The 71,199-nt window shown below is 51.3% G+C and overlaps 1 protein-coding gene across 1 annotated transcript; it reads left to right on the plus strand.

Moving 5' to 3' along the window:
- The first annotated feature begins 3,950 nt into the window (after nt 1–3,950).
- On the plus strand, nt 3,951–57,466 carry LOC128948218 (serine/threonine-protein kinase pim-1-like). Its single transcript, XM_054292831.1, is given in 7 exon segments — nt 3,951–4,183; nt 55,011–55,243; nt 55,246–55,571; nt 55,690–55,740; nt 55,938–56,304; nt 56,924–57,103; nt 57,360–57,466. Coding segments are annotated over 7 exon segments (1,497 nt in total).
- Nucleotides 57,467–71,199: the final 13,733 nt, after the last annotated feature.

The following is a 71,199-nucleotide window of genomic DNA, read 5'->3' on the forward strand; positions in this document are numbered from 1 at the left end:
AACGCACATACCCTGCAGAAGCAGTTTCAGCTGACACCAACTGAGGCTCGTGATATTGTTGAGTCATGTGATGACTGCCATGCACTTGCTTCGCCTTTGCCGGCAGGGGTAAACCCCAGAGGCCTTAGGGCCTTGGAGCTTTGGCAGACCAATGTCACCCAGATTGCCAAGTTTGGCTGGCTCAAGTATGTGCATGTCACTGTGGACACGTTCTCCTCTGCCATGTGGGCTTCGGCTCACACTGGGGAGAAGGCCCGTGATGTCCTTGCCCACTGGAGGCAGGCCTTTGCTGTTCTGGGCATAACTTCTGCTGTGAAAACCAACAATGGTCCTGCTTATGCATCGCAAAAGGTGTGGCAGTTCCTGCAGTTGTGGCGTGTCTCAAACAAGTTTGGTATCCCTCATTCTCCGACTGGTCAAGCTATTGTAGAACGCGCTCATGGTACTCTGAAGTGGGTTCTTCAAAAACAAAAACAGGGAATGCAGGGTGAAACCCCGCACAGTCGGTTGGCAAAAGCTTTGTGCACAATCAATCATCTCACTGTGCCGCATAACTCAAAAAATCCTGTCATTTTGAATCACCATCTCTCATTGCAAACTGCGGACGAGGCACATCAGCCTCGAGGTAAGGTTCGGGTGCGGACTTTAGTCACCAAACAGTGGGAATGTCCCTATGACCTTATCGTTTTGGGGCGCGGGTATGCTTGTGTATCCACAGATAGTGGGGTACGCTGGGTAACTTTGAAATGTGTTCGCCCTGACCGGCGAACGCAGAGACAGAATCCAGCTGATGAGCAAGATGGAAACCGTGACCAACCTGAAAGGCATCAAGTGGGAGAATCATTGAGTGATGATTCGGATGCAGATGATGAGAGTGATCACTCCGATGATTCCTCTGCAAGTGGACAGTGAACATTGTTCATATTTTCCTTTTCACATTGTTCATTTCTTTTTTCTTTTTCTTTTTAAATGGAAAAGGGTGAGATGTCACCCTGGTTTTTTAAGATTTTCTAAGCCTTCTGATGTTGACATTCTTGTAGTGAACTTTCTCACACACTTTCTGTAAATAACTCATTGTTTTGCATTCCTTTATGGAGGAGGAGAGAGTTGATGGACTGTTGGTTTGACCTGTGTCATTGCAGAGGTGTCACTGTCACCTTCCAATCCGCTGACACATTTGTAAAACTATAAGTATTGGAGTCAGAGAATTAAACTTCCCTTTTTTCCTTCACCTTGAGAATGGTGGTGTGCTTGTGTTCTTTTGTGTCCTTCAGCAACAGTGTTGGAATGATTATCACACAGCTCTCCATTTCTGGCTGCAAGCTCTGGAGATTCTTTCTGCATTCAGTCTGGCTTGCATTCCCTAACCATTCCTGGTACCTTGTCATATTTTCTTAGGCTAGAACAGTAACAATGCAAACCTCACCAATGGCACAACTGCCCAGCCCACAAAGAAAAGAACAGGTTGTAAAGTTCTTCAGACATTTGTCCTGCTTTGCTGCAAGAGTCGTGCTGCACGCACGGTGTGGAAAGCCAAGAGAAGCTGCAGTTGTTGGCACATCTTGTGACAGAAGCTGCACCTCATTCTCCAGGAAAGGTTCTTGGAAAGAGCAAACAGGACTGTGGACAAGATTCTGGAAGAACTGAAACAGTTTTTAGGAAATTAAATGAAAACAGAAAAAAACAATCTGAGATGTTTTACTCTATTTATTTTCATGCTCCCCTTTGCACTACTTCTCCATCCCATTAATTCCAAATGGATCTCACCTCTAAGATCCATGACTCAGCATGTTTTAGACACTGTAAAATACCATGAGCTATACAGTTTGCCTTCCCCAGGTTTTTTTGGGTTTTTTGGGTTTTTTTGGGGGGGTTTTTTTTGAAGGCAATGCTGGAGAGGTAAATGCAGTTGTAATATATGGTAGGGATAATTCATGCTATTAATGTAGTAATTGTAAAATCCCAAATCTATGTGTCTGACCACCCCGGCCAGGAGCAGCTGTCTATTTAGATTCAACAAGTTCCCTTACACAAGTTAAGATAACGATTGACGCCTTAACATAAGAATAGAAGCTTCCAGGGTGATGATAACCCGTATCCTCATTGGGAGCCACCCAAGAGCGATTATCACCTTGCCGATTGCATCTATCAAGATAGTCAGTGGCGCCAGACTGATACATCTGAATACATGGCTTGCCGGAGCCGATTGACGCCAGTGGCACACCTGGACCTGGCTTTTGTCCACCTCTGCACATGAAAGAAACAGCGATACGTGTGAAGAGATACAAAGGAAATTTGGTCATCTTTGCCTCGGGCAGAATAAACTGTATAAAACGTGGCTGCAAGAAGCAGCCTGCGTGAACGGGAGAAACTGACACTCGGGAGGTCAGATCCAGGTTCACCCAGCACTGAACACAGGCTCGACACTGTCTCTTTGGCTGTGGTGGTCTCGAAGACCAAAATTTGGTCACGCAGACAAATTAATAAATCTTTGCTAAATTTTTGACAAATTTTGGCTCACAATTTGATCATTTATAACAATGTGGTGAAACCCGAAGGGATTTGAATTTGAAGTTCAGGACCCCTTCCTGCTTGGAAGGTGCCCCGCTGATTTCAGCAGTCTCAGCAGGACTGGAGTCCGCGAGACCAATCAAAAATCACTGAACTGAAACTGGAGCCACAGCCAAAGAGGGATAAAACAGGCCCAGCTCTAGGAAACTCGGCAAGATCCAGGGGATCTCTGAGCCCCAGGTGCTTTTTTTTCCAAAATCAGCGTGGATGAAGAATCCATGCGGGAAAAGGAACTGTGAGTATATTGCGTGGTTGAGTGGGGTGTGACCGAGTTATTGTGAGACATGACTCTCATGAGACTGTCATGAAGCAAGTGTGGACCCCACAGTCGCAGTTCCACCATCCCATGAGGGACATGGTCGTCAAGGGGGAAGCGGATGCTTTTTCTTAACACATGTGGGACCCAGGACTCAAAGGGAGTTCAAGGGGGGAAATCGGTCACGGTTGGGTCAGAAAGGGGAAAAGACGGTCCTGGAAAATTTCAGGAGTCCATCTACCTTCTGATCCAGAGAAAACAGGTAAGAAAACCAGAGATCAGTTGAAAAGTCCGTGGAACAGTTCTCCGTTTGACTAAGACTGGTGACGTTTTGCAAACTCAGGAAATTGACATTGGACAAAGAGTCAGGACTCGTGACGAGCGTCCCAGCAGAAAGAGACAAGGTGAGAAAATTAGTGGGAGGGATTTTTGGAAAAATGAGGTTGGGAAAGAGCAGGTTCCAGACAAAACCCAGGAAAAATCTCCCCAGGGTCCTGCGAAAGTTCTGCCAGAAATCCCAAGAGATAGTCCGTTGGGGTGGATGCCAGAACATTGGGATGAAAGCCCCAGGAGAGCAGGCAGGTCCAAGGAGAAAATGGTCCATTTTTGTATGGAAAAATCGGGAGGGAAGGAGATCGGAAAATATGTGGTTTGGGTGGTGTTCAGCACGGCATGGACTTGCGAGTCCTTATATGATCACGTATTTGATCGCCGCTTGCAGGATTTTGAGGAAATTGAGTATGCTGAGATGTGGAGGTACGCTGGTATGAGTTTATACCCAGTATGAACCCTCTGAGGTGCGGCAACGAGGTGAAAGGAATGGGAACCCTTGGACAATCTTCCACCTCTCTACCTTGTTCCTCTGCCCCAGCCCGGACTGGCTTAGGCATCACCCGTGCCCACATTGCCTCTAGAGGCAGTGATCCCACTGGGTCAGGTCTCGGCTCCCACTGGAGCAGGCTGAGGCGCCTCCCCTCCACGTGAACAAGCAGCGGCACCTCCGCTCCCATGTGAGCAACCACTGCCGCCAACCCTTCCCAAAACTGAAGAAAAACAGATAACCATCCACAAAACCAGCTCTCCCCTGACCCATCAAACAAGGCGGTGAATGAGGAGGGCAACCATGAGAGACAGTGGGGATGAGGAAGAGAAGCCTGGCTTCTTCCCTTTACAGGAGGTGCCGACGGCTCCTGGAGTGATCGGCTTCGTACACGCACCAATTGATACCAGAGACGTGAGAGTGTTCAAGAAAGAGATTGGAAAATTAATGGATGATCCTTTGGGGGTGGTGGAAAGGCTAGATGAATTTCTAGGGACCAGCACCTATTACAGCGTCCTGAGTGGGTCGCTGGGGTGGTGAGAGAAAGACGAGAATTTTGTTTCTTGATCAGAAGGCTGGATTTATTGATATATGATATATAATACATTATAACTATACTAAATAGAATAAAGAGAGAAGTTTCAGAGCTGCTAAGCTAAGAATAGGAAGAAAGAAAGAATCTATAACAAAGTTGTGTCCAGGGACTCTGTCCCCAACTTGCTCCTGTGATTGGCCCTTAATCATAAACATGGGAACATGAACCAATCACAGGTGCATCCTATTGCCTTTCACAGCAGCTGATAACAATTGTTTACATTCTCTTCTGGGGCCCTTTTGCTTCCCAGAAGATACAGAAATCTGAAAGAAAGGATTTCTGTGAAAAATGTCTGCGACAAGCACCCACACCTATGAGGATCTCCAATCGATCCTGAGATTGCTGTTCAACATTTAGGAGAGGGACATCATCAGACAAGCCACGATCAAAGATTGGGAAAAGAGAAACCCCAATGGGGAAAGCGGGGATGAGAGATGGCCAAACCAGAAACCATCCTGGAATGCCCAGATGGAGGAGGAGAGGCAGAAAATGATAAATTTGAGAAATATGATAATTCAGGGTATCAGGGAAGCGGTACCCAAGGGACAGAACATGAGCAAGGTACTCAGGGAGTGCCAGGGGAAAGATGAAACTCCCATGGAATGGTTGGAGAGGCTCCGCAAGTGTTTGAGAATGTATTCGGGGACTGATCCCGATTCTCCAATCGGGCCCTTTTGCTAAAAACTCAGTTTGTGGCAAAATCCTGGGAAGACATTCTGAAAAAGCTAGAAAAGGTAGATGGTTGGCAGGACAAGGGGTTGCAGGAACTGCTTCGGGAAGCCCAAAAAGTCTAAATGAGATGAGACGAAGAGAAACAGAAGATTCAAGCTAAGATATTGGTAGCTGCAGTAAGGGAAGCACAAAAACAGGAGCAGGGCAGAGACACGGTGAAGAAGGCGCTGGCGAAGACACAGAGCTCTTCCCAAGGAAAAGGATTGAACGATCAGAAGAGAGATTACAAGTGCTATTACTGCAAGCAAAAGGCACACATCCGAAGGAATTGTCCCAACAAAGCCAAGGACCAGGCAATATTTCAAGAAGAGTAGGGGTGTCAAGGGCTTTTCAGTTTGGGGTCTGGAACACCGAGGGAGCCCTTGATAAAATTAAAAGTAGGACCCCACAGGCAGGAGATGTGGTTTATGTAGACTCAGGGATGGAACAGACAGCTGTGCAGCAGCTGTTGCAGGGGTGCTCCCTGAGCGACGATTCCATGATGATAATCAGGGCAAAAGGGGAACCCTTTGGGGTCCCGATCATAAAAAATGTAGAAATAGAAACGGAGAACAAAAAACATACAGGAAACATAATATTAATACGGGATACGGATTTTAATTTGCTGGAGCGAGACATGATGGTAGCCCTAGAAATCAGCTTGGCAGTGGAGAATTCCTGGCTCAGGCTGAGGATATATAAACTCACTGTCCAGGATGAGGAGAAAATCGATCCGAAGGTTTGGTATGTCCAAGGGGAAGCTGGGAGGTTGGACATAGAACCAATCCACATTGAAACTGAGAGACCAGAGCACCCTTTCAGTTGTTTGTGGACATGAGCAGTCACACAGCACATGGGGTTCTGACACAGGACTGGGCAGGGGTCAGGAAACCAGTAGGTTACTTGTCTAGACTTTTGGACCCGGTCAGCAGAGGCTGGCCCACCTGCTTGCAGGCGATTGTCACCGCAACATTGCTGGTAGAGGAAGCTAAGAAGGTAACCTTTGGTGCACCATTGGTATTTGCACCACATAATGTGCAGGGCATACTATAGCAGAAGGCAGATAAATGGCTCACTGATGCAAGGTTGTTGAAGTATGAGGCCGTTTTGATTCACTCACAGGATTTGGAATTGAGGACAATGACCGCGCAGAACCCTGCGGAGTTTTTGTTTGGGGAAGCTTCAGAGGAGCTTGTTCATGGTTGCGTGGAGGTGGTTGAATTACAAACAAAGATCAGATAGGATTTAGAAGAAGAAGAGCTAGATGAAGGAGAAAAATGGTTTGTGGATGGATCAAGCAGGGTGGTTGATGGGAAAAGGAGATCAGGATACGCAGTCATGGATGGACAAATGGGAAAAGTGATTGAAGCGGGTCCCCTGAGTGCCAGTTGGTCGGCAGGCTTGCGAACTGTATGCAGTTCTGAGAGCCTTGAAAGGACTGAAGGGGAAGAAGGGAACAGTTTTTACAGACTCAGGTATGCCTCTGGGGTGATTCACACCTTTGGGAAAATCTAGGAAGAAAGTGGGTTGATCAACACACGGGGCAAGGGACTGATGCATGGAGAACTGATCCGGCAAATTTTGGAAGCAATAAGGGGGCCGGAGGAAATTTCATTTGTCCAAGGGAAGGGACACCAGGCAGGGATGCAGTTTCGAACAGAGGAAGCAATCTGGCAGACCAGGAAGCCAAGACTGCAGCACTGATGACAGTAAGTACCCTGGAGATGGAAGGGATTGAGATCCCAGACAACCCTCCTCAACCCTCCCAAAAGAAGATTGAAAGTTATGAGAAGATTGGGGGAAAACTGGAGGAAGAAAAGTGGAATTTATGAGATGGGAGAGAACTAGTCTCTAAAGGTTTTACCAGAAGGATTTTGAGGAAACTGCACCAGCGAACACACTGGGGGGCAGAGACCCTGGCAGAACAATTTTTGATATTTTTCGGGTGCAGGGGAATATACGAATTGGCCAAACAAGAGGTACAAGGATGCCTGATTTACCAGAAATTAACAAGACTAAGGCCATCCTGGGGAGTCGCCCCATTGCATACCGACCATTTGAAAGGATTCAAGTCGATTTCACTGAATTGCCCAAAGTGAGGAGGTTCAAATTTGTACTTGTGATCATGGACAAATTGACCCATTGGGTGGAAGCATTCCCCAGTCCACAGGCAATGGCTCAGACAGGAAATTGCTGGAGGAAATTGTGCCCTGATATGAGGTGGTGAATTACATTGATTAGGACCAAGGCACACATTTTACATCAAAAATTATTAAGAAGATGGCAGAGGCGCTAGGCATTCGGCAGGAATACCACACTCCGTGGCATCCCCACAGCTCAGGACAAGTGGAAAGGATGAATCAGATTTTGGAAGCGCGGTTGTCTAAATTAATTTTAGAAACTCGGATGTCCTGGCCAAAATGCCTACCTTTACCCTTGCTTAATATCAGGAAAATGCCTCATTCAGAGACGGGGCTCTCACCCTGCGAGATGCTATATGGAATGCCATATAAGCATGGGATGCCAGTGGGACATCCCAGACTTGATGACAGCCAGATTCAACTGTATTTGGTTGTGACAAACAGAAACTTACAGGAACTGAGAAAACAAGGGATAGTATCTCAGAGTGCTCCTCTGGGATTTGCGATCCACAAAATTCAACCGGATGACAGAGTGCTTGTGAAAGTGTGGAAAGCTGTACCCCTCTCTCCTCACTGGGAAGGTCCTTTTCTTGTGCTTCTGACAACAGACATGGCCATTTGGATGGCGGAGAAAGGCTGGACACACCTGTCTAGGGTGAAGAAAGTCAAACACCAGGAAGAAGCGCCCGAGTGGAGGGTCACTTCTTCCCCAGGCGACTTGAAACTCAAACTCCAACATCATTGTAAATGACCGACGGCGAGTGGATAGGTTGTATACTGTCTGACTGTGTATGCTATCCGTTTGTACATTTCAAGTGTGAATATTGTCAGGAGGTGTTTGTAGTACACTGTAGAAGGGGACAGAGGCCAAAGGGGTTGTGCACTGAAGAAGGAGATTGAGCTGACTGACCGAATCCTAACCCTAGCCATAAGTCTAGGAATCATTGAATTAGATTTACAGGAGTGGTTTCAGATTTTTCAGAACAGGGTGCGTGGAAAGCTTAGATCAAAGGCAGAGGTTCTGGATGTGGAGTGCTGGAAATCAATCAAGGTACCATGTAGCTCAGATGCTGTCAAGGTTTCATGGTGAGGCGCCTTTAAAAGGAGGTATGCGGCTAGGTCAGAGAATGTGTTCCCTGAAAAATACTCCTGCTGCCGCAAAGATGGTCTTCCTCGCAGCTGGTAGCACCCCAGGGGGTGGAGGCAAAGGCAGAGGAGTACGCCTGGTGGGAATCCTGATTGGCCTGAGCCTAGTCGTGTGCGAGACGCAGAGTCTGCACACTGAGGTCCTGATATGAGGCGGAAATGAGAGCTCTGCAGATGAGTGTGGAAATTGCACTCAGGTGGTCCCAGCTGTAAAGGGAACAAGAAACCCTCAGCATGCCAAGCCCTGGTAGATTGTCTCAGGGAACCTGACAGGTACTGTTGGAAGAATGGCACAAGGGTCAAATTGTGTGAATTTGAAACAGGGATTTGGTGTATCAATCCCGAGGCAGGGCTAAGGAACGGGCAGTCAGATGAGCACAAACATCAGATATGGGAATGAAATATAGAAACTATGTCAATCCCCATTTGCAACCAATGTAACCGGACCATGTGCGTTGGGGGAAAGAAAGAATCGATCTTTGTCGCGTATCACCAGGTGAATCCATTGTGTTACGACAATGGCTGGGGATATGCACGATGATTGGGAAAATGTATTGGATAGCATGAAATGTCAAGTTTGATAGCAAATTTACCTTGAACAAACCCACTCATATTGGATTTGGCACAGGCAAATGATGATAGGGTGTGCTTGCAATATGACTGGGTTGTCTGCTTCACAAAAAACAAAGATGGTGAGGATCATGAGGGGAGAATGAATAACTCAGGAACTGAAGCGAAGGGAGTCAGAAATGAGGAGAAAAAGAGTTGAACAGGAAAGACTGAAAACACTGGGAGAACAATATGAAATGCTGGAGAAACAATATGCTGATGGGGAAATACCTTCCCCAGACAGGAACCTGTTCATTGACCTGCTGCAAGAGATTGCAACCAAACTAGGATTGTCAAATTGTTGGATTTGTGGGGGGCTGAAGTCAGCAGAAAAATGGCCTTGGAAAGGGGGAGGTTTGGCTCCAGAACAGCTTTTGAAATGGGACAATCCAAGGGTCTCAAAATTGGCACAGAGACCTGAGGGATGGATTTTGGACCAGAGGGTGATTGGAACCATCTGCATCAGTCGAGAAGGAAAGGAGTACACCGAAATGGTGGGATGCACCCCGTGTGTGTCTATCCTGACGGTGAACTCAAACACAAAAAGCAAGGTCTGGCAGCCAGAACCCCCTTCGGGGTACTGGAGTCGGAAGAATGAGACAAATTGTGAATGGAACAAAAGAATAGGACTGTGTTGGGTCAAAAATCCAAGACCCAACCCTTTCCAATCCTTGGAGGACATGAGGGAATACTGTGGAGACTCAGGGAGAATAAACATTACATGGAAAGCCCCGGATGGAATTTATTGGATCTGTGGAAAGAAGGCATACGATGAGTTACCCCCAAGGTGGAAGGGATCATGCACTTTAGGCATGATCTGGCCAGTGTTCTTCACTCTCCCTCGAACAAAGAGTAGTCTGTTGGGGGCTCCATTATACAAGACCTTGAGAAGGGAGAGAAAAAGCCTGAAAAAGATGATACCAGTGATAAGCGGTAGGCAAACCTGGGGGAAGGAAGAGTGGCCAGCGGCAAGAATAATTGATTATTATGGACTGGCCACGTGGGCCCAGGATGGAAGTTACGGGTATAGGACTCTGATTTATCTACTGAACCAGCTGATTCAGTTGCAGACAGTGGCGGAAATTGTTTTGAATCACACCTCTGAGGCCCTGGATTTACTTAGTCAGCAGCACACCCAGGTACGGGCATTTGTGTACCAGAATCTAATAGCTTTAGACTATTTGCTGGCCGAAGAAGGGGGAATGTGTGGAAAATTCAACAAATCAGAATGTTGTATTGAAATTGATGATTTATGGGGAAACCATAAGAGGTTTGGCAGCCGAGATAAAAAAGGTGGCCCATGTCCCAGTTCAAAAATGGAACTCAATTTTACAATCTTCATGGTGGGACAAATTGTTTGATGGGGCCTGGTGGAACAAAGTGATTTTTTTTGTGCTCTGTTCAGTAGCTGGAATCCTATTCCTGCCTTGTCTAATTCCATGCTTTTTTAGACTGATCCACTCCATGGTCCAGGGAATGCAGATAACAATAATTCCTGTGGATCCGGAGGGAGCTTCCAGAGGCAACACATCTAAAATCATGTGATTGGGAGAAAGGAAGTATGCCAGCAATGCTGCTGAAGCATTGGCAAAGTTCCAGAAACAAGCAAAAGCAAATGTGAATAATATGGGATATCAGGGTGTTCCCCAAGGGGAGTACAGAATAGTGTAAAGGAGCACTGTTTGTGAAAGATCATCAATAGTGGCAGGTAGAAGTAGAAAATGAAAAATTTAGCAATTTGAGAGCATGAATTAAATTGGTGATATAAATGGGGAGGGATTGTAATATATGATAGAGATAATTCTTGCTATTAATGTATAAAATATGGTAAAATCCACACTGTCTTTTGACCATCCTGGCCAGGAGCAGTGTCTTATTCATATCTAGTTCCTGGATGTTCATTGAGATAAACATTGGGGTTTTAACTTTAACGTAAGAATAGAAGTTTCTAGGCCAATAATCGCTGGCTTCCCTGGGTCTCCGGGTCCACCTAAGAGTGATTATCACCTTGATGATTACATCTACCAAGATAATTGACAGCGTCACCCTGATGCATGTGAATGCTGACTTCCCCCGGAGTCAACTGACAACATCGAGGCACCTGGACTGAGTCTTTATCTACCTCTGCACATGTAAAGTCACAGTTCTGCATGTGAAGAGACACAAAGAACATTCGGTCATCTCTGCCTTGGGAAGAATAAACTGTATAAGAGCTTGCTGCGCGAAGCATCATTCATGAACAGGGGGAGACTCTGACATTCAGAGGTCAGATGTGTGTTCACACAGTGCTGATCCCGGGCTCGATGCTGACCCTTGGCTGAGGTGGTTTCGAGGACCAAACTTCGGTCTCACAGACAAATTAAAAAATCTTTGCTAAATCTTCTTATAAGTTTGGCTATCGATTTGATAATTTATAATAGAATGGAACAGCACAGACTGCTGAAAAGATTCCATCTGGTCTCAGGGCCCAGAGAAAGCCAAAACTGTTTAACTTGGTATTTGGTGGTCCATGCCTGTATAAAAGAATGCTCTAAAATATCAGCTTTCAAGAAAATATCCTAGGTTGATGTTTCCTGTGCTGGTGAGAGTCTTTTAAACCCAGCCGTCTCCTGACCTCTCTGCTGTTGCAGTTCCTGGACAGAGGCTGTTGTCTCTCACCCCCTGCCATGGGCAGGCTGGTGTTCATCCATCTCCAGGACAGCAGGGCCCCATCCCACTGAGACCTGGGAAGGCAAAATCCATCACTCCAAAAGTTCCTCCTTGCTCCTTCTTGCCAGACTTTTGACCCTGGCACTGGGGTTTGCTGCTGGTTGCTGCAGAAAGAGGGAAAACCATGTGACATTTTGGGGTAGATGGAACCAAGGAAACCTCTGTGACACTGTGGGGCTTGATGGAACTAAGGGTCCTCTGTGACACAGAGGTATCCATGGAGCCCCATCCCACTGAGACCTGGGAAGGCAAAATCCATCACTCCAAAAGTTCCTCCTTGCTCCTTCTTGCCAGGCTTTTGACCCTGGCAGTGGGGTTTGCTGCTGATTGCTGCAGGAAGAGGGAAAACCCTGTGACATTTTGGGGCAGATGGAACCAAGGAAACCTCTGTGACACTGTGGGGCTTGATGGAACCAAGGGTCCTTTGTGACACAGAGGTGCCACATGGAGCCAAATATCCATTGTGACAGTTTGGGATCTCATGGAACACATTGTTCGTTGCGACAATGCGGATCCAAGGAGACCATGGTGTTGCTCTTTGTTTATGCAAAAATTTTGCATTAATCATGGAATCATGGACCCCATTGTGACACAGCGGGGCCCTGTGGAACCAAAGGGCCATGATGACACTTGGAACTAAGGATACCACTGTTGAGTACAGAACCTCATGGAACCAAAAGTCCATTGCCACAGAGCAAGGCCTCATGGAACCATGGAGTTCAAAGGTCTAAAGCATTTCCTGCACAGTTCTGCCTTGGGTAAGGGGAATGTTATTGCTGGCAGATTGGTTTTGGCACACACTTAAGGAGTGTGTCTGTTTGCAGTGGGGAAACTCAGGAGTTTCAGATTGCTTAAAAAAATACAAAAAGTGAAAACCCCTCTTAGGCTGAGTGCAGCCAGCTCTCCAAGCACAGCAGGTCCCAGGGGAGTGAGGACAGACAGGATGGGGCTGGGCAATGTGGAGCAAGGTTGTCCACACGGGGTCAGAGCTCAAGGCACAGCTTCTGTTGAGCAGGCCAGAGCTGCTGAGGAGAGACCCTGGGTCAATATCAATCACAGAATGCTGCAATCACCTCTGCTCTAAAGACAGCAGTAATAAAACACACCCTTTAAAATAGGAGTGTATATTTTTAAGAAGCTCTTTGAAACATTTCTCCATAACTGGAGTAGGAGACCTAGAAACCTAGGAGAGCCAAGGACACTGCGGCAGCTTCAGGCCCAAAAAGTGCAAACAGCGAATTAAGGACAGCAGACTGGGAGGATGGGATTTCATAACCTGAAGCTGTAATTAGGCAATTAACCCCAATATGGAAATGGACCAAAACTTATAAAAGTGTGAAAATGTGTAACCCATTGTCCATCTTGGGTGTTCCCTCAGCTGGGCTCTTGTACTGCCCCAGGTGTATCCTTTAAGGCCTTTTAATAAATCCCTACTTTATTCCTGTAACCTGTCCAGCCTCTGTTCTAGGCAGCCTCTCAAGGCATCAAGGCCTGGCTGGCTGGGACACCTGAGGGCCACCTGACAGGTCCAGCTGACCCTGGCATGTCGAGGGCTGCTGCTCATCAGCTCCTGGAGCACTGGGGCTCTGGCTCTCCTTCCTGTGGAAACAACTGTACTTCTCCTCCAGGTGTCCATGGCCAAAATCAGGATTCCTCCTCCAGATTTCCATATATGCGAAGATTGTTCCCAGATGAAATCTGCCAGGACAGATCTGGCTGGCTTGGCCACCCAGGGGCCACCTCTCATCTGCCTTTGAGACACTGGGACCATGTGCTTTTCTTTCTTATGGGAAAAAAATCACCTTTCATATCCAGGCACCCATGGTCAAAGTTGGGAAACCACCTCCAGAATTCCCTATATCCAGGGATTTCTCCCAGACAAAAGCTCCCAGGAGAGACAGGTCTGGCTGGCCTTGGTTTCTGAAGAGCTGGCTCTCATCTGCCTTTGAAACACTGGGGTTCTGTGCTTTCCATCCTAATGAAAAGAAGTCTTCTTCCTGTCCAGGTGCCCACAGCCAAAACTGAGATTCCACCTCCAAAATTCCCTACATACCAGGATTTCCCCGAGATGAAAGGTGCCAAGAGAGAAAGGTCTGGCTGGCTTGGCCTATGTTGACCACCTTTCATCTTCTTCCAAAACACTTGGAGTTCATGCTTTTTTTTCCTATAGAAAAACCATCCATTTCAACCAGGTGCCCATGGTCGAAACTGGGACTCCACCTCCAAAACTCCGTCCATCCAAGGATTGTTCCCATGTGAAAGCTGCCAGGACAGACAGGTCTGGCTACCCTTGGCCTCTTGGGGGCTGCCTCTCACCTGCTTTGGAAACACTGGAGCTTGCTGCTTTCCTTCCAATGGAAAGGAACTGTCATTCTTGTCATGGTGTCCATGCTCAAAACTGAGATTCAGCCCCACAAAATTCTGTATATACAAGGGTTCCTCTGGGACAAAAGCTGCCAGGACAAACAGGTGTGTCTGGCCTGTGGCTCAGATAGCCTCTGCTTCTGCCCCTAAAACAATAGTGTTCCATTATTTCTTTCCTCTGGAAAAGAATCATCCTTCTTGTCCAGTTGTCCATGTCCAAAGATGGGATCCTACCTCTAAAATTCTGTATATCTGGGGATTACACCCAGAAAAAATCTGCCAACACAGTCAAGACTGGCTGGCCTTTGGTGACTGCCTCTCATCTGCCCCTCCAACACTGGGACTCAGTTACTTCCTTCCTGTGGAGACCATTGTGCCACTGTGGGAATTCATGGAACCAAAGGGCCATTGTGATCCTGCAGGGCACTGTGGATCCATGGAGAGCACTGTGGAATTGCAAGGCCTCATGGAATCATGGAGATCATTGTGATACTGTGGGACCCCATGGAACCAAAGGGCCACTGTGACACTGCCAGACCTCATGGAAGCACGGGGCCATTGTGACACTGCAGAAGCAAGGAGAACATTGTGACACTGCAGGGCCTTGTGGAACCAAGGGGACATGGAACAGGTCTGGCTGGTTTGGCCGCCCAGGGGCCACCTAACAGGTCCAGCTGATCTTGGAATGTTGAGGGCTGCCTCTTATAATCTCCTGCATCACTGAGGCTCCATGCTTTCCTTCCTATGGAAAGAACTGTCTCTCTTTTCAGACACCCATGGACAACATTTGTACTCCCACCTAAAAATTTCCTGTAGGCAAGGGAAAGGTACCCAGAAAAAAACCTGCCAGCTCTGGCTGGCCTTTGCCTCTGGTGATCACATCTCATCTACCTCAAAAGCAACAGGGCTCTGTGCCTTCCTTCCTATGGAAAAAAAGTGGCCTTGTCCAGGGGCCATTGCAGAAACTGGAATTTGGCTGACAAAATTCCATCTATCCCAGAATTGCTCCCAGAAAAAACCTGCCATTGACAGACACGTCAGCCTGGCCTTGGGCACTTGTGATTTACTCTTAGACTATGAGCAGAATGTTTTCATCTGAAAACACCGTAGGGAGGGCTCAAAGATCTCCTAGGCTGGGTTTTACAGGCCTAGTGAACATAACCCATACATGGAGGCTGATGTGCCTGGTCTGAGTTGTGAAGAGGCTGAGAGCAGAACAGGAGTGGCCTGGCAGGGCCTAAAAGTGGGATTCAGAAATGGTGGAGCTTTTTCTCCATAGTGGGAAATGGCCAGATAGAGAGACTATACCACAAATGCAGCTGGGGAGGCCCAGACTGGACACAAAGAGAAAGGAATTTCCCTCCTAGGGCAGGGCTATGGTGCAGAACATCCCCCAGAAGGAGCCTGGGTCAGCCCCAGGCTTTGTGTGGACAGGCAGAGGCAGGCAGGAGGTAGAGCTGTCAGCAAAGGAAGGGCCCAGCCAGGTGGAGCAGCCAGGGGATGCCAACAGCCTGCAGGGACAGAGGTGCAAGGCAGGGACACCGTAGCACAGCCTGGGCTGCACAGGGCACAGGGATGGGCAGCGGCTGCAAGACAGCCCTGCCAGAGACAACATGGGCAGCACTTTGGCCATGGCTGCTGGGCCTGGGCCTGAGGCAGGAGCAGGAGACAAGTGACCCTTGCAGGCCTGGGGCCTCATTGCCTCCTTGTCCCTGCTCAGCAGCCTGGCAGGGGCTGCCCCATGCTCCTGCCCTTGCCATTGCACATCCCCACATGCCAGTGCCCATCCCGGGAAGAGCCCTGAGCAAGGAGGGAGGGACAGGATCTGCCTGGCCAGGGACTGGGGCTCAGGCCTTGGCCCTTTGCATTCCTCAAACACATCCAGCTTTGCTCAGCACCAGAGACACTTTTACCTTGTTTGTCCCCAGCTGTCATCACTGCCTCCCGGGTTCTGCTCTAACTGGAACCTGGGGACACTTTTGGAGTTGTGTCCCTCAGTGGAACCCATTAAAACTTCAAGAAAGTTCAGAGTTTGAATTTAACTTTGAGTTCCCGAGAAGTTTTTTAAGCAGTCTCTCAGGGACTGAGTCTGATGTAAACAACACCAAAGTCCCAAGAGGCTCATTAAAATCCTTGTGCTGTGTCTGTGCTGCTGAGCTTTAAAGGAGCAGCTCTTGCCAGGGCCAGCTCCTCTCCCAGCCCAGCAGGGCTGAGGGCTCTGCCTGCAGGCATTAAAGGGACAGGAGCCAGGCAGAGACAGGCTGAAGGCAATCAGGATTGGGAAGACATTGACCTGAGACTTCACTTGGGGAAAGATCTTCACAGCCCTCTGCATGGTGAGTGTGTGGGTGCAGGGCAATGTCCCCTGTGCTCCTGGAGGGATCTCCTGAAGCCAGCACACCCCACAGCCTGGGGGATGTGTCAGGAGGACTCTCCCAGTTTCTGTCTGGCATAGGAGCAGGAGGAGGAAGAGGAGGAGGAGGCTGCCCTGGGCACTGTCAGAGGGACAGGGCAGGACGGATCCTGCTGCCAGGGACGGCTGCAGGGGCTGAAGCTGGGGCTGCAGCCAGGGCTGCCCAGGGCTGTCCTGCAGAGCAGCTCCTGCAGCCCTCAGGGCTCTTGGCCAGCCCAGGGCAGGTGCCACCTGCCAGGGGCAGCTCTCAGCCTGCCTGGCAACTCCCCATGGACGCTGCAGGGGAGAAGTTGGAGGTGGAAGGAGCCACCCCCATCAGGGCAGATTCCTCCTGCTGTGGAGATGGTGCTGCATGGCCAGGGCTGCTCTCAGCTTTCTCCTCAAGGGAAGGGAAAGGGACTGTCAGCTTTGGCTGTGTCACTGAGACTCCTGCACTGTCACCCTGGGCATCAGCAGATGGGCCTCAGATCTCCCTCAGAAACTGCCTCCTCAGCCTCCTCTCCCTACAGACAGCAGCAGCAGCACCTTAGCTTGCAGCATCTCTGTTTGCCTGGCCTGCCTTTAAGGCCCTGCTGCCAGGGAGATGCCCCTGGGCAGCGCCCTGTGCTGGGAGGGGTCTGCAGGGCAGAGCTGAGCCCCCAGGGCTGGGCTGGGCTGGGCTGGGCAGCACTGGCAGGGACAAAGCTTGGATATAGAGAAACTGCTCCCAGTAGGCACAACTCCTGGCAGCAGAGAGCCAGGCCAACCCTTGGTATCCCTCCCTGTCAAGCTTCAAAGGGAGAGAAGAGTTGGGAGAAAATTATTTTTAAATTGGAGAATTCACAAAGTCCACTTTGTTTTCAAGACAGTTTTAGGTGTGATCACGCTTAAATCGAAAGAGGTGAAATGAACAAAGGTCATCTGTGGGGCAACTAGCGCTGACTGCACTGGGGCACAGGGAGCCCTGTTTTCCTTCTGGGCTCCAGAGTGTTCAGGCTGAGAGCAGTGCTGAAGATGAGGCAGAAACTCAGCACACAAACCCGAACTCAAAGTTTAGCAAAGTTCCCTCACAGGAAGAGAATTAATTTTGAAGGGAATTCCAACTAAAATACATTAGGATAGACTTAAAGACTTGGTCCAGCTATTCAAGTCTTCTTTCAAGTCCACGATCCCCAGAGTGAAGAAATGTCCAATCTGGCACTGTCATTTCCTTCCCAGGCAGGTGTTAATGCTGTATAAATACCTGTACCCAAAGGCACCAAATGTCCAACAGCAGCTCCATCAACCATTTCCTCCTGCTGGCATTGGCAGACACGCGGCAGCTGCAGCTCCTGCACTTCTGCCTCTTGCTGGGCATCTCCCTGGCTGCCCTCCTGGGCAACGGCCTCATCATCAGCACCGTAGCCTGCAGCCACCACCTGCACACGCCCATGTTCTTCTTCCTGCTCAGACTGGCCCTCAGCAACCTGGGCTCCATCTGCACCACTGTCCCCAAAGCCATGCACAATTCCCTCTGGCACACCAGGGACATCTCCTACAAAGGATGCGCTGCTCAGGTATTTCTGCTTGTCTTCTTTACTGAAGGGGAGTATTTCCTCCTGACCGTCATGTGCTACGACCACTACGTGTCCATCTGCAAACCCCTGCACTACGGGACCCTCCTGGGCAGCAGAGCTTGTGCCCACATGGCAGCAGCTGCCTGGGCCAGTGCCTTTCTCAATGCTCTGCTGCACACGGCCAATACATTTTCCCTGCCCCTGTGCCAAGGCAATGTCCTGGGCCAGTTCTTTTGTGAAATCCCACACATCCTCAAGCTCTCCTGCTCAAAATCCTTCCTCAGGGAACTTGGAGTTTCTCTACCTTCTTAGCATTTGGTTGTTTTGTATTCATTGTTTTCTCCTATGTGCAGATCATCAGGGCTGTGCTGAGGATCCCTTAGAGCAGGGACGGCACAAAGCCTTTTCCACCTGCCTCCCCCACCACGCCGAGATCTCCCTGTTTGTCAGCACCTCATTTTTTGCCTACCTGAAGCCCCCCTCCATGTCCTCTCCATCCCTAGATCTGTCAGTGTCAGTTCTGTACTTGGTGGTGCCTCCAGCCCTGAACCCCCTCATCTACAGCCTGAGGAACCAGAAGCTCAAGGATGCCCTTAGGAAAATGGTGACTAGCTGCTTTTGAGAAGCAAAAAATTGCCTGTTTTCTTTTGCATAGCTTTTGGAATGGAACTCATGGCAGGCCCAACAGGCCTTCCTGGGTCTTTGGTAGGGGTCAGTGGCGTTTTTAGTCATAATGTTGTACTTGATGAAGTTATTTAATCACTATCTAATTCACCGTCTTTCTCTTGAATTTGACCCACAAGCTCTGTAAACCAGGGATTGGGCTATCGCTACATTTGAAGAAAAGAAGCTACCTTGCAGTGCCTGTTTTATCTGGAATTCCAACTCTGAGCCCTGCGTGAAGTTAGAGGGAAGAAGGGGAAAAGAGTCCCAGCAGAGCAGCACGGCCAGGGAGCAGCAGGGATTGGTCCTTTTAGAGCTGCTCTGCCCAACTCCAGCCTGTCCTTGCCAGCCCTGCTGTGGCTGTAAGGCCGGAGTGCTCTGGCAGCTTGGTCACTGTCCTGCTGCGTGTCCCTGCTGTGGCCACAGGCAGGGCCAGGCCATGAGCACTGCTGGGACACAGCTGGGCTCCAGCACAGCAGCTCCTGCAGCAAAGGGCATCTCCTGAGGGCAGGGCAGGGAGGCTTTGCTCCCCTCCAGAGCTGCTGTCAGCAATGTGCTCCAGGAATGCCCTGGCACAGCAAAGCCAGTGCCTGGGGCAGGGGGGAAAGTGTGCAGGGGATGCTCACAGCAGTGTCCTGGCACAGCCAGAGCTCCTGGCATGGACCTGAGGCAGCAGCAGAGCAGGGCCTGGGCTGTGTCTTTGTTCTGAGGCAGCCTGGGAAGGTGCCTCAGGGCAATTGTCCCACACCAGCCCCTGCAACCACCATTGCCAGCACTGGCCTCTCCCCACCTGCAGGAGGCTGGTTGTCCCTGCATGGAGGGACACCAAGTGACCAGGCCAGCAGGCCATGTTTGCTCTGTGCTGAGGAGATCTCAGCAGTGCATCGCCTGTGCATGGGGAGATGAACCCCAGTGAGCACAAACACCATCAGCAGCACCCGGGATGGCATAATTCCAGTGGCACAAACAGATCCTTGAGGCCACTTCACTCTGAGAGTAACGTCCTCTGGGAAAACACCTGAATTCTTTGCTGGGTTGTGGTTAGGACTGCACAGAGAGAAATATCCCAGGCAGGGAGCCTCCAGGGAAAAATGTTCAGGGCAGCCAGGGACTGCATAGAGAGACATTGGATAGAGTGAGGGTCTGTGGGGAGAAATCAGAGCTGCCTCCCTTCTGAACCAGCCCGAGGACCTGCACAGGGCTGTGCTCTGTTCTGGGTTCTGAGCTGGAACTGAGGGATGTGGAAAAGGCCTTTGGTGTCAGGGCTGTTGAGAAGACTGGGCAGTGTCACTGTGGGACCTGTCTCAAACCCCTTGGAAAGGCCAGAGCCATCCCAGAGGGTCCTGGGCACTTGGGAAGGGCAGACATGGAACCAGTCTGCACACAGGGCAGGGAGGGGAACTGGGAGAGTCACAGCCTGGTCAGGCTCAGCAGGGAAGGGGATGTGGCAAATCCTCCTGCAGCCATTCCAGGCACTGGCAGGACAGGGCAGGGACTGCAGAACCCATGTGGGAGGGAAAAGAAGGGGATGTTGTGTGTCCAGACTTCAGCTAGGCCTGGGACAGGGTCTGCTGTGGTCTCCTCAGAGCCAGACTGGAGAGAGCTTGGCTGAAGGAGTGGAACATGGGCTGGGTGGGAATTTGGCTGAACAATGAGGGTCAAATGTCATCCATGGTACAGAGTCCTGTTGGCAGCCACACCCTGGTGACATCCCTCAGTGACCAGCCTTTGGCCACCACTGTGGAACATTTCTATTGTCTCTACAATGCCATGAAATCTGCTTTCAATTCCTTTGTGGATGCTGCCTAATTGCAGGGAATCTGTGACTGAACTCATCTAGTTAATGGTGACTGCAAAATGTAATTGGGAGAGATGACTGAGTTGGGTAAATTTGTCTTGCCATCAGGTGCCAACCAAGCCTCAAGAAAAGGAAGAAAAAAACTTATGCATCAGAAGAAAGGCAGTTCAATAGGGAAAAACCCAAACCTGACCAAAAAAAATCACAAACCAAATCAAAAAAACCAAAGCAAGACCCACCCCCAACAACACAAAAACCCCACAAACAAACCAACCTCAAAAAGAAAAAGCCATAAACAGAAGAAAAGCAAATTCACAGGGAATCTCCTACCAGCAGAAAATGTTTAACCACCTTGTGGCAGGAGAGGATTCTGTATGTGTAGGTGCTGTTTTGAAAGGAAAATGTCTTAAAAAAGAAATTAATCCCCTACCCCCCCTTGCCCTTCTGCTTTGTTCAGTTGATTGCTGATCATGGTGTGACATGGAATGGAACATCCCTTGGGTCAGTCCAGCCCAGCTATCCCATCCCTGTCCCCAGGAACACTTGCCCACCCCAGGCCCATAGATTCGGGGGGTTGCAGACTCCTCATGGGGGGCGAGCACTGAGACAAGGACAGGAGAACAGAACAAATTTACTCTTGTCAAGGACAGTAGAACAGAACAGTTCAGCCTTGGAGAAATTTATTGAGAGTGTACCTCTGGCAAGCAGAAGTCACACAAAATGCAAGCGGGATGCCAGCTCAGCTCTGCAAGGCTGACAAAACAGAAGTTATGCAGAACAATAATATTGCCATACTCAAAAAGGGGGGGGTCAAGGAGCAGCCACCTAAAAAGGACACTGGATGTTGAAGACAAAACCCAAAGAACCATGAAAAGATTTTTGATAAGTGGTGCAACTGTGTCAAATAAACTCGAAGTGGGGATAGCTCATAAATACATAATGAGTGTGTGTGATAAAAACTCTGTGCATTCAATGCTTAATGCACTCCAATGGAGGAAGGATGGCCCAAGTGACCACCATACTGTAATAAAGAATACCTGCTTTCAAATACTTCAAACTCTGTTCAGAAGTTTCTATCCAGTGGATTTCAGTATCAGTGGTGTCCTTGACTCCATTATGCCCCACAGTTTCACAATGGCCCCTTGGTTCCTTGAGGCCTTGCTGTAGAACAATGGACCCTTGGTTCCATTGAGTTCCGTACTGTCAAAATGGCCTCCTTGGTTCTGCACTGCCACAATGCTCTCCTTGGTTCCACAAGGCCTTGGTGTGTCACAACAGCCCCTTGGTTCCATCAACTGCCAGAGTGTCACCCTTGTCTCTTGGATCTGCAGTGTCACAATGGACAATTGGTCACCAGCAGCCCTGCTGTGTCACTGTGAATATTTGGTTCCATGGAGCCCCCCAGTGTCACAATGGCCCCTTGATTCCATTGGGCCCCACAGCATCACAATTGTCCCCCCTTAGCTCCATGAGGCCCCACAATGTCATAATGGACCTTGGGTTCCATGAGTCCCACATTGTTCCAAGGATCCTTAGTTCCATGGGGTCCTGTAGTATCACAATGGTCCCTTGGTTCCGTGGTGCCACACAGTGCAACTATTGCCCTATGGCCCAACAGGGCCTCATGGTGACACAACGGACTCCTTGGTTCCATACAGACACAAAGTGCCACAATGGCCCTTTGGTTTCACAAGGCCTCAAAGTGTGAAAATGCCCTCCATGGTTTCATGCAACCATGCTGGGTCACAACAGACTCTCAGGTCCATGATGCCCTGTGGTGTCACAATGGTCTCCTTGGTTGTGCACTGTAAGAATGCCCCCTTGGTCACTCAGAGCCCCACAGTGTCACTTGTGCCCTTGGTTCCATGAGGCCTTGCTGTGTCACAATGCTCCTTTGGTTCCATGAGGTCCCATGTGTCGTAATGGTCTCCATGGTTCCATGAGGCTTTGCTGTGGCTCAATGGCCTCCTTAGTTCCATGATGTCCTGTAGCATTGCAAAGGTCTCCTTGGTTCCATGGTGTCAGAATGGCCCCTTTGTCCCATGGAGCTCCACAGTGTCACTGTGGTACCCTTGATTCCATGAGGTCCTGCAGTGTCACAATGGCCCCTTGGTTCCAATGGATTACAAATGGCCATAATGTTCTCCATGGTTCCATGAGGCCTTGCAATCTCCCAATGGACCAGCAGTGTCACAAGGCTGCCTTAGTTCCACAAGGCCCTGACGTGTCACGGTGGCCCCTTGACTCGATGAGGCAAAGCAGAATCAGAATGGCCCCTTGGTTCCATGGAGCACCACGGTGTCACCATGGTCCCAGTGGTTCCACAGGGCCCCGCAGCGCAACAATGGACCTTTGGTTCCATGAGGCTCCTCAGTGTCTCAGTGGCCCGTTGGCTCCATGTGGCCCCCCTGTGTCACAGTGTCAGGTGGTTCCATGAGGCCCCACAGTGTCCAAATGATCTCCTTGGTTATGGGAAGCCCTACAGAGCCACAAGGGACCCTTGGTTCCAGGAGGCCTTGCTGTGTCACAATGGACTTTTGGTTCCAGGAGCTTTCACACTGTCAACAATGGTCTGAGCACCACAATGTCACCATGGATCCTTTGTTCCATGAGGTTCCAGAGCATAACATGACCCCCTTGATTCCAGAAGGTTCTGCAATGTCCCAATGGACCATTGGTCCCATGAAGCCCCACACTGTCACAATGACCCCATGGCTCCAGGAGCTTCCACACTGTCAGCAATGCTCTCCTTGGTTCCACGAGGCCTTGCTCTGATGCAACGGACTTTTGGTTCCAGGGGGTTACACTGCGCCACAATGAATCCTTTGTTCCATGGGATTGCACAGTGTCACAGCTGACTCCTTGGTTCTGTGAGCCTCTGCTGTCACCAGATGTCCAAAATATCAGAATAAGGCTCCTTAACACTAATTTGCTATTTCAGAGGGTATCATTTATTCAGGCCTCAGGCCCAACATGGGATAACTCCTAACCTTACATGGACATGGAATTCTACCAGTGTGTTGCTCATATACAGTCACTAAATGTGAATGACAATTTACTCATTTCCATAAAACCCACCCCAAGTTCCCAGATTCAGGCCTTGTTTTCTCTATCCCTGCACCCTTGAGCCAGATGTCTTCGTCTTCTCTTCCAACCATCCTTGCTGGGAAAGCAGCCCCTGCATGCCTTGTTCCTGTGCTGAAAGTTCACAGGCAGGGTAAAATTGGAATGAGCCCTTTTGGTATCAGCCCCAGGCTTTGTGTGGGCAGGCAGAGGCAGGCAGGAGGCAGAGCTGTTAGCAAAGGAAGGGGCCAGGCAGGTTGTTATGAACAAAAATTCAGTTGATTTTTTTCTGTGAGAAAAAAAGTTACCACTACTGCCGGGCTGCTGCCTGTGTTATGGTAATTACGGGTCATTGTCGTTAATGGTTGTTTTTGTATCAGTAAAAGCCCTGGCTGGGGCGAGTTAATGGCCCTCCTCAGACACAGTGAAGGGTGGGGACCTTCCCAAACTGTGAGGAGAAGGGACCTGGAGGGGGGGGGGTTATGCAAAGTAACTCCAAGGACCAGAATGCTTTGTGAGACCCCCGACTCCAAACCCATGGAAAGACCCCAAAAACAACGAGCCAGATAAGAGTTGAGAGACTGGAGTGATGTCTGGACGTGAGGAGCTGAGTGCTGAGCCTGCAGAGACGCGGAACACCTTCGGACCCTCTCGCCCTGACCATGGGAGAAGCCCCCGGAGATGAGGGCCTGCTAAGACAGCCGGCAAAGGTACCATCTGACGGGGGATCAACAGGCCCTAAAGGCTCCCACGAGGATTTGATTCCCAGCTCTGCCCCTTGTGGACAGAGCTGCGCATATCCTCCTCCTCTGAGTCGCCTTGGGAGAGACGACGGACGCTGCAGACCCGCCGAGCTGCCCAATCCTGAGCTGATCACTTTTAATAAAGGCATTAAAAAGGAGAAGAAGTCTCCTGGCCCTGTTTATTTCAGCTGGGGGCTCTCGTCCGGAAAAGCCACGCCACAAGAGGACTCAGGACTGGCCATCTTGGATCTTCAGAGGACAGCTGGCTACTAGGACCAGGGATCGGCTCAGGACAGCGACGCAGAGGAGCACCGGACTGGTGAGAAACCCGGTGGTGGGAGTGGGAGACGTGCGCATGTGTGTGAGTGAGATGAGGGCCGGCAGCTGGACCTTCGAAGCAAGTGGGACCCCTCAGTACCGCGTTTCCTGACTCCTGCAAAGTGGCAGGCCGGAAACAGGGGAAAGCGAGTGGAATTAGCGTGAGTGAAGTCGTCTCCCAAGGGGGAATAAAGGGCCCCCCCACTCCGGGTGTGCGGAGTGAATTACTGTGTATGAGAGGCACGCACCCCAAAGTCCTGACAAAGGGAGGTCAGGCACTTTTGTAAGTCTCGAGAAGGATTCGCGTAAGATTTGTCAGTCCTGAGAAGGATTCGGGTGTTGCACAAGCCCTGCAGGCAAAGTAAGTCCTGACAAAGGGAGTCAGGCACAAACCCCAGTGAAGGAGGCTGTGGTTTGCTTTTAAGTCCTGATACGGTAAAGCCTAAAAATTGGCGAGTTAGGCAAACTAAAAATCAGGCAGTTGTTTTTCCTGACTGAGGGAGTCAGGCACGACCTGGATTCTTAGGCCGAGGCTTTGTGTGTTCAATCCCCGATAGATGTAAGACCTGACCGCGGGGAAAGTTGGGCAATCAAGAGATCGGGCAGTTGTTTCAGTATAAAGTCCTGAGCATCAGGCAGAAATTTGAAGTTCAGTGGAGGAGGCTGAAGCTCCTCAAACAAGGTTTTTTTTGAAATTACCGGTCAGTTGAGGCACCTTTGAGACTTTTTTATTGAGACCTGAAAAATGGGAGGTTGTAATACTAAAAAGACCGGCAAGAGACTGAGAGACATACCTCCCGGTAGTCCCTTAGGAGAACTGTTAGTGAAATGGGATTCTATAGAGGACACGGAGGGATTAGATAAAGTGAAAATGATCCATTATTGTATGGAAGTGTGGCCAGAATTAGAACTGCAAGGGGGATGGCCTTGGTGTGGGACAAAGGATAAGTGGATGTGCCAACTATTAAATAATTATCTGACAGCTCGAAGAGATACTGATCCTGAGCAATTATTGTATGTGGCTTGCTGGGTAAAGAGCGCTGTTGAGGATGAAGGGGTGCGAATTTGTAAGGTACAGAGGAAGAAAGAAGTGAATGAAGGAGGGGATGATAGAACTAGTAGAAGATGGGACCCCCTCGATTATTTGCCTCCTTCTGCCCCTCCACCTTATAATCCTCTTCTTCAAGCACCTCAAATGGCAGGTCCGGTTCCTCCCCCAGCTGCCATTCCACTACCACCTGCTCAAACTCCTCCTTCTACCTCTTCAGCTTCCGCTATGATAAACCCAGTATCTCCTCCAAACACTCCCTCACCACCCCCTTCAGCTCCTCCAGTTCCTTCTGCATCACCACAAGTGCCTACTCCACCTACTGCGTTCTCCACCCCTTCTCCAGCTCCGCTTAATATACACTTGGGCTCTTCTCCCCCTCCTATTGCTGTCCCTTTACCTCCTCCTAGTTGGGACACAAATGCCTCCTCACCCAGTAAACAGCTATCAGCAAATACACCTGCTGATGGGCAGAAAGTTCAGGGTAACCCAGATGTCCCTCAAAGTAGTTTGGCATCTGAAGATGGGCCATACTGCAGCACCAGATCCAAGACCTCCAAGGCGGAGAGACTGTTTCCCCTCAGAGAAGTTCCTATGGGAGGAGTAGCGGGAGGTGTTGGCTTTGTGAATGCTCCCCTAACTGCTTCTGAGGTGAGAGGATTCAAGAAAGAGTTGGGGCATTTAGTGGAGGACCCAGTGGGCATAGCCAACCAAGTGGATCAATTTCTAGGTCCAAATATCTACACTTGGGGGGAGATTAATTCCATCCTGAGTATATTATTTTCCCCAGAAGAGGTCCAGATGATAAGGGCAGCTGGCATAAGAATATGGGAGAAAGATAATAGTCCAGGACCCCAGGTGCCATCAGGTGAACAGAAATTGCCACTAACGGAGCCCAGCTGGAACCCTAACCAGGAGGAGGGGAGGAAGGCCATGAGGGAATATAGGTCTTTGATGATACGGGGGATCAAAGAGTCAGTTCCCAAAGGAACTAACACCCAATTGGCATTTGAGGGTACACAGGAGAAGGATGAAGCTCCTGCTGCCTGGCTTAATCGCCTAAGGCGGAACTTCCAGTTGTACTCTAGAATAGACACAGACACCCCAGAAGGTCAAATGCTGCTTAAAGTCCAATTTGTTACCAAATCTTGGCCTGATATAAGGAGAAAACTGGAAAAGATGGAAGATTGGCAAGAGAAGGACATAAATGAGTTATTAAGAGAGGCATTGAAGGTGTATTTAAGGAGGGAGGAAGAAAAAGCAAAGGCCAAGGCTAAGATCATGGTTGCTGTAGCTAGAGAAAGTGCAGGGTGGGCAGGTCCACCACCAGGAGGAGGCAAGGATAGGCCAGTACTGTCAGGTGCAAGATAGATGGAGACACCTCAAGGCCCTTTGAGAGAGCGACATTGCTATTACTGTGGAGAGCCAGGACATGTCAGGAGGTTTTGTGGAAAGCTTAGTCTCGATGCGGCAATAGCCAGGGAACAAGATAATTTAGGGAAGATCCTTAGAGGTGACGATTAGAAGGTCAGGGGCTTTACACTATAGGGGACCCGATGCAACATCTAGAAGAGCCCTTGGTAAACTTTGAGGTGGGACCCCTAAATGAAGAATTTGAATTTTTGAGTAGATACAGGAGCAGATAAGTCCTGTCTCAACAAAGTTCTAAGAAGTATAGTATAGAATAGTGAAAAATATCCGAAGTTAGACAAAAACAGCAAGGTAGAAAGGATATCAAATAGCACCAAAACTGGCCAGTAATACTTAACTTGTAATAAGTGATGTGAAAGTAAAAGGTACCTTTTTGTTGTCTTGTTGTGTGTGTGAGTGTGAGTCACAAGCAAAGTCAGCCTCAACTTCCCGGGTAGGTGGGAAGGGGGCAGTGGAAGTGTGTGTGTGTGTGACCTGCAAAGCAGGCTTGTGTCCCCCGGGCAGGTGGGGGCTGTGACCAAAGAGTGTGTGTGACCTGCAAACCAGAGTAGTGCTCCCCAGATGTGTGAGGGAGCTGTAGCTGTAAGAGCGTGAGTGACACGCAGACAGCCTCACAGGTGAATGTGCACCAGAGGCAACCAGAGTCAGGGCCCTTCCAGGGGGCCCAGAGATGCTGAGACCTGTGGGCCAACCCCAAGGTGAGGGGGGGGGCTACAGGACCCGTGATTTTCTAGCAATAAGGATCCAGTTTGTGTCTTGAGGGTGTGAAGGAATGTGTGAGAGTGAATACAGACAAATTAAAATAGAGGTAATGTAGATTGTGCATTACAAGTTTTACCACATTTCCTTAGAGGGAAGTGTATTGTGTAGAAGAATGGTGTAAGAAAAAAAACCCCAAAAATTTAAGTGTAAGGGGTTGAAAGAAATATTTAGGCTCTAAGTGAAAGTAAGAAACAGAAGCAAGAGATAAATAAGATCTTGAAAAATAGAACAGAAAACCAGTGAATTAAATACACAGAGATATAAGAGAATAAAAGTACTTTGGGAGTTAAGTTAGCTAACAGAAATACAACTCCTTGCAAAATACAGAGTATGTAGAAGTTGATGAGAGAAACATTCAAGCTATGGAAAAAGAGAAGTTAAGCAATAACATTAAACAGAGAAACTGAGTTTTGATAAAATCATAAAATAGCAGACCATTAATGCCTGTGTTTGAAAGCCCGTTTCAGATACTCTTCATTACGAATTCGACTGTGCAGACCAAAGGAAAAAGGTTGGACTCACATCACTCTCACCCCCTGGCATTGGACCAGGATTCAATATCAGGGTTTTTTTCCCTCTGGCATTCTGGCATTGGACCGGACTGCACCCCATTCTCCCTCTGGCATTGGACCGGACTCCACCCCTTTCTCCTTCTGGCATTGGGCCAGACTCCCAGTTTTTCCCTCTGGCATTGGACCAGAGTCCACACCACTCACCTCCGGGCACTGGATAAGTATTCATCTGCTTCACAAGTAAAATCACCTGAGTATACTGTGGTAAAATGACCAAAGGATTTAAAGTTGACTCTCAGATGGAAGAGTCAAAAAGACTAAACTGTGTGGGAAAAAAATTGGCATCAAAAGTTCTAATATTGCTTAAAATGTTTCAAAACTGTTCTGTGTAAACTATGTTGGTAAAAAGTTTAAGACTGTAAATAAGTAATTCTGGTTAAGTTCCCCAATTTAATTCTAAAGACTCCAGGTTAATCCTCTACAGAACACTCCCCTGGGAGGGGAAACCAAAATTGGTAGGGAACAGACCAAGAGAGGTTTAACCAGAGAAGCGGGTAGAAGGGACTCTAAAGAGCTTGGAAGCGTTTCCTCAGTAAAACTCCCCAAGAGGCAAGGCTGGGTGGGCAGGCTGTGCAAGATGACCCATACCGGACTCTTGGGAAGGGTAGTACTCATGGCTCTGATTGCTGGTGGTGCTCTGGGAAGCTCAGCTGAGCGGTGCAGTGAATGCTACCAATACCTCTATGAGGAGGAAATGAGCTCCTGGTCGAGAGTCCACATCAGTTCTGACCCTGATCATGTTAACCCCTCCCAATTGGTCCTTTATCAGAAAAATAAGAGAGTGTATTGGATAGCATACAATACTGCCACTTTTAGGCAGCCACTCCTAGGAGAGTGCCCTGTAGGGGAAGCCTGGTTGTGCTTTGAATGTGATGCTGCTGAAACAAGCTCAGCAGAACTAGTAAAAAGCAAAGAAATGGTGAAAATGGTAAGAAAAATTGTTTGTTACAAGTATTTATGTGAGTGTACTGGAAAAGAGATAAACCCCTTTTGGAACACATTTCAGGGGAGCCCTAAACCCCTAGGCTTGATCTCGTCTGGTAACTGCATTGCTAGAGTGATAAAACCAATTTTCTTATTACCCAAAGAAATTGGATAAAGTTTGGGAGTTCCTAAATAATCGAGATCAAACTCCTACACTTGATCCCAGTGGGTGGGAGAACCTGGAGATTTTCAAAAAGGATGTATGGGAAAAGGTCGTTTTTCTCCCTGTGTGTGTACTTGGAGGATTGCTTTTTTTACTATGCTTATTTATCTGTTTTAGTAGAATAGTACTTGCCGTGCAGACCAACCTGAAAAAACCAAGGAAAGTAACAAAGTTAAGTAACCATGATTACCAAAGTGCACAAGAGATTTATAGTAGATTCAAAGCAAAAAATTGTGAGCTGATGAGAGCTTAGAATTTAAGCTAGATCAAAGAAAAAGAGGGGGGACTGTTATGAACAAAAATTCAGTTGATTTTTTTTCTGTGAGAAAAAAAGTTACCACTACTGCCGGGCTGCTGCCTGTGTTATGGTAATTACGGGTCGTTGTCGTTAATGGTTGTTTTTGTATCAGTAAAAGCCCTGGCTGGGGCGAGTTAATGGCCCTCCTCAGACACAGTGAAGGGTGGGGACCTTCCCAAACTGTGAGGAGAAGGGACCTGGAGGGGGGGGGGTTATGCAAAGTAACTCCAAGGACCAGAATGCTTTGTGAGACCCCCGACTCCAAACCCATGGAAAGACCCCAAAAACAACGAGCCAGATAAGAGTTGAGAGACTGGAGTGATGTCTGGACGTGAGGAGCTGAGTGCTGAGCCTGCAGAGACGCGGAACACCTTCGGACCCTCTCGCCCTGACCATGGGAGAAGCCCCCGGAGATGAGGGCCTGCTAAGACAGCCGGCAAAGGTACCATCTGACGGGGGATCAACAGGCCGTAACGGCTCCCATGAGGATTTGATTCCCAGCTCTGCCCCTTGTGGACAGAGCTGCGCATATCCTCCTCCTCTGAGTCGCCTTGGGAGACATGACGGACGCTGCAGACCCGCCGAGCCGCCCAATCCTGAGCTGATCACTTTTAATAAAGGCATTAAAAAGGAGAAGAAGTCTCCTGGCCCTGTTTATTTCACAGGTGAGGCAGCCGGGGGATGCCGACAGCCTGCAGGGACAGAGGCGCAGGGCAGAGACACCGTAGCACAGCCTGGGCTGCACAGGGCACAGGGATGGGCAGCAGCTGCAAGACAGCCCTGCCAGAGACAACTTGGGCAGCACTTTGGCCGTGGCTGCTGGGCCTGGGCCTGAGGCAGGAGCAGGAGACAAGTGACCCTTGCAGGGCTGGGGCCTCATTGCCTCCTTGTCCCTGCTCAGCAGCCTGGCAGGGGCCGCCCCATGCTCCTGCCCCTTGCCATTGCACATCCCCACATGCCAGTGCCCATCCCGGGAAGAGCCCTGAACAAGGAGGGAGGGACAGGATCTGCCTGGCCAGGGGCTGGGGCTCAGGCCTTGGCCCTTTGCATTCCTCAAACACATCCAGCTTTGCTCAGCACCAGAGACACTTTTACCTTGTTTGTCCCCAGCTGTCATCACTGCCTCCCGGGTTCTGCTCTAACTGGAACCTGGGGACACTTTCCCAGTCGTGTTCCTCAGTGGGACCCATTAATACTTCAAGAAGCTTTTGAGTTTAAATTTAACTTTGATTTATTGAGATGTTTTTTGAACACTATCTCAGGGACTGAGTCTGATGTAAACAACATCAAAGCTCTGAGAAGGTCATTAAATTTTTCCTAGTCCAATTATGGAGAAAAATTTCAAACATCTTGTAAAAAAATACAGATTACTATTTTAAAGGAAGTATTTTATTTTATTCCCCTTTACAGCAGAGGTGATTGCAGCATTCTGTGATTGATATTGACCCAGGGTCTCTCCTCAGCAGCTCTGGCTTGCTCACAGGAGCTGTGCCTTGAGCTCTGACCCAGTGTGAACAATCTTGCTCCACATTGCCCAGCCCCATGCTGTCTGTCCTCACTCCCCTGGGACCTGCTGTGCTTGGAGAGCTGGCTCCACTCAGCCCAAGAGGGGTTTTCACTTTTTAGGGTTTTTCGAAGCAATCTGAAACTGCTGAGTTTCCCCAGTGCAAACAGACACACTGCTCAGGTGTGTGCCAGCCCCAGGTGCCACCAAAGCTGTTATGAACAAAAATTCAGTTGATTTTTTTCTGTGAGAAAAAAAGTTACCACTACTGCTGGGCTGCTGCCTGTGTTATGGTAATTACGGGTCGTTGTTGTTAATGGTTGTTTTTGTATTAGTAAAAGCCCTGGCTGGGGCGAGGTAATGGCCCTTCTCTGAAAGGGTGGGGACCTTCCTGAACAGTGAGGAGAAGAGAGCTGGGGGGTGGGGTTATGCAAAGTGACTCCAGGACCAGCATGATGTGGGGGACTATGGCTCCAAACGTACTGGGAAAACCCCAAAAACAACGAGCCAAATAAGAGTTGAAAGACTGGAGTGATGTCTGGACGTGAGGAGCTGAGTGCTGAGCCTGCAGAGATGCGGAACACCTTCAGAGTCCCTCTCGCCCTGACCATGGGAGTTGTCCCCAGCGCTGACACTGAGGGGGCCGGGGCAGGGAAAAGTAACAACAAAGGCATCATCATGCCCTGAAAGGGTCCCGTAAGGACCTGATTGCCTAGCTCTGCTCCTAGTGGACAAAGCTGCACAAATCCTCCTCCTCTTTGTCACCCTGGGGGAAATGGCGGGAGACTGCAGCCCCGCAAAGCTGCCCAATCCTGAGCTGATCACTTTTAATAAAGGCATTAAAAAGGAGAAGAAGTCTCCTGGCCCTGTTTATTTGAAAAGCCACTGCAGAGCTGCCCTGGGCCAGCTGTGAGGGTGGATCATCAGCCCAAGCTGCATAGGGCCCCTGCAAGGGGCAGTGGCCATGGGCACTGCACTGACCCCACTGCTGGGTTCGGCTGCCACGGCCACCGTGAGAAATGAAACTGTCCTTGGAAACACTGGGGAGGACTGGGACATACTGGGGAACACTGGGAACGCTGTGGGAGACACTGGGACATACTGGGAGTGACACGGGGGAGGACTGGGACAATCTGGGGACACTGGGGTTATTGCAGAGAAGACTGGGGACACTGGGGCATCCTGTGGATGACACTGGGAGGAACTGGGAACGACTGGGAATGAACTCAGGTGTATTGGGAGGGACTGGGCTGTACTGGGAGGAAGTGGAGGGGCACTGGGGTTCTACTTGGGATGAACTGGGCTTTACTGAGTTTATACTGGTCAGTGCTGGAAATGAACTAGGCTGTAGTGGGAGGGACTGGAGGAGGGTGATTTACCTGTTCCCACCTCCACCGCATCCCATTTGCCGAGGCTCCTGCCCATCACAAGTTGCAGCCAATCAGCGCCAGAACCCGGGTCTGGGGGCGGTGCCTGGATTTGCGCCTTATTTTTTTTGCCTACAACTCCCATCATGCCACGCGGCCGGATACAGCCCCATTGGAGCCGGGACTAGAACGCCTGTCATGCCCCGCGCTCCACAGAACCCCAGGATATGCCCCCCATCTGTCCCATAAGTGTCCCCCAGACCCTCCAGGATCCCTCGGTGCTCCCTCAGTGCCCATTCGGGACCCGCCAAAAACGTCCCTGAAACCCTGCGTGTTTCCAACCCCATAAATGGCCGGTACAGCCACTTCTGGGAATTCATCCCCTCTCATCCCCCGCTGCCCCAGAGCCCCTCAGAATACAGTCCTGCGGCTAAAACTCCTGCCGTGCCCCGCTTCCTAAAGAGCCCCGTTAGAGCTCCCCGAGCTCCTCCCAAGGGCTCCCGAACTGTTTAAGTTCCCCCAAGGGCCTCAAGTCGTGGCTCGGACGCAAAAGTGTCCTCCAAGTGCCTTCCCGGACCCCCAAACATCGTGTTCAAACCACTTCTGGGACTACAGCTCCCATCATGCTCCGCGGCGCACGTCCGGGGCTATTCTACCCGGGACTTTATCTCCCGTCATGCTCCACGCCCCACCGAGAGCCATTGCAGCTGCGCCCAGAACTCCTGTGATGCACCGCGGCCTCGTTGAACTGTATGATACCTGCGCCTACAACTCCCATCACCCCCCGCGCCCCAGAGGCCTTGGACCCCCAAGTGCTGCCCTGGACCCCGAACTGTCCCTCAGAATCCCTGAGTGCCCCTCCAAGTGCCCACGCGGCTCCCCCAAGTGTCCTCCAGACCCTCAAGTTCTCTCTGAATTCCCTCCCAGACCCAAAACTGCCCCAAATTTGCCCCAGAAATGTCTCCAGGGACCCCTAAGTAGCCCCTTTTACCCTGTCTGTGAAAATTATTAAAAAGATGACAAAAAGATTCTAAACAGGACTAATTAGCATAAAGAAGGAGAAATCATAGCCAAAACTTGTCAATGCATTAATGAAGGGAATTGTTTTACTTAGAACCAATAACCAATAAATTTTTTGCTTGCTAAATGTGTATGGATTTTTAAATATACATATTAAAATTTAGTAATACAAATATAGAATAACACTATTATAAATAAATTAGAAAAAATAATTATCATTTATTAATTCATTACTTATTTTTACAGGAAAATGCATAAATTTTAATTCTTTGGATTGTCATTCTGTAAGAGATGGTTCAAAGATCCCTCATCTGCCTCACAATTGCCGTCAAGTATGGAGATTGAAACCTTCCCCAAGGACTGAGACGACACCCTTAAAATTCTAACCCAGGGGTGCTGGCCTGACTGGCCTGACTGGGATGTCTGCTGTAGGGAGTGGGAGGTTTCGCATAGGAACCAGTCCTGAAACAACGGGCCCTGCTCACTGCTGGCACCAGTTTGTGCTGTTCAGAACTGGGCTGTCTGTACCTGTTCCCAATGGATTTATTCTCCACTGTGCTCTCCATGTGCCACCCTGCTCCCCTCCCAGTGGTAGATTATAAAAGAGCCTTGAGTTAACCAAAGACTTTGAGACTCTCCCTGATGTGACCACACAGATCTATGGGCCAGACCACGAGGATTTCATCTCTCTGTTGGTAGCTATTCCCCCCCTCCTTTCTCTCTCACTCTGTCCTTTATCTCCTTTCTAATCCTTCTGTTACATTTGCTGTGTGCACTCAATAAAAGGTGCATTTGTTTTGATTAATACTGAAAGGATTAATACCCCTGCTGTGTCTTTTAGGTATTGGAAAATGATGATAAATAAAGTACACATAGTTCATAGTATAAAACGTAGACACTGGCCCAGGGGCAGAGGGTGTGCCTCTGTCTGACTTCTGGCAGGCCAGAGAAAAAATGTTATAGATAAGAAACAATAAACAACCTTGGAAACCAGAGCCAAAGAATTCAGACTCCTTCTTTGAAACACCAGGCTGTGAAAAAAGGATTCTCGGGGTCATCCCTGACTGCAGGGAACTCGAGATTGGCCTTCTGGGCTGTCTGGGTCAACATCAGAGTAAATCTGGAAGTTTTGCTTTAGCCTATTAAGCCATGGTGCTGGGGTCTCGTCTTTTTCCTGGGTGCTGTCAAATGCTAACCTGGTATTACTCCCTCTAGGGACTGATTCTTTTATCCCTCTGGTCATCAGGGACCTGTAATCTCTCATATTCCTTCTCCCTTCTTCTTGATTAGGGTCCCAGTCAGGCTCCACTAAAGGCATTTTTTGGTCACCTGGGGGCCCGAATTGGTTTTCTCACTCCCAAATTTTCATTCCTGCAGTTCTTATTAATCGAGTCTCTTCTGGGGAAAATAGGATGTTAAAGATGGAGTTCAATTCTCCCCATGTATAAATATTAGGGCTAAAAGTGGATCAATTTGATTTGCTATTCCTACTGGGTCTTCCACTAAATTTCACAATTCTTTCTTAAAGTTTAAAACTTTGGATGCCATCAAGGGAGCATTTACAAATCCAATCTCACTGGCCATCCTGCTCATGGGAACTTCTCTGAGGGGGAACAATTTTTTCATTTCAGCCACTTTGAATGGTGTCTTCGGGTGACATTATGATGCTTGTATCCCCATTCATCTATTGTGTGCCCTTAAGACCGGCTCTGAAGAGTGGAAGTTTTGTTTGGGTTTCTCTTATCAGGGACACAGAGACGGGCAGTACATAGGGCTGTTTTCGCTTCTTGCTTTCAGCTTGCTGCTTTGCTTGCTCTCTTTTCTACTCTTGCTTCTGCTCTGCTTTGGCCTCTGCTTATTAGCTAGTTTAGCTAAACAGTCCAAATTCCTTCCTGGACTGTTTCTCCTCTCCTGTTTCTGTGACCATCTCGAACCTGCTCTGGACTGGGACCTGGGAACACCGAGGATTTGCACCGTTTGGCTGCAGCAGCTGCCCCAGCACCGGAAGGACTGAGAACAGAGCAACCACCCCCAAAAGAGACTTTCTGATTTTGTCATCTTTCTCAGAGCGGTGTCATCTGGTATTGTTCATTTTGTGTGCTGGGGGTGTTGTGTCTGTCAAATAAACAGGTTCCTTCCACTTCTCTCCGAGGAATTCTTCCCGAACCAACTGGGGGGAGGGGTCACGTGATTTTGCTTTCTGGAGGGGCCCTCCTTTGCAGATTCTTTAACAAATTTGCCCAAAACCAGGACAAAATATTGGCGCCCATCCTGGGGGCTCAAGAGAGTGGAAAAACCCTGTTTTGACTGCATTTTGGTTGCTATTACTCTGTGTTCCTTTAAATCAGCTAATAGCCATGCTTTTTGAATTCATAATGTCTATTGGGGTGAAGGTTTGCATGCATTTCTGGTCCCTAGGGTTTTTTGAGATTTTAATACCTCTATGGTCCCTAGGTTTATTTTCATACCCAGAAATAGCTTTAGTATTGTCCCTAATACGTAGTTTTTACATCAGAGGGGCAGCGACCAGAGTAGCTATCCTGCTAGGCTTGGTGGCAATGATTTGCAAGTTTATAAACATACTGGGGTCTGCTCCAGGTATGAATGGTTCATGGCTATGATTATGTATCCAGTTTGTTGGAGGAGGAGCAGGAGGGAATGAGGTTTTGCAGCCTCTGCTTTCCTTCTTCTCCTATGAATCAGTTGCATCACTAGTGAAGGATGTTCAGTTTCCCCTCAATGTTAAAGAAACTATCTTTCTGGCATTCAATCTGGTAACCTTCTTCTATACAGCCTGCTGCTTCTCTAGAATGAGGGCTGAGATTTCTAGATGGGCTGATGAGACCCCTGACTCAGGAGTACACCCCAGTGTGGAAAATCCTAAGTGGTGTGGAAAATGGGAGGATATGGGCCAAATCCTGAGGGAATTCTCTGACCCTATAGTCTGGGATTTTCCCCATGAACAAATTCACAACCCAGCTGAGGTGGGGAAATATCTGAAAGAGAAGTACCAGGATGAGCCTAAGGAGAGGAAGGTCATTGCAGTGAGCTGGGCCCTGGCATATGCTTATCACACACTGCTAGATACTGTCGGGCAGCAGACAGAGGCAGGGGGCAGGGAGATAAATCAGCAACTGTCCCGGTGACTCAGACCAGCTAACACTCCAGGCTCGAAGCCAGCATCTAAACCCATGGCTGTTGCTACCAGCACTAGAAGTGGGAAATGCACGGACAAGACCAATCGACCAGTGGATGATGATGATGATGATGATGATGATGATGAAGGAGAAGGAACCTCAGTGCCTCCTGACATAAAATCAGGAGTCAAAGCAGCAGGTGCAAGATCAGATGCGAATATTGAGTCTTATTCCCTGAAGGACCTTCGTGGCCTACGGAAGGATTACACTCGAAGGTCTGATGAATCCATAATTAGTTGGCTGGTCCATCTCTGGGATGCTGCAGGCAAGGCTACAATTCTGGATGGCACTGAAGCCAGGCATTTGGGATCCCTGTCACAGGATTCTGTCATTGGCCAAGAAATGATGAGGGGGGCTAATCCACACAGCCTCTGGGCACGGGTCTTAGACAGTGTTGCACGAAGATACCTTTGTGCAGATGATCTCTATATGCAACAAACTCAGTGGAAGACCATAGAGCAAGGGATCCAACGCCTGAGAGAAATGGCAGTGGCAGAGATTATCTTCTCAGATGATGTAGCAACTAGGAACCCAGACTTGGTACCATGCACGTCTGTGATGTGGCGAAAACTTGTACGACTTGGGCCACATGAATATGCTTCTGCCTTAGCCATCATGAAGAGGGATGAGAGGGATGAGACTGTGCTTGACATGGCAAGGAAGCTCCGAGCATATGCAGATGCTGTACATGGCCCGACACATGCCAGAATCGCAGTGGTAGAAACACATCTGCAGAACTTAGAGGATAAGATAGAGAAGAATCATAAGAAGCTTAGAGAGGAGATTAAAGAAGACCACCTCCAAATTTCAGCAGTACAGATCCGAGGTTCTGGTATCCAAGGCAGACGTTTCCCAGATGGTGAGAGAAGGTACACCCCACGAGCTGAGCTGTGGTTTTACCTGCGTGATTGTGGGGAAAACATGAGAAGGCGAGATAGGAAACCTACTGCTGTTCTGGCACGACGGGTGCGTGAACTGAAGGAAGCCACCAGAAGGAAAGCAGCTCCAGTTACCCGTAGCCGAATGGCCAGGTATGATGATGATGACATGTCTGATCCCCTCAAAGGAACATCCAAAACATATGCCCAGGCAAAGAAGGATAACCAGGCTTAGAGGGGCCCTGCCCCTAGCGGGGTAGAGGCCAGGGAAAATCATGTTTTCTGGTCTGTGTGGATTTGTTGGCCTGGCACATTGGAACCACAAGAGTACAAAGCTTTGGTCGATACTGGTGCGCAATGCACATTAATCCCATCAAGACATGTGGGGACAGAGTCTGTTTCTATTGCAGGTGTAACAAGGGGATCCCAGGATTTCACTTTGGTGGGAGCTGATGTGAGCCTAATGGGAAATGAGTGGAAGAAGCATCCTATTGTGACTGGCCCAGAGGCCCCATGTATTTTGGGCATAGACTACCTTCGAAGTGGGTACTTCAAAGACCCAAAGGGACTCAGATGGGCATTTGGAATAGCTGCTGTAGAGAAAGAGGGCATCCAGCAATTGAACACCTTGCCTGGGTTGTCTGAGAATCCATCTGCAGTAGGATGCCTGACGGGAGAAGAGCAACGAGTGCCAATTGCCAGTTCCATAGTGCATCGACGACAGTATAGGACCACTTGAGATGCTGTGATCCCCATCCATAAGATGATCCGAGAGCTGGAGAGCCAAGGGGTGGTCAGCAAGACCCACTCACCCTTCAACAGCCCCATTTGGCCTGTGTGAAAATCTGAAGGAGAGTGGAGATTGACTGTGGACTACTGTGCATTGAATGAAGTGACTCCACCACTGAGTGCTGCCGTGCCAGACATATTAGAGCTCCAGTACGAGCTTGAGTCCAAGGCAGCAAAGTGGTATGCCACTATTGACATTGCCAATGCATTTTTCTCCATTCCTCTGGCAGCAGAATGCAGGCCTCAGTTTGCCTTCACATGGAGGGGAGTGCAGTACACCTGGAACCGACTGCCCCAGGGGTGGAAGCACAGCCCCACCATCTGATATGGACTGATCCAGACTGCACTAGAAAGGGGTGAGGCTCCAGAACATCTGCAGTATATTGATGACATAATTGTGTGGGGGAACACAGCTGCGGAAGTGTTTGAGAAAGGGAAGGAAATCATCCAGATCCTCCTGGGAGCTGGTTTCACCATTAAAAAGAGCAAAGTAAAGGGACCAGCTCGTGAGATTCAATTCCTGGGAGTGAAGTGGCAAGATGGACGGTGTCAGATTCCTACAGATGTCATCAACAAGATCACAGCAATGTCTCCACCCACCAATAAGAAAGAGACACAAGCTTTCCTGGGTGCAATAGGTTTTTGGAGGATGCATATTCCTGAGTACAGTCAGATCGTGAGCCCTCTTTACCTGGTCACCTGCAAGAAGAACAATTTCCAGTGGGGCCCTGAGCAGCAACAAGCCTTTGCCCAGATCAAGCAGGAGATTGCTCATGCAGTAGCCCTTGGCCCAGTCAGGACAGGACCAGAGGTAAAGAACATGCTCTACTCTGCAGCCGGGAACCATGGCTTGCCCTGGAGTCTTTGGCAGAAGGTGCCTGAGGAGACTCGGGGTCGACCCCTGGGATTTTGGAGTCGAAGCTACAGAGGGTCTGAAGCCAACTACACTCCAAGAGAGAAGGAAATCTTGGCTGCCTATGAAGGAGTCCAGGCTGCCTTGGAGGTGATTGGCACAGAAGCACAACTCCTCCTGGCACCCCAACTACCAGCGCTGGGGTGGATGTTCAAAGGCAAGGTTCCTTCCACTCACCATGCCACCAGTGCTACATGGAGCAAGTGGATTGCTCTTATCACTCAGCGCGCCCGTACAGGTAAACTGAATCGCCCTGGGATTTTAGAGGTCATTACAAATTGGCCCAAAGGTGAGAATTTTGGTGTCACAGATGAAGAGGAACAAGAACCAGTGGCACGTGCTGAAGAGGCTCCTCCCTATAACCAACTGCCACCAGAGGAAACACGCTACGCTCTTTTCACTGACGGTTCCTGTCGCATCGTAGGGATGAACCAGAAGTGGAAAGCAGCCGTATGGAGTCTCACACGACAGGTTGCACAAGCTACCAAAGGAGAAGGTGGATCAAGCCAACTTGCTGAACTCAAAGCTGTTCAACTAGCCCTAGACATTGCTGAGAGAGAGAAGTGGCCAAAGCTCTACCTCTACACTGATTCATGGATGGTAGCTAATGCTCTGTGGGGATGGCTGGAGAGGTGGAAAAAGGCTAACTGGCAACGTAGAGGGAAACCAATTTGGGCTGCTGATGAGTGGAAAGACATTGCTACCAGGGTAGGGAGGCTACCTGTGAAAGTCCGCCATGTAGATGCCCATGTACCCAAGAGTAGGGCCAATGAGGAGCACCAAAACAATGAGCAGGTAGACCAAGCTGCAAAGATAGGGGTGTCCAAAATAGACCTAGATTGGGAACATAAGGGAGAGTTATTCCTAGCTAGATGGGCCCATGATGCCTCAGGCCACCAGGGCAGAGATGCCACCTATAAGTGGGCACGAGACCGAGGGGTGGATCTAACCATGGACAGTATTTCTCAGGTTATCCATGACTGTGAGATGTGTGCTGCCATCAAGCAGGCCAAGCGAGTAAAGCCCCTCTGGTACGGTGGGCGGTGGTCCAAGTACAAGTATGGGGAGGCCTGGCAGATTGACTACATCACACTGCCCCAGACACGCCAGGGCAAGCACTACGTGCTGACCATGGTGGAAGCCACCACTGGATGGTTGGAAACCTACCCTGTCTCTCATGCTACAGCCCGGAACACCATCCTGGGCCTTGAAAAGCAAGTTCTGTGGAGACATGGCACCCCTGAGAGGATCGAGTCAGACAACGGGAATAATTTCAAGAACAGCCTTATCAACACCTGGGCTAGGGAACATGGCATTGAGTGGGTGTACCATATCCCCTACCATGCACCAGCTGCAGGAAAAGTGGAGAGGTACAATGGACTACTAAAAACCCAGTTGAAAGCTTTGGGTGGGGGATCTTTCAAAAATTGGGAGCAGCATTTAGCAAAGGCCACCTGGTTAGTTAACACCCAAGGTTCCACCAACCAAGGAGGTCCTGCCCAGTCTGAGTCCCTGAATATAATAGAAGGAGACAAAGTCCCAGTGGTACATATCAGAGGTTTGTTAGGGAAGACTGTGTGGATCAATTCTGCCTCGAGTACAGACAAACCCATTTGTGGGGTTGTCTTTGCTCAGGGACCAGGTTGCACATGGTGGATAATGCAAAGAGATGGAACAACACGATGTGTACCTCAGGGAGATCTGATTGTGGGGTAAGAATGATGTGCAATATCACTGTTCATTGGATGTTACTGCCATTGTCTGTACATTGAACCATACAGATATGAGATAGAAGGAAATGTGTAAGTGTTGAAGGTCTGGGCAAGTGGAAGATGGAGAAGGAAATGTGTAAGTGTCGAAGGTCTGAGCAAGTGATAGATGAAGCTTCAAGTGACTAAAGTGAAAAGGGGGAATCCTGCAGCTCTCTAATATAGGGCCTGGATTCAGTGGTCCAGTGTGGAGATGTGATGAAGGCATGATGGGTATTGCTTGTAAATTTTGGGGGAAAAGATGGAAATTTTGTATGAATAATGCATGATGTGTTGTAGTATGTTGATGATATGGGGATAAGGGGTGGAATGTCCCGGGATGACATTATGATGCTTGTATCCCCATTCATATATTGTGTGCCTTTAAGACCGGCTCTGAAGAGTGGAAGTTTTGTTTGGGTTTCTCTTATCAGGGACACAGAGACGGGCAGTACATAGGGCTGTTTTCGCTTCTTGCTTTCAGCTTGCTGCTTTGCTTGCTCTCTTTTCTACTCTTGCTTCTGCTCTGCTTTGGCCTCTGCTTATTAGCTAGTTTAGCTAAACAGTCCAAATTCCTTCCTGGACTGTTTCTCCTCTCCTGTTTCTGTGACCATCTCGAACCTGCTCTGGACTGGGACCTGGGAACACCGAGGATTTGCACCGTTTGGCTGCAGCAGCTGCCCCAGCACTGGAAGGACTGAGAACAGAGCAACCACCCCCAAAGGAGACTTTCTGATTTTGTCATCTTTCTCAGAGCGGTGTCATCTGGTATTGTTCATTTTGTGTGCTGGGGGTGTTGTGTCTGTCAAATAAACAGGTTCCTTCCATTTCTCTCCGAGGAATTCTTCCCGAACCAACTGGGGGGAGGGGTCACGTGATTTTGCTTTCTGGAGGGGCCCTCCTTTGCAGATTCTTTAACAAATTTGCCCAAAACCAGGACAAATGTGTTGTAAGAATATCAGCTGTGGAGGCTGACTGGGTAACTTCACTCTTGGGCATGAGATTCTGAGATGTTTTTTGGCTTCTCATTTGTGGTAGGGAGGCAGAGCAGGAACTTGCTGGTGAATAAGGGGTGCGTGAGATGGCAGAGGTAAGTGGACAGTAGTGAAGGGTAAAAAGAGTAAGGAGAGGGTAGAGGGGAAGGTGGTGGAGGTATAACTGGGTTAGGAGGTGGTAAAGCAATGACAGCTGGGAGAGGAGGAGGAATTGGGTCCACAGCAAGAGGAATTGGAGGAAGGATTTGAAGCACTGCAAGGGTAGGAAGAAGTAAGTAGTCAAGGGGGTCCCAGTTTTTGTTAGCCTTCCCAGCCTCTTCTTCTTTTACTTTACTAGCTTGCTTTCCGTCTTTTAATTTATAGACTCTTGTATTTTCCTCCTCTGAGGCGTACTTTAGCCAACAGGTGACGTTCTGAAAGAAGGTGCATCAACTTTGGACAAAGAGGCAGGTAACTCAGGATATGTTTAAGGATGTTGTTAGGTCATGCAGAAAGAAAATTAGAGAAGTGAAAGCTTAAGGCTTAACCAGGCCACTTCTGTGAAGGATAACAAAAATGTTTCTATAAATAAATTGATTGCAAAAAGAGGTACAAGGAAAATCTGCATTCAGTTTTAGGGGAGATATGGTTACCAAATATGAGGGAATGGCTGAGGTACTTAACACCTTCTTTGCCTCTGTTTTTCAGAATAAGTCAAGTTGTCCTCAGGACAAGTGTTCTCCTGAGCTGGTGGATGGGCACAGGGAACAGAAGAGACCCCTGTAATCCAGAGGAAGCAGCTGGGGACCTGCTGAGCCACTCAATGCTCACAGGTGTCTCTGGGAGCAGATGGGATCCATCCCAGGGGGATGAGGGAGCTGGTGGATGAGCTCCCCAAGCTACTCTCCATCATTTACCATCAGTGCTGGCTCAGCAGGGAGGTCCCAGAGGACTGGAGGTGCCAATGTGAGCCCATCCCCAAGAAGGGCTGGAAGGAGGAGCTGGGGAACTCCAGGCCTGTCAGCCTGACCTGGGTGCCCGGCAAGGTTATGGAACAGATCACCTTGAGTGCCATCCCAGGGGACCCACAGGATGGCTGAGGGATCAGAGCCAGCCAGTGTGGATTTCAGTATCTGCACTGATGATCTGCATGAGGGGATGGAGTGTAGCATCAGGAAATTTGCAGATGACACCAAGCTGGGTGTGAGTGTGGATGTGCTGGAGGGTAGGAGGGCTCTGCAGAGGGACCTGGACAGGCTGGATCCAGGGCCCAAATCCAACAAGGTGAGATTGAACAAGACCAAGTGCTGGGTCCTGCACTTTGGCCACAACAACCCCTGCAGTGCTACAGGCTGGGGACAGAGTGGCTGGACAGTGGCCAGGCAGAAAGGGACCTGGGGGCACTGATGGACAGCAGGCTGGACATGAGGCAGCAGTGTGCCCAGGTGGGCAAGAAGGCCGATGGCTCCTGGCCTGGATCAGGAATGGTGTGGCCAGCAGGAGCAGGGCAGTGATTCTTCCCCTGCACTCGGCACTGGTGAGGCCACACATCGAGTGCTGTGTCCAGTTCTGGGCCCCCAATTTAGGAAGGCCATGGAGGGGCTGGAGTGTCTCCAGAGAAGAGCAACGAGGCTGGTGATGGATTTGGAACAGAAGTCTGGTTGAAAGGACATGAGAGAGCCGCAGTTATATAATCTGGAGGAGTCTCAGGTTAGACAAGGTGCTGTTTGGGTGCAGGTTAGAATTGGTGAACTCAAAGGTTTATCCCAATAAACCTGAGTGGTTTCCCTGGTGTCCCCCAGCCCTTGCTGGCCCCAGGGGCTGATGGCATTTGTGCTCCCTCAGGTTCATGTCCCCACACCAACAGCATGGGGGTGCTCCCCCTGCTCTGTGCAATGCAAACAGTGGCTGCTGAGCCAGTGCTGCCATGTCTGTGCCTGCAAGGATGGGGCACCTGTGTGAGCTGGGGGAGAGGCCAGGGCTGCAGAGGGGGGATGTTGTTGGCAGCTCCATGAGGACACTCTGGGACGCTGCCCTGGGCTGTGCAGCACACTGGGGATGGATCAGCTCCTGCTCTGCTGCTCCTTCCTGTCTGCCCCAGGGCCCTTGCAGAGCCCCAGCCATGCTGTTTGCCTCCAGCCTGCCCATGGCCAGCCTGGGGCTGCTCACGGGGCTTTTCTCTGCTGAGCATTGGCCTGGGCGTGTTCTTGAGAGAGCCTGGGCACGGAGCCTGGAGCCCCCAGGCCCTGGGCTGAGGTGTCAGCGCTGCCCCAGCAGTGCCCATGGCCTGTCCCTGCTGCATCCCCAGCACTGCCACCCCCAGGGCTGTGCCCGGCCCCGAGAGCACTCAGGCCCTGCAGCAACACCAGGGCCACCAGGGCAGCGGGGCAGGGCCATGGCAGCAGCACTGGCAACACCAAGTGCTGCTGCTGCTGCTGGGCACAGCTGCTGGGCCAGCACTGATCTGCCCCCAGGTCTGCACACAGACATTGCTGCTGCAGCTCCAGAGTAGGAACAAAAGGGGGATCCCTGGTGAAAACTCTTCTGGGTGATCCTTTAGTTCATTTGAAGCCACTGACAGTGCAGCTCCTCATTGACACAGTCTGGGGCTACAGAGAAAACGGAGAGAAAGAAAATGGGAAATGAAACACATATTGGCCTTGGTTTAGAGAGTATTCAAAAACAAACAAACAAAAAATGAAAAAAATCAACAGAGTTATCAAAGATGACTTTTATTAGAGGCGATTTGCAGAAATAGGCCAGCAGTTTAATGCTTCCTAAATAGTCTATTCATCAGTCTCCACACTGCAGCCTTGAACTCCTGGTTTCTCAGGCTGTAGATGAGGGGTTTCAGGGCTGGAGGCACCACCAAGTACAGAACTGACACTGACAGATCCAGGGATGAGGAGGACATGGAGGGGGGCTTCAGGTAGGCAAAAAATGAGGTGCTGAAAAACAGGGAGACCGCGGCCAGGTGAGGGAGGCAGGTGGAAAAGGCTTTGTGCCGTCCCTGCTCTAAGGGATCCTCAGCACAGCCCTGAAGATCTGCACATAGGAGAAAACAATGAAGACAAAACAGCCAAATGATAAAGAAACATTAACCACAAGAAACCCAACTTCCCTGAGTTTGGAATGCGAGCAGGAGAGCTTGAGGATGTGTGGGATTTCACAGAAGAACTGGCCCAGGACATTGCCATGGCACAGGGGCAGGGAAAATGTATTGGCCGTGTGCAGCAGAGCATTGAGAAAGGCACTGGCCCAGGCAGCTGCTGCCATGTGGGCACAAGCTCTGCTGCCCAGGAGGGTCCCGTAGTGCAGGGGTTTGCATATGGACACGTAGCGGTCGTAGCACATGACAGTCAGGAGGAAATACTCCCCTTCAGTAAAGAAGACAAGCAGAAATACCTGAGCAGCGCATCCTTTGTAGGAGATGTTCCTGGTGTGCCAGAGGGAATTGTGCATGGCTTTGGGGACAGTGGTGCAGATGGAGCCCAGGTTGCTGAGGGCCAAGTTGAGCAGGAAGAAGAACATGGGCGTGTGCAGGTGGTGGCCGCAGGCTACGGCGCTGATGATGAGGCCGTTGCCCAGGAGGGCAGCCAGGGAGATGCCCAGCAAGAGGCAGAAGTGCAGGAGCTGCAGCTGCCGCGTGTCTGCCAATGCCAGCAGGAGGATGTCCCTGATGGTACTGCTGTTGGACATTTGCTGTCTCCAGACATTGGAACCTTTTGAAGAAGGAATTACAGTGATGATTGAGGGGAGATTTCTCCAGAAGAGTCAAAGCCCTTTCTCATAGACCCTTTCCTGCCACTAAACACCTCCCCCTTGTCTATGTCTAGGAGACCTTCCTTCACCTTTGTTGCTGGAGCCCTGATTGCTGCTGGCCAATGTTGTGTGAGGAGCTGGACCTTGGCCTGACCCCCAGTCAGTGCAGGGGAACAGTGAGGGCAGGGGCCAGTCCTGGTGCTTGAATTTGGATAAAGCAGCTAAGGCAGAGGATGGTAAGGCAGAGGAGCTGCCAGGGTGAAGGGATGGGGATTGCAAGAGGCAGAATGAGAGATTCTGCTGCACTGTGGAAGAACAAAGAGTCCATAGAGGCAGGAGGATTGTCTGAGGCTTAGTCCAGACTGAGGGGGGCTGCTCTGTCCCTCTCTCCTGTTCAGCTGCCCTGCACTGGCACCTTTCTGAGATCCACTCCCGTGTTACCCTGGACAGCCAGGAGACACTGCTGAGAGCAGAGGGATCCCTGGCACACAAAGTGGCTCCTGCCTTTCCCAGTGTCAGGAGAGTGGGCTCATTGCCTGCCCCCCAGGCTGCCCTGCCCAGAGCTCCCCGGGCACAGGGAGCTGGGACACCCCATTGCTGTGCTCAGCCTGCACAGGAGGAGCCCAAGGGCTGGGCCTGGCCCTGCAGCTGGAACTGCCATTGCAGAGAGCCCCTCAGCAATGCCAGCAGCACCTGAGCAAGGCAAGGAGAGAGAGAGAGCCGGGCCTGAGGAAAAGCCTTTCTCTGGCCAGCCCTGCCCAGCCCCTGCCAGGCAGCAGCAGGGCAGGACAGTGGCCCTCAGGCCCTGGTCAGCAGGGAATGGGCACATGGCCGCAGAGATTCCCTTCATCTCTGGGGCTGCTCTGCCGGCCCAGGAGGGACTGAGAGCCCCGAGCTCCCGGGCTGAGGGCTGTGCTGGCTGCGAGGGGACACAAGAGCTGTGCTGCTCAGGGCAGTGTCTGCCCTGCAGGGCAGGCCCGGCAGGTGCCACATCTGCCCTGCAGCAGGGCTTCCCTCAGCACTGCCTCCCTTCCTCCCTGCCCACGGCTCTGCTGCTGGAGCTGTCCCAGCCTGAGCTGCTCCTGAGGCCCCGGGCTCCTTCCCTGCCAGAGCTGCCAGAGCCTAGCCCAGCCCCTGGGCCAGCCCTGCCCTGCAGCTGCTTGGCCCTGCAGGGAATAAAGAACAGCTCTCCTAACCTGGCCACCATGAAAAGGTGATGCTGCATGGATCTGGAGGCTGGGCAGGTGCAGGCACTTGCTGAGGTGCCCAGGAATCCTCAGGGTGATGGTTTAAGAGTCTCAACCCCTGCTCTGCCCTCCACAGCTGAGTTTCCATTGCCACCAGGCTGTGGCAGGGAAAAGTGGGAGCACAGATTCAGGGAAGCAGAGACCCAAGCAGGAAACTCCTCCCTGAATGTGCTCATGACAAGTTCCCTCAGAAGGGCAGCCCTGCTCTGCAGCACATTCTCCTCCTCCTACTCTGCCACAGAGAAACTGGGAGAGTCCTCCTGACACATCCCCCAGGCTGTGGGGTGTGCTGGCTTCAGGAGATCCCTCCAGGAGCACAGGGGACATTGCCCTGCACCCACACACTCACCATGCAGAGGGCTGTGAAGATCTTTCCCCAAGTGAAGTCTCAGGTCAATGTCTTCCCAATCCTGATTGCCTTCAGCCTGTCTCTGCCTGGCTCCTGTCCCTTTAATGCCTGCAGGCAGAGCCCTCAGCCCTGCTGGGCTGGGAGAGGAGCTGGCCCTGGCAAGAGCTGCTCCTTTAAAGCTCAGCAGCACAGACACAGCACAAGGATTTTAATGAGCCTCTTGGGACTTTGGTGTTGTTTACATCAGACTCAGTCCCTGAGAGACTGCTTAAAAAACTTCTCGGGAACTCAAAGTTAAATTCAAACTCTGAACTTTCTTGAAGTTTTAATGGGTTCCACTGAGGGACACAACTCCAAAAGTGTCCCCAGGTTCCAGTTAGAGCAGAACCCGGGAGGCAGTGATGACAGCTGGGGACAAACAAGGTAAAAGTGTCTCTGGTGCTGAGCAAAGCTGGATGTGTTTGAGGAATGCAAAGGGCCAAGGCCTGAGCCCCAGTCCCTGGCCAGGCAGATCCTGTCCCTCCCTCCTTGCTCAGGGCTCTTCCCGGGATGGGCACTGGCATGTGGGGATGTGCAATGGCAAGGGCAGGAGCATGGGGCGGCCCCTGCCAGGCTGCTGAGCAGGGACAAGGAGGCAATGAGGCCCCAGCCCTGCAAGGGTCACTTGTCTCCTGCTCCTGCCTCAGGCCCAGGCCCAGCAGCCATGGCCAAAGTGCTGCCCAAGTTGTCTCTGGCAGGGCTGTCTTGCAGCCGCTGCCCATCCCTGTGCCCTGTGCAGCCCAGGCTGTGCTACGGTGTCCCTGCCCTGCGCCTCTGTCCCTGCAGGCTGTGGGGAACAGGTTCCCCTGTACCTTTTGCACACATACCTTGGCATATTGCAATGTTGTCCATATGGATGGCTACAGAGCACCAAAACCAAATTCTCATCTCTTTTTTTGAAAATATAGGATCATAAGTCCGTCTCCTATCCGTTGGTGGTTTTCATTATAATGAAACTGACCTTTCTGAAGAGAAGAGTGTCCTTCTTTGTGTATACAAAGGAAAAAATAATTAGGAATCATTTTAGGTATTGGAATTCATGACCACAGCACTCGAGGAAAGGGGCCAAGTTAGAATCCATGTGTTTTTCAAGACAACTATTGTTCTGGAAGCTTGAAACATAACTGAAGCTGATGTCACTTGTATTTTTAGAGGAAAAAAGGGATGATTAGGGGAACTAAGGCCTATCCATAAGGCATTCTATAAATCTTTAGATTACTGAGCCCCAAATGATAAATTCTCATGGTATACCATGATAAAGGGTACCTTTATCAACACCATATGGACCACCCCTTATCTGGCCTTTGGACACTCAACTTTTCAGCTGCCTCATACAGACATGTTCATACACACAGACAAGAGTGTAAAAAGGTTTTTCATCTGACTCCACCAGATCCCACTGGCTCTGCAGAGCAGTCAGAAAATACACATAGAGTCTAATGAGGAAACAGGGTACTGTGGAACAGTGCAGGGAGCAGGTGCAAGGCAGGGCCTTACAAGCACACTGCTCAGCATTTGTCAGCATCTGTCAGCATGACTGACCCCACTTATTGTATTATTCCTCTATTTTCCTATGTCTAGTTCTCTCCAAACCACCTTGATCCCTCCCTTGTCCTTCTTTGGTTCTTCCCCTAACATTCCATATTAAATCTAGTAAAATTCAAAAATGCTGCTTCCTTGCACCCCAATATTAAACCTGTACCAGTAGGCAGTAATACCAGCAATTCTGCAAAGCCATCTGGAGAGCCACTCTGCTGACTCATGGTGATAAGTTTTCCTCCCAGAAAGAAAGGGAAGAAAAAACATTCCCAGATGTTCCAGGAGCACCTCAGCCTCTTCCCATGAGGCTGAGGTGCTCCTGGAACATCTGGGAATGTTTTTATTTATTTATTTATGAATGTATTTTTAAATTTTAGGTATTTTATTTATTTATTTAACAGCTTTTACCATGGTCCACATCTTCCATATGTTATACCATGTCCCCTGCTACAGAAGACTCCAGTATCACTGCTCTTACTTTCCAAATGAAGATAATACTGAATAAACTTCTGTCCTTCAGTGGAACCAAACGACTGACAGAGGTCTGATGTGAATCTCTCCTTCTCACCTTATGTAACAGTGATTGACAGGGGTGTTGGCCAACTAAATATCTCCCAAGGCTGCAGCCATCTCTTGGTAATGTGGAACAGATCTTGGACCACAAAAGCCATGTTGTAAAACTCATCCCCTGGCTGCCCCACCTGGCTGGCCCCTTCCTTTGCTGACAGCTCTGCCTCCTGCCTGCCTCTGCCTGCCCACACAAAGCCTTGGGCTGGACCAGACTCCTTCTGGGAAACGTGCTGCACCACAGCCCTGCCCTGGGAGCAAAATTCCTTTCTCTTTGTTCCCAATCTGGGCTTACCCAGCTGCCCTTGGCATTGATGTTTTCCTTTTTCAGGCTGTTGTCTACGATGTTAAAAGGATCCACCACCTCTGAAACCACCCTTCAATCCCTCCCAGTGCTCTCCTCTGTTCTCCTCAGTCTCCACGCCACTGAGCACAGAGCTCCTCTGTCCCTGTACAGTGCTCATGTGCTTGAGGCCATGGGTGCCTGGACAAGAAGGACAGTTCTTTTCTACAGGAAGGAAACCACAGAGCCCACAGAGTTTTGAAGGCAGATCAGAGGCAGTCACCAGAGGCCAAGGCCAGCCAGACCTGTTTGTCCTGGGAACATTTGTCTGGGAGCAATCCTTGGGTAGACAGAGTTTGGGAGGCCAAATCCCCGTTTTGTCCATGGGCACCTGGACAAGAAGGACAGTTCTTTTCCATAGGAAGGAAAGTATAGAGCCCCAGTGTTTCACAGGCAGATGAGAGCTGGCCCTCAGGAAGCCAAGGGAACCTAGACAGTCCTGGCTGCTTTTGTCTGGGAGCTGTCCATGGATATAAAGAATTTTGGAGGCAAATTCCCAATTTTGGCTATGGACATCTGGACTTGAAAGATGTTTTTTCCATGGAAAGAAGAGCTTGGCCGCTCAACGTTTTGAAGGCAGATGAGAGGTGGCCCCCAAGATGCCAAGGCCATCCAGAGGTGTCTGTTCTGGCAGGTTTCATGTGGAACAATCTTTGGATATAATCAAATATGGAGGTAGAATCCCAATTTCAGCCATGAATCCCGGGAGAAGGAGAATTCTTTCCCACAGGAAGGAAAGCACAGAACTCCAGGGCTAGATGAGAAGCAACCCTCAACATTCCAAGGTCAAGCCAAACCAACCAGTCAGGCCAAACCAACCAGAACTTTTCCATGCTCTTGGATCCCTGGGGCCCTGCAGCATCACAATTGCCCCTTGGAGGCCCCATAGTATCACAAGAGATCTTTGTTTCCACAAGGGCCAGCAATACCGCAATGGTCGCCTTGACTCTGCAGTGGCACAATGGCCCCTTGCTTCCATGAGGCCTTACAGTGTCAAAATGTTTTATTTCATTCTACAGAATAGCGCAATGGCACAATGGCTCCTTGGTTCTATTGGGCTCCCCAGGATCACAACGGACCCTTGGTTCCCCAGGGCATGGCTGCGGCACACAGGCCCCTTGGTGCCATGGGGACTCAGAGAGCCAGAATGGCCTCATTGTTTCCATGAGTCCCTGTAGTGTCATAAAGAGCTCCTTGGTTCCACAAGGCCCTGCAGAGCCCATAGACTCAACATGGCCTTAAAGTGCCAGAATGATCTCCAGGCTTCCATGAGGCCTCGCAATGTCAAAAGGGCACCTTAGTTCCATGAAGCCCTGAAGTATGGAATGGCCTCTTGATTCCACTGGGCTATTCACTGTCACATGAGTTCTTAGTTCCACTGAGCACTGCAGTGTCACAATGGTCTCTTTGGTTCCCCAGAGTCAGAATGTCCCCGTGGTCTCATGGAGTCCCAATATGATCCCCTTGATTCCATGAGGCCCTGCCATGCTACAATGAGCCCTTGGTTAAATGAGGGCCTGCAGTATGACAATGGCCCCTTGGTTCCAGTGGGTCCGGAAGTGTCATAAGGGTCTCCATGGTTCCATGAGGCCCCAGAATGTCACTATGGACTTTTGGTTCCATCGGGTTCCATACTGCAAACAACAGTCTCCTTATCTCCATAGTGTCATAAGTGACTCTTTGTTCCATAAGGTGCCTGGCCTCCCACAGCCTCTCAGACACCTTCTCCCCCTCAAGGTCCCCAACAGCCTTTCATGGCCTCTCAGAGAACCTCATGGCCCCTCAAATCTCCTCATAGCCCCTTAAAACCCCTCAGAGTTTCATCATAGCCCCTCACAGCCCTTCATGGCCCCTCACAGCCCCAGGCCTGGGGCTCCTCCAAAGGAGAAGGGGTCGGGCCCTGCTTGTTCTCCTTTTATTTCAGTCCCTTCAAAGCCACAAGTAAAGAAAGGCTGAAATGGAGCCTTTCCCCAGCGTTTCCCTCAGGGTTAACTGCGGGCTGAAGCTCTGTGCTGGCGCTGGCTCGAGCGCCACCATCCCTGCAGCCGCCAGGCCTTTGCTGTCCCCCTGTGTCCGTTCCCTATCCCCGAGTCCCGCCTGGCCCTGGCAGCAGCAGCAGCCGCAGCGCAGGGGGCGCCGGCCCGGCCCAGCCGGGGCTCCCAGCCAGGAGCAGCAGCAGCGCCGGCCCCTTCCCACCTGCTCCTGCCTCAGCTCCCAAGGGCTTTTTCCAGCTCAGTTCTGGACTAGAGCAGCAATCACCCACACATAGCCCTGACTCCTCAGGGCCTGTCTGTGCTGCCCTGAGCCAGCCCTCAGAGGAAGAAAGGATCGGATTCCAGCCCTGTTTTCAGCACTGTTTTACTCACCCTGAGCTGACAGCAGGAGGCTGCTGCTGCCTTTGCCTTGGGAATTGGAGATCATGGCTGCTCTTGCCACTTGAAATTTATCTGTTAAACTGCAATTGCCTTTTTGGATCAGCGCTACCCAGAGTGCTTTCGTGATGGTGAATGTGGGAATCCTAAAAATCAGAGGGTTTTGGGAAAGCTGCAAAAGGCAGGCCTCAGAGACAGCAGAACTGTGATTAGAGCTAAGCGGAAGCCTTAAGATTTGTCAGCAGAAAAGTTATATTAGAAGTAGAAAGTAAGGAGAAACAAAACAACGGTTTTTGTATTAACACCTGGTAGAATAACTCCCTAAGCAACAGAAAAGTATATCTAGCGAGATATTAGGAAGTTCTAAGCTTGAGCTCTGTGCATTGTGTTTCAAGACTCACAAGCAAGTATTGTATTCAAAATAAGCAAGCATTGTTTTAACCAAAGGTACCTGTGCTTATAGTGGTTGGATAGAACTACTGTCAATATGCTTTTGATTTGTGGGACTAGTTAAAAATATTTTAAAGTAAGTTGTAACATTGAGTTGTTCGTCTGCTGCCGAGGACACAAGCTGCTGGCATCATGCCATTCTCATAACCATGCAATGAGACTGATGCTGGAAAATAAACAGCTTGAGACACGTTCCTCAGCAGTCCCATCCTGTTGGTGATTTGTACATAGCCCCTGGACGGCAATAGGTGAACTCAGGCTTTTGGTCCCAGGCATCATGATTAGGAGATCTTGAAATGCTCTCAAGTCCCTGAGCACTAAGTCAAGGAGAATTAAAGCAGCCACACAGGCCACATTTGCCATGCTCAAACACAGCCCTGCTGCTGCTGCTGAAATAGAATCAACTGACAGAGGCCATCACAGAAATTGCCTCTTGAGTGTCTAATCAAATGAAAAAATCCACCAGGAGAAAGAGAAACCAGAATTTCTTGACTCCCTCCATTGTTTCTCCCGAGCAGCAGCAGCAAATGGAGATGCGCAGAGGTATTTCCAGCTGCTGCTGATCCCAGCTGGAGCCCAGCCTGCTGCCCAGGCCCAGCCGGAAGCTGAGCCCAGCCCGGGGAGCTCCCGCAGTGTCGGGAGCTCAGCACACGCGGGGCCAGGCCCAGAGCCCCGGGCACGGCCGCCCATTGCAGGGCAGCGGCGCAGACGGAATGTCCTGCAGCCCAAACCTCCTGCTCCTGCCACACAGCGCCAGCGCTCTCCCCCTCCTCCTCCTCTCCCAGCACGGCACAAATTCCAGCTCGGAGGAGGCTGCCCCAGAGAGGGCTCAGGCTCCTGCTTCAGCCTCAGTGTCCCTGCAGAGGAACAGGGCATCTTTCAGGCACTTCCACAAGCTCAGGTCTCTCACACCATGGAGAATATGGGATGAAAATGGCCTTGTTGGGAAGGACAAAAGCAGAGGGAATGGACTGGAAATTATTAGGAAAAATGACCCTTTGTACAAGCAAAGCTCACTAAGTCATTCCTTGCATTTCTCCTTTTCAGATTCTTTCAGTCATCTCCTGAGAGGTCCAGCTTGTTCTGGTGCCTTTCATGAACTGATTGTACTCCTGATTTATATCAATGCATGAGATGTAGAAACATCTGAACTGAACACTGAAACTAATTCCCTGTGTCAGCCCATTTTCATCTTCTAGACCACTTTCAGATGTCCATGGGGGTGTTGGAATGATTATCACACAGCCCTCCATTTCTGGCTGCAGGCTCTGGAGATTCTTTCTCTGCATTCAGTCAGGCTTACATTCCCTAACAATTCCTGGTAATCTGTCATGTTTTCTTAGGGTAGAATTGTAACAATGAAAACCTTACCACTGGCACCACTGCCCAGCCCACAAAGAAAAGGAAGAACAAGCTGTAAAGTTCCTCAAACATTTCTCCTGCTTTGCTGCAAGAGTCGTGCTGCACGCATGGTGTGGAAAGCCAAAAGCAGCTGCAGTTGTTGGCACATCTTGTGACAGAAGCTGCACCTCGTTCTCCAGGAAAGGTTCTTGGAAAGAACAAACAGGACTGTGGACAAGATTCTGGAAGAACTGAAACAGTTTTTAGGAAATGAAATGAAAACAGAAAGAAACAATCTGAGATGTTTTACTCTCTTTGTTTTTATGCTTCCCTTTGCACTACTTCTCCATCCCATTAATTCCAAATGGATCTCACCTCTAAGATCCATGACTTGGCATGTTTTAGACACTGTAAAATACCATAAGCTATACAGAGTTTGCCTTCCACTGCTTTTTTTATTTTTTTGGAAAGCAGTGCTGGTCAGGTAAATGCAGTGCTTCGTCAGGTACAAATTCTGCATTCAGGGAATGCGCTCCAATAGTGTTTGACCCTCTGCAGGGACAATGCACAGCAACGACCGAGGGGATTCCTGTGCCACTGTGCAGGAGTCCAGGCTCTGGGTCTTGTCTGAACTCGGCAAAGTTCCCCTGTTTGGACAGGCTCAGGGGCTGCTCCCGGGGAGCTCGGGGCTCGGCACGGGGGCAAGCGGGCAATGGACAAACGGACACGGGGACAAACAGCCCCAGAGCTTCAGTTCCAGCAGCAGCAGCCAGCAGCAGCGGCAGCGAAAGCAGCGAAAGAAGCGCCTTTGTCGACTCTCTCTCGCTTCTCCTCTCCCTCTTCCGCAGTGCCGCATCCTCTCCCGCTCTCCCTTTCCCGGTGTCCCCTTCTCTCCCAGTCTCTCTCTCCCCATACCCACGGCCCGCCCCCGGCACCGGACGGGGCTGCCCCGTGCCCGGCCCCAGGTGTCCCGCCGCGGTCTCACCTCCGCCCGGCTCTGGCCGTGCTGGCGGTGGCGCTGCTGGGCGGGCATCAGTGCCCGGGGCTGGGGCGGCATCGCCTCCCTTTGGCTCCGCCCGGCCCGAGCCCTGCCCCTGCCCCAGCTCCGGTCCCGGCCCCGGCTCCTCCCGGGCTCGCGGAAGACACACGCGGCGCCGCCGCTCCCGCCGCCTCCGCTGCGGCTTCCCCGGCCCGAGCTCTGCCGCTCGGCAGCGCGGCCGCCGGCCCCGAGCCGCCGCTGTCCTGTTCCCGTGAGCGAACGCCTGGGCATGGCCGGCCCGGGGCGGGTCAGGGGCGCTCGGGGGCCGTTGCTGGCCCCGGGCCGGGCGCTGACAGCCGCGTCCCGCCAGCAGGGAAGGCGCAGCAGGGACTGAAGGAGCAGGACAGGCTGGGCTCGCTGCTGGGGCGCGGCGGCTTCGGCAGCGTCTTCGCGGCCACGCGGCTCTCGGACGGCGCCCCGGTGAGCGGCGGGGCCGGCGGCGGGCGCAGGAGGAGGAGGAGGAGGGCGCAGGAGGGCGGAGGATGGGGCTGGGCAGGGCTGGCGGCGAGCTCACCCCGCTGCTGCCCTTGGCTTGCAGGTTGCCATGAAAAGGGTGCCACGGAAGCGTGTCCGGCACTGGGGCGAGCTGGTGAGTGAGCGGGGCCAGCAGCCGGGGCTACCGGCCAGGGATGAGCCGGGGCCCGGCAGGGTGGGAGCCGCCAGGACGCCCCGAGGGAGAGCGGGCGTGGGGCCAGCGCAGGGCGCAGAGCATCCCGGGCTGGCTGAGGGCTTCCCCAGGCCCGGCACGGCATCGGCCCCACTGACGGCATCGTGCTTCTCCCGCAGCCCGACGGCACCAGCGCAGCCCTGGAGATGGTGCTGCTGGCCAAGGTGTCCACTGGCTTCCCTGGTGTGGTCCAGCTGCGGGAGTGGCTTGAGCTCCCCAAGGACATCTTGATGGTGCTGGAGCGCCCGGAGCGCTCTCAGGACCTGCAGCATTTCATTGGGGCATGGGGGCTCCTGCCGGAGGAGGTGGCGCAGGAGCTGTTCCGCCAGGTGCTGGAGGCCGTGTGGCACTGCACCAGCTGCAGGGTCCTGCAACGCGACATCAAACCAGGGAACATCCTGATTGACCTGGACACCGGGCAGGCCAAATTGATTGACTTTGGCTGTGGCACCTACCTGCAAGAGACAGCCTACACTCACTTTGCAGGTGAGCCCACGCAGGGGTAAGCTCCTGGTCCCAGCATCTCATGACCCTAGATCTCACAGCCCAAGCTGGGTGTGGCAGCTCTTTTGCTGCCCTTCATGGCACTGAGATTTCAGCTGAGTTTCTTTTGAGCAGGGCTGAGTGGGGAGCCACCTTCCAGCTGTGGTGGCAGCCTTTGCCCACCACTCTGCCCAGAACTGGGGCTGGCGCTGGGGCAGCCAGCCCAACAAAAACACCCGTGGGTGTTGGTAGCAGAGAGGGGGGGACCGGAACCTGTGCCCAGCCGGTTTGATGTGCAGGTGAGAAAGGGCTTGGACTGCTCAACTCACTTGATTTGCTTTGAGTTCATAATGCAGGCAGGGAGGATGAGGGCATGGTTTTTCCCAGCACTGAGTGGATTCTTCCTTGTAATGGTCAGGCCTTGCCAGGGCTTTCACTGCCCTCTTCCAGCACCAGTGGCTTCTTTTCCAACCCCAAGCCTGTACACAAGTCCCAGGTGCTGGTGAGAGGGCAATGGGTCACCCTGTGTGCCACTGGGGCAGCCCCCGCACACCCAGGGATGCTGGGGCCAGGCTCTGGAAGCAGCAGCATCCCCCTGATGAATTCCATCTGTATTCCATAGGAACACGGTCATACAGCCCCCCAGAATGGACCCACTTTGGCTGGTACTATGGCAAACCAGCTAACATCTGGTCCCGGTGCATCCTGCTGCACCAGATGCTCTGCACGGAGCACCCTTTCAGCAGGGGCCAGAACATCAGCTGGGACCATCAGCTCTCGCTGCCACAAGGGCTCTCTCAAGGTGGATCCTCATCTCTGGGCACAGGTGGAATCCCAGTGCTGGGACACAGCAGCGGGCTTGTGGGCATCCCACTGTGGCAGCTGCTGAGGAGGTGGCACATGTCCTGCTCTCCTGCTCTCCTCCAAAACAGGGAATTGATGGGAGAGTTTAGACCCATCTCTGAGCACATCCAGTAAAGCCTGGGCACGGGAACAGTGGGGCAAAGCCAAAAGGAGCCTTCTCCAACTGCCCGGTAGTTTCTGGTTTCTCTGCCCAGAGTGCCAAGATCTGATCAGGCGGTGTTTATCCATGCTGGATTTGGAAAGGCCCTCATTAGAAGAGCTGCTCTGTCATCCTTGGATGCAGGATATTCATCTGCCCTAGAAGAAGGGAGAGAGCCACAGGCACACTGTGATGCAGGGCCCTGGTAAGTTCCAGTTCCACACATGCCTTGGCAATGAGAACCAAAGTTACCCAGAGTTTTTAGTCCTGCCTGTGTCACTGCCCAGGGCTCATCAGATGGGAACATGCAGCCCTTGTGCTGGAGCTGAGCTGCTCTGCCCAGCACTACTGGCTGCCATCCAGGCTGGTTTTGCTTGTCCTGGTTCCCTGACAGCTGGGCCCTGGGCTGAACCCTGAGAGCCTGGTCTCACCCCAGGGAAGGAGAAGGAGCCCCTGGAGAAGCTGTACCCGGTGGGGATGCTGCTGCTGCTGCTGCTGGAGACAGTGAGGATGACATCAAGGATGACAACCTCTTCCTGGACCTGGCCACTGGCCAGCTGAAGATGATGGACTTGGATTGTGGCACCTTCTTCAAAGTCAGGCTCCACAGCAGATTTGCAGATGAGTCCACACACAGGGGGATGCTCCCAGATTTGGGCATGGCCCAGCCTGGCCGGGAACCAAAGGTTCCCCCTTTGCTGGGCCGGATGCAATACATTCTTCAGTCGCTGCCCAGCTGCTTTTGGCAGGGCTGGGGGGATGGGCTGGGGTGGGTACGAAATGGGAGTGGGCTCCTGGCCCCGCCAACAGCCCCCAGCACCCACCGTGCCCCGGGCTGGGGCTGGGGCAGCCAGCCCGACACAAACAAAGCCCCATGGTGGGAGCAGAGGTGGGGCTCCAGAACCTGTGCACAGCTGCTTTGCTGTGCAGGCTTGGGCTGCTCCACTGCCCTTGTTTGGTTTGGGGTCACCGTTTTTGTGGGGGGGAGTGCAGGGGGGAAGGGAGAAAGCCTGGGCTTCCCTCATCCGTGGGTGGGTTTTTCCCTGGCATGCAGGGGTTGGGCCTTCCTCAAGCCCCTGATAGTGATAAGATTTTTGAGCTTGTTTCCCTCTTTTGTCTGTAATGTATTTTCAAGAATTTGTTGTTTGTTTTCCTAGAGGAAGCACTCTAGGTGGGCTCCAGTCTGGATCAGGAGGTGTTTGGGACCAGCTGTGGCGTGGATGGCTGAAGACATCATTGGGGACCAGCTTTTCTTCCAGTGGGGGATGGCGTGAGGTGGGTCCCCGTCTGTTTGGCATGTTGGGATCAGAGCTTTTGGGAGATGGCAGTGAGCACAGGAGCATCCTGCTCTGGGCAGCTACTGAGGAAGTGGATGTGCCCTGGCTGGCTGCAGGCTGGGCACATGTCCTGCCCTCCTGCTCTGTGCCAAAGGCAGCAGGGATGGGCAGCTCTGGGCACCGCTCTGAGCATGGCCAGCATGGCCTGGGCACTGCGGGCGGCTGGGACAAGGGCACAGGAGCCCTCAGCTGATGGGCGGTTTCTGCTTTCTCTCCTTGCAGCTGGGCTCGGCAGGTGCTGAGGCTGCTCTGGGCTGTGCCAGGGCTCTGCTGGAGCTCAGCACCAGACCGGAATCAGCCAAAGAAGAAATGGTGTGACCTGCAGCACAGACTTGCTTGAGCATTTTGGCAGCACAGTTCAAGTTTGCAGAGTGTACACCTCCAAGGGAAAACATGACACCCCCCCCCCAAAAAAAAAATTGTTCAATAACTTCTGAAATTAAATCAATCTGGCATGACCCCAAATGACATTTCTCAGTTTGCTCAAGCTGTAGCTCAGCCCTTCTCTGAACAGTTCTCTCTCCCACCCTCCTTTTACTTCCCAACTGCTCCCTCTTTTTCCGCAGTGAGTTTCCAGCCCATTGCAGTCTCCATCACACTGCTGCCTTCCTTGGTGCCCCTCTCCACAAGGAAGGCAGAGCCCCAGGCTTAGGGACTCATCCTGTCACTGGCTGAGGAGCAGCAATGTCTCAGAGGTCCAGTGGGATTTTAGTGTCATTCAGAGCCCCTCTCCAGCCCTCAGCTCTCCTCACTGCTGAGCTCCCACTCCCTTTTCCTCGTCCTTGCAGCAGGATGAGCTCTGTGAATCCCCTTGAGCCTCCCCCCTCTTCCCAGCCCACGCACCCACCTCAGTTAGGCTGAAGCTGAAGCTTCTCTGTCTCCTGTGGCACACCAGCCCAGTGGCCTGCACAGGGAGCCCCAGCCCCAGAGCACAGCACACAACAGTGCAGTCTGGGCTGGAGCAGCTGCCCTGCAGCCCTGGCTTGGCTGTTTGTGGCAAGGGAATGCTCCCTGTTCCCAGCTGTTCCTGCAGGATGGCCCCAGGGCAGAGCCCAGCCGGGCTCCCACTGCAGCCCCTGGAGCTTGGGGCAGACACTGCTCCCAGAGCTGAGGATCCTGGGGGGCACCCGGAGCTGTGCCTTGCACTCTGTTGCCGTTATGTCACAGGGCAGGTTGGCTCGTGCTGTGTGAATGTACCAGCCCTGGTTTGACTGCCAGGGGCCTCGCCCAGTCACAAATCCCCCAGGACTGCAGCATTTCACTGGCCAGAATCTGACAAGGCATAGAGATCAGAGCAATGAAATTATCCAGACTGGGTTTTTCAAAAGCCCTTTAGAAGGAAGGACTTGAGAATGAACGCTCTCTGTTTGCCACGTGAACATCGGGTAAGTGCTCACTCTGTCTCCAACCCACTCCCCCCCAGCCAACGCTACAGCCACCCACTCCCTCACACATCCCCCTCGTGCCTTCACACTGCCGTGTCCTGTCAGGGCTTCCCAGCCCCTCATCCCTTCCTGGCCCCGTCCCCTCAGGCTCTGCCCCAGCCTGGCCAAGCTGCCCAGCAGCAGCGCCGCAGCCCCACAGCAGCTCCAGAGCAGCCCCATCCAGAGGCGCCTGGGAGCCCTCAGCAAGGCAGCCAGCAGCACACAGGCAGGAGGACACGGATGGCGCTTCCTGCCTGGCACAGGGCTTGTGGCCATCTCCAGGCACCGCTCTGGCAGGGATCCCCGCAGCCCCGGCCCCTGCCCACCCGCTCTGTCATCAGCACAAAGGCTTCAGCAGAACCACCACAGGCCAAGGGGCTTCTGACCATTTCCCCTGCAACACTGCACGCCTGGGCAGTTTGCTGAGCACAAGCACCCTTTTCCCCCTCTTCCCCTATGCTCTGCAGACCCTGGGCAGCAAAAGAAAGCTCCTGGGAGTCTGTGTATTATAACACACTCTATATTCATACACTAAAGAAAAAACAAAAAGAAGAAAAGATAAAGAACAATCTTAAGGAAATGGAAAATTCCCACTGGCTCAGGTGGCCCCAGCAGACAGAGCCTCTGGGATCAGCTCTCTGCAGAGCTCCAGCAGCGCGGCCAGCCGAGCCCCGACAGACGAGGCCGTGTCCTCCATGCCCATTGGAGATGATCTTGCACCCTCTGGGAGATGGAATAAGGTTCACTCTGCAGTGCCTGGAGGACATACAATGTTTCAAGTGCCACGTCCGACACGGCACTGCTGATGTCCTCTGTCAGGTGTTCCAGGGCTGAAAGAGAAAGGAACAGAGCCATGGTCAGATCCTGGATCTGCGGGGAGCCGAGGAGAGCCCCCTGCCAGGGCCATCCCAGCCGGCTCTAGCCATGGCCAGGAGGGAGCAGGGACCAACGGGAGCAGCCCGAAGCTGCTGACCACGAATCGCCCAGGTGGCCCTGAAATCTCTGTGTGCTCTGCCCACGCCGCCCCATGTCCGCACAAGGAGCAGAGCCCTCTGCAGCCGGGGCAGGGCTTGCAGCTCCCCCGGCAGCCCCCGCTGTCAGCCCGCTGCCCTCACTCACCGTTGCAGATGAGCCGGAGCTCTTCCTTCTTCCCCCTCAGGTGCCGCGCGGCCATGCCTGTGAACACAGAGTCTGTCACGGCCCCAGCGGCACAGCTCCCTGCCAGCGGCGCTGCCGGCGCTGTGGCCACACGCCCTGCTGGCCAGGCAGGGCTCAGCCCGGCCCTTGCCGCACGCTGCCGCCCCAGGGCACGGCTGCCAGAGGGCGGCAGCATCAATGCCCGGGCCAGGCGGGGCTTCACGGCGCCGGGCCCGGCTGGCGCTGCCGGGGGAGCAGGCGGGGCTGGGGCCGAGCTGTGGCGGGCCGGGGAGGAGCCCGGGCTTGGGACTCACCCATGAACCTGATGGCCGCCTCTCGCAGGGACTCCTGTGGGCTCTCCAGGTAGCGCAGGGCCCGGCGCAGGTGCTCAACCGCTCGGCTCCTGTCCTCTGCCAGCTGCAGAGAGCAGCAGGAGGGAAGGGTTGGCGCGGGCTCAGCCCCTGGGCCGGGCGCTGCCTGCATCCAGCCCCGGCCTCCCCTGCCCGCACAGCCCTGGCGCGGCTAGCAGCCGCTGGCCAAGGGCTTCCGAGGGCAGGGGACAGAGGGCCGGCTGCTGCCCGGGGAGCTGCGGTGCCGCACCTGCCCCGCCAGGCCGGGGCTCCATCGGGAGCCTGGAGAGGAGCCTGCGTGGCCTCTGGGTGCAGCACCGGGCAGAGCCACAGCTGCCCGGCCCGCACACTGAGCACCGCGCTCAGGGGGCTTCTCCGGGCTGTGGCTGGGGCTTGCAGGCTGTCCTTACCAGGCACTCGCTGAACTTCCACAGATTCTGGTTCTTCACCAGTCTTTCTAGTTCCTTTCTCTTCAGGAACTCAGCCACACAAAGCAGCGTTTCCTGAGAAGCCTGGAGAGCAGCAGAGATGCAGAGATGGCCCCACACCCCAGGGTGCAGGACCTGCGTCCCTGTGCCAAGGTCTGGAGGAGGCTGCAGCCCGGCAGGTGCCAGGGCAGGAGGCAGCTGAGCCCCCTGCCAGGAGGACAGCAGCAGCCCACCAGTCCTCACGTGTGCCACAAGCCGCTTCTCATCATGGCAGTGGAGGACGAGGGGCAGCAGGCTCTGGTGCAGGGGTGTCTTCAGGGCCTTTTTTGTCTTTTCCCTTTCTGGATGAGTCACCAATGTTTGGAAGAGCAGTATGGAGAGCAGCTGCACCTGGCTATTGTTCTGTATGGAAGGAAGAAAAAAAGACCTCAGCATTGGCTGCACGGGGCTCAGCCTGGCACAGGCCTGCAAATTCACAGGGCACAAAGTGTCCGGATAGCACCCAGTGGCCATGGCTGGGAGCCATGAGCCTTATGTGGTTTGTTGTAAGAATCTTTGAAACTATAGCTTTAGAACATATAAAAAGGAAACATGCTTATCTCACACTTTAACAAAACTGTGAAAAGGAGCTTGAGAAAGGAAGATGAACATCAACTCAAGATTATGAGTTTCGACCAAGGGAAGCTGGACATCACTGTTATGAGATTTATAGTCCTTGCAATCAAAAGGTGGACCCACATCTGAAATCTGGACCTCATCATCTGGGAGATTTCTTCCTTCTTTCAGAAACTGAACCACCAGCATCTAGGGATACTCCTTTCTGGGATACATCCTGAGAAACACCAAATCACAATAGGTATAGAATTGTGATGTAAAAATTGGGAATAGAAATTGCTGATGATAAAAATTGGGAATAGAAACTGCTGCGAAAGCTGATGAGTACCCCTATAAATACCTGTAAGCCTCAACTATCGGTGTGCAGTTGGAGGGAAAACTTCCCCCACTGTACCCAGCGCTGTATTGCTCATACTTTACCATAGCAATTAATAAATTGATTGCTGCTTGAATATTGGCCTAGTCAAGCTTCTTATTTATAACACAGTGCCCAGTGGATGCTCGAGGGGTCTCTGTACCTCATTCCCTGGGAATGCTTGGGAGGGGCTAGAGGGGTTGTCCCTGTCCCGGTCACCCCGGCCATTCCCCAGGGGGGGGTCCCTGTCCCGGTCACCCCAGGCCATTCCCCAGGGGGTCTCCATCATTCTCACCCCAAGGAATGCCTGGGGGGTCTCCCTCCTGAAATAAACAGAGCCAGGAGACTTCTTCTCCTTTTTAATGCCTTTATTAAAAGCGATCAGCTCAGGATTGGGCAGCTCGGCAGGGCTGCAGTCTCCTGTCATCTCCCAGGGAGACTCAGAGGAAGAAGATATGCACAGCTTTATCCACTAGGGGCAGAGCTGGGGATCAGATCCTCGTGGGAGCTTTTAGGGCCTGCTGATCCCTTCCAGTTGTTGCCCCTCTCACCCAGTTGGCCTGGTCTCACCGCCGGGGTCGACTCCCATGGTCAGGGCGAGAGGCTCCGAAGGTGTTCCGCATCTCTGCAGGCTCAGCACTCAGCTCCTCACGTCCAGACATCACTCCAGTCTCTCAACTCTTATTTGGCTCATTGTTTTAGGGGTTTCTCCGTGGGTTTGGAGTCGGGGGTCCCACAAAGCATTCTGGTCCTTGGAGTCACTTTGCATAACCCCCCCCCCCCCCCAGGTCTCTTCTCCTCACTGTTCGGGAAGGTTCCCACCCTTCACTGTGTCAGAGAAGGGCCATTACCTCGCCCTAGCCAGGGCGTTTACTAATACAAAAACAACCATTAATGACAACGACCTGTAATTACCATAACACAGGCAGCAGCCCAGCAGTAGTGGTAACTTTTTTCTCACAGAAAAAAATCAACTGAATTTTTGTTCATAACACTTCCCTCTCACCCCTGTGCCAGGGGGTGCTCGGGGCAGTCTCTGTCCCTCTCAGCCCAGGGGATGCTCGGGGGTCTCTGTCCCCTCGCCCTGGCGGATGCTCGGGGGGTCTCCATCCCTCTGGCCTCAGGGAATGCCTGTGCAGGGCTGGGGACCAGGGGCTCTGTGTCCCTCTCACCCCTGAGGGTGCTCGGGCTGGGAGGGCTCTCCGACCTTCTCACGCCTGAGTGAAGGTGCAAATGAGACCATGGGAACGCAACCTGTGGATCTGCTCGAACTTGGATTGTACTGAACAAGAAATGGAAAGGAGTGAGGGTGAGAAAGAAATCAGAAATGTTCTCGGAGAGAAAGAAATAGGAAAAGGCTCAGGCTCCGCAGCTCCTGGACACACCCGCAGTGCACAGCGCCTTTCACAATTCCAGCCAATCAGAAGATGCGCTAACCAATTTCCAGCCAACCAGAGCTTTTCCCGCCGATGACTCACTGGTTGCCAGGCGGACCCGCAGAGCCCGGCGGCCCCGGAGCGGAATTTGGGGCTCGGGCCGGGGGGACGGATCCGCCCCGGGGGGGTCCCCAAGCCCCCTGCCCAACCCTGGGGCCGATCGGGGGCTCCTCACCCAGCAGCCGGTGCTGCGGGGCCGCGGGGCAGAGCGGTGGGAAAGGGGGGTCCGGGCTGGCAGCGGAGGAAATGTGGGAGGAAGAGGAGGGAGAGGAGGAGGAGCTCCTCCACATTTCGGCTCCTGGACTGTTGTGCTGCCTTAAGGAGCTGGAACAGAGGCCAGAGGGAGCTAAGAGGAATGAAGTGGATTTTTACCGAAATGCCTTCAAAGGCCACACTCTGGCAGTACCAGAGCCACAGTTATGGCTCTGCCTGGATGGCTCCAAGATGGGAGCAAAAGAGGGCTTGGTCATGAGATTTCACATTTTTATAAATTTTAGTCTATTTACATATAGGAGTTAACTGCCCTGAAGCCATTCATTACAATGAACAGTAGTTTCCGAGGAATAAAAGAATTAAAAGATCTGAGGAATAAAAGAATTAAAAGACACTCTATCAAGGGAAACACAGAAGTTAATAAATAACCTAAAATACATTGTTTGGGAAAACTTTGATTAGATAAGTTAATAAATAATCTAAAATACACTCACAAAAGAAACTTTGGAATTAGAATATTTGAAGAAGCGAAAGTAGAAGCCAAAAAGTTAAGGTGACCTGCCAAGCTGTCAGAATCAAGCCAAGTGCAACAGTGATTTCTGCCAAGTCATGGAAAAACATGCCAAGGATGACAGGAAAATGCCCAAATTAGGAGAAGCTTAAAATTTAACCAAGGAAGACCAAGAGTTCCCGGAAGACTCCGCCTATATTCCTACCTGCCTATGAATATGCATGTAATAAATGATGTAATTCTTGTTCAAAATTGTATAAAAACCTGCTTTTGCTGTACCTAATTTAGAAATCCACTTGGTGATTTCTCCAACGCGTTGTCAATAAATACCTCCTGCCTATAGACCTCAAATCTAGTCTCTGGGCAGCTTATTATCGCCTTTTGGGGCAAAATTCGGCATCACCCAATTAATAGCTTCAAATTATGAAGTTTCATCCTCCTTGCTTGCCCGCCCTCCTCTTTTCACATTGTTTATGCTGTGGGCCTGAAGTTTGAAGAGATTGTCCTTGAGTCTCCAGCTAGAACAGGATTGTTTTGTCTTCACCACTCTCTGAAAAGATCCCAGTAACACTTAATATAAAGCTAAAAGTTTTACACCAAAACAGAACAGAAAAACTTAACCCCTAAGGTATCAGTTGTCTGCAGACAGACAGACAGCAGGACAGAGCTCTCCTTTGCTTTTAGTTAGTTTTTAGCTCGCTGAGGCAGAGAAGTTCACTGGACTGTGATTTTTCTTTCTCTTTGGAGCTGTTTAAACCTGCTCTGCACTGAACATCCAGAACACCACTGGCAGCTCCCACCTGTGGCCCACCTGGCTGGGCCTGGGCCGGGCCAGTTCCAGTGCCGTAGGGACTGATAAGAGACTGATAAGAGACTGAGTGAGCTGAATTACTGCCCACAGAGGGACTTTCTGAGTTTGTCATCTCTTTTGTAGCAGCAAGAGGTTTTATTGTTTAACATTGTTCAATTTTTGTGCTGGTGAATGCTTTGCCTGTTAAATAAATAGGATTTTTCCCCTTTTCTCCGAGGAAGTCTTTTCCTGATCTGGTTGGGGGAGTGGCTGCTTGAATTTGCTTTTTAGAGAAAACCCCTTTGGAGGTTTTCTCCCAAATTTGCCCTAATCCAGGTCAGGGTGGTGGGAAGAGAGAGGACCCCCAAGTGGCTGGAGTAGGGGGAGGCTGGAATGGGGGACCCTGAAATCCCCCAGCATCCCTAAGCAGGACCCTGGAGAGAGGGATCGCCAGGACCGATGGGATCCCCAGCAGCCCTGAGACAGGGGACCACCAGAACCCCAGAGGGATGAGACTGGAAATGGGATGCTCCTGGTGGCTTTTTTTTAATTCACTCTTGATTTTTGGAAGTTTTTATGGACACCAGATGACTTCTGGAGATGGATTTGGTTGGGAGGAATTCCCAGTCCAAGGGATTCACACCTTGTTTTTTCCCAAACCAGGATTTCCCATTCCCAAACCCTTACCTGATGGAGGAGAAGGCTGCGAGGAAGAGGAAGATGCCCTGGGACACTGAGGCAGGTGAGGAGGAAGTCAGTGCCCCTTTCCCCCTCTCTCCTGCTCCATCTCCCAGCCCAGCATGGCCCCTGGCTGAAGGACAACCCCGCTGCCAACGCCGTCCTGCTGGGGATGCACTGGGGGGATCTCCTTCCCCTTCCCTCTGGCACGGAGGCAAATCCCATCCTGTCCTTGTCCTTCCTACCCCAGAGAAGGAGCTGAGGATGGAGACCAGGGAGGACAAATCCCTGCAGCAGAACCTCATGGAAGAGGCTGTTTTGAGCAGTACCACGGTGCAGAATTACAATGGGGAGGAAAAGTTCCAGAGATCCCACAAGAAGAGGGGCTGCAAACCCAGCCCAGGGTGCTCTGAGAAGGAAAGACCCTCCCTTAGCCAGGAAGGTGGACAGAGCTTCAGCCAGAGCTCAGAGTTGGTGGTCCATGAGCAGCTTCATGATGGGGAGAAGCCCTACAAGTGCTTGGAGTGTGGGAAGAGCTTCAGGCGAAGCTCCCACCTGATCCGCCACCAGATGATCCACACTGGGGAATGGCCCTACAAGTGTGGGGAGTGTGGGAAGAGCTTCAGCTGCAGCTCCACCCTCGTCACCCACCAACGCATCCACACTGGGGAGAGGCCCTATGAGTGTCCCCAGTGTCAGAAGAGGTTTCATACCAGCTCCGATCTCCTCTGCCACCAACAGATTCACACCGAGGAGAGGCCCTTCCGCTGCCCTGACTGCGGGAAGGGCTTCAAGCGCAACTCCAACCTTGTTAGGCACCAGCGCATCCACACTGGGGAGAGGCTCTACCAGTGTCCCCAATGTGGGAAGAAGTTTCAGACCAGCTCCAATCTCCTCCTGCACCAGCGCATTCACACAGAGGAGAGGCCCTTCCGCTGCCCTGAGTGTGGGAAGGGCTTCAAGCACAACTTTACCCTCATCATCCACCAGCACATCCACACTGGGGAGAGGCCCTACGAGTGTCCCCAGTGTGGGAAGAACTTCTCAGACCACTCGTTCTTTACCTGACACCACTGGAGTCATTGGTAAGGGCAGCCCTGTGAGTGACACAACTGCAGGAGGAGCTTCATGCATTGCTCCAGCTTCATCCCCCATGGGAGGACCCACATTGGTCAGAGCCCTGGCCATTCCTTGTGATCCATGTTGGGAAGACACTGGGCTGGGTATTCTTTTGTTTTGGCCCTAATTTTCTTTGGATTCATCTTCATCCCTTTAAAACAGAGAAAATTGGGCTAAAAATCCATAAATTCATCAAAGACATCTAAAGCCTCACTTTTTACTTGTGTTTCAGGGCAATCTGGGATTCAGGGAAATTATTGGGAGAGTTTGGAGGTTTTGGGGGTATTTGGTTTAGTTGTCTCCCTTTCTTGGCACTCGAAGAGACAACTGGGTTTGATTTGTCACCTCAATGCCACTGAAAACTACTCAATCCCACCCCAAAATTCCTCAATTCCACAGCTCTTTGGTATGGAATGGGGTTGGAAGGGGACTGAGCAAAGTGGGCTTCAAATCAGGAGGGTTGAGATGGGCATTAGGTGGGGCAGGATGGGTGGAATGGGGTTTGGGAGGTGGAAAATGGAGGAAATGTGGCTTGGGAAGGGGGCGTTGATGTCCAGGAGGGGTGAGATGTGTTGAGGTTGGGATTGGGGAGGTGGGTTGGGGTCTGGAATGAGACAGCCAAAGTTTGGGGATGATGAAGGGAGGGGGAGCCCTTTACTGAGTGAGTTTTTTTAATAATCCACATTCCTGAAGAGATTTTGAGGTATCTCACATTTCTGAGGTGGTTTTGGGGCACTCCCCAGCTCTTGGGGGTTTCCTGAGAGCAGCTCCATGGACCTCCATTGCCAGAGGTGGTTGCCTTGGGCACGAGCTCAGAGCTGTAGCCAGAGTCCGTTGCCTTGGTGCTGGAGAGCAGAGAAATTATGAACAGCCCCAGACATCTCCAGTGTGTGTTTGGGGGCAGGGAGAGTTCTGCATAGGTGGGGTGGCCACTGCCCCACCCCAGCCACAGCAGCCTCTGGTGCAGCCCCAAAGTGTCTGCCAAGCCCCTGGCACCCCAAAAACCCCACCTGGGAGAGGGACCAGAGCAGGTCAGGCTGTGACACGGGTGTGACACTGACACATGCCACGGCCCAGGAGCTCACAGCAGCTGAGATGGTGCTGGATCCAAGGCCCTGATTATGGATGTCTCTTTCCCTCTCTCTCTTCTCCTGACTTCTTCTTCTCAAAATCTGCATAATTTGAGGTTGGACCGGTTAGAGTTTGGTCAGTCAGTGCTTTGTTAAGTGCTTTACTGTAATTCAACAATGTTTAAGATTTCCCAAGTACCTCATTCTCTGAAGTTTGCAACTAAAAGTTTGTTCTCCATCCTTCTGAGAAGTTTGTTGTTGTCTCCCATGCACCGCCTGAACAGATCAAGGTACCTCAGGTCCCTTTCCAATAGTGGCCAAGCTAGCTTGTGGCACAGCAGTAGGGAACTGCAATGCTGAGCAAGGCCTGGGCTGGCTGGGGGAAGCAGAAAGGCCAAGACCTGAGCCCAGCCTGGGACAGCAGGGCCTGTCCCTCACGGGTTGCTCGGGTCTGTTTGTGGGCCAGGGGGATGTGAGGGGCAGCAAGGACAAATGGCATCAACCTGCAGCCCCTGCCAGCCTCCTCAGGGAGGGATGAGGGAGAACCAGAGTGCAGCCCCTGCCAGGAAAGTTCCTCCTGTGGGGCCTCCAGAGGCTCTGCCCGAGCCCAGGGCACAAAGGCCTGGGTGCCTGTGGCCTTGCCAGCCCTGCCCAGCCCTTGGTCATCTGTCCTGCAGGCTGTGCCCCCTGTGCATGCTGCTCCTCTGCCCTGCCCGGCTGCACTCGCCCATCTTGCTGTGCCCCAGCATTTCTCACCCAGCGTTTCTGTGCCCTCCCTGGGCTCCCTGCACCCAGCGCTGCCGGCTCCTGGCACACAGAGCCAGGGCAGGAGCCCATCCTGCCAAGGGGCTCTGGAGCAGGGCGGGGGCTGCGATGGCTTCTGAGCTCAGCAGCTGCTCCTGGCATGGTTCCATGGAGACCGAGCACAGCAACGCTGCTGAGCTTTGTCCCCGCTGAGGGTCACACACTGCCGGGGCACATTCCCTGCCTGCAGGATTCGGGCCTGATCCAAGCACTGCACTGATGACTCCAGCATTGCTTTCCAACAAAGACAGGGGAAGGCAAGCTGTGTGCAGTTCATGATATTTTAGAGTGTCTAAAACTCTCTAAGTCATTGACCTTAGAGGTGAGATCCATTTGGAATTAATGGCATGGAGACGTAGTGCAAAATTGAAAAGGGGAGCATAGAAATAAATAGAGGAAAACATTTCAGATGATTTCTTTCCATTTTAATTTCACTTCCGGAAAGCTGTTTCAGTTTTCCAGAAATCTACTCCACAGTCCTGTCTGCTCTTTTCAAAAACCCTTCCTGGAGAATGAGGTCGAGCTCCTGTCACAAGATGTGCCACCAACTGCAGCTTCTCTTGGCTTTCCACACAGCACGTGCAGCAGGACTCTTGCAGCAAAGCAAGACAAAGGTTTGGAGAACTTGACAACTTGTCCTTTCTTTTCCTGGTGGACTGGGGAGTTGTGCCATGGGTGAGGTTTTCATTGTGACTGTTCCAACCTTGGAAAACAGGAGGTAGTACCAGGATTTGTTGGGAAATGCAACCCTGACTGAATTCAGAGAAAGAATCTCCAAGAGCTGCAGCCAGAAATGGAGAGTTGTGTGATAATCATTCACACATCTCCATAGACACCTGGAAAGTGATCTAGAACATGAAAATTGGTTGTCATTGGCAGTTTCTTTCTGTTTTCAGTTTAGATGATTCTACATCTCTTGTGCTGGTATAAATTAAGAGCACAATCAGTTAATGATAAGCAGCAGAAGAAGCTGCACCTCCCAGAGTAGTAGACTGAAAGAATCAGAAAAGGAGAAATACAGGGAATGACTTGGTGAACCTTGTCTGTAAGAAGGGTAATTTTTTCTAAGAATTTCTATTCCATTTCCTCTCCTTTTCTCCTTCTTAATACGGCCATTTCCATCCCAGACTCACCATGAAATGAGAAGCCTGAGCTTGTAGAAGCACATGAAAGATGCCCTGTTCCTCTGCAGGGACAATCAGGGTGAAACAGGAAGCAGTTTTGAAATAATTGTATGATATATGAGTAACGTGATGGTTGAGTCTCACAATTAAAAGGTAGATATTATGGATATGTTAAGACAAGTTTTATAGATTTATAGTTATGTTTTACCCCCCTTGTGTTGTTATCACAGGATTACCTGGTAGTTGGGGTATTTGGGAGTGTTGGCTTGTTACTATGGCAACACCTGACTGCCAATCAAGATGTAAGGAAGTGACCTCCACCACTGGACAGCGAAGAAAGAGTTGATTAACAAGATTTGAGAGGGGCTAAAGGGTTAAAAGGTGAAACATGCATTGTGTGGATGAGCACAAGGTGGGAAAAAAACCTTTGCTCCCGGTGCCATAATATTTTCTCTATTGAGTCTTCTGTTGTATTTTTTTTGATAAGGTTTTAATAATCCTTTT

This window comes from Melozone crissalis, unplaced genomic scaffold, assembly GCF_028551555.1.
Source record: "Melozone crissalis strain CALT ecotype California unplaced genomic scaffold, PUWL_Pcris_2 ptg000115l_1, whole genome shotgun sequence".
Taxonomy (NCBI): Eukaryota; Metazoa; Chordata; class Aves; order Passeriformes; family Passerellidae; genus Melozone; species Melozone crissalis.